Here is a 71,505-nt window from a genome sequence, read left to right on the forward strand (position 1 = left end):
TATATATATATATATATATATATATATATATGAGAAAAATATTTCTTAAGCTGCTTGAGATAAATTTATCTCCGGTCATCTTAAAACTACGTCGTTTTGATTATTTATTTCTTTATATGTATCGATTAACCTTTGAATGGTTATGATTCCCCTTTTCTCTCTCTTCCTTTATCACCATTGATCTATCTTTGTACGGTTATGATTTAGCAGTCGGAGATAACTTTATCTCCGGCAGCTTGAGAAATGATAAGCCCTATATATATATATATATATATATATATATATATATATATATATATATATATCAGAAAAATATTTCTGCATTTAATGCAGATAAGTTATCTGCATTTACTTCTAAAACGACGTCGTTTTGGGATTGAAAGATTAAAAAATTATAATTATAAAAACTATAATAACCCTGAAATAAATTAAAATTACAAAAATATCATGATTTCTGTCCCAAAACGACGTCGTATTGGGCTTACTGCAGATAAGTTATCTGTAGTAACTGCAGGAAAAACGAACCTTGTATATATATATGGGAAATATCACTCACCTTTCACATGAGATATCATCTCTTATTTTCTCTCACTTCCATTTCTATATCGCACCTTTTTCTTTTTTTCTTGTAATGGTAGAACCCATCTATTTTCTCTCTACAACATAAGATAACTATCTTATATTAAATGAGACTAATAAAATCCTATATTTATATATCAGAAAAATTTCTGCATATAAGTTATCTGCATTTACTCTCAAAACGATATCATTTTGATGTTGAAATATTAAAAAATTATAATTATAAAGACTATTATAACCCTGAAATAAATTAAAATTACAAAAATATCTTGATTTCTGCCGCAAAACGACGTCATTTTGGACTCAATGCAGATAACTTATATGCAATAACTCATGTTAATTCCATTTTGGACGTCCTTGATATATATATATATAAATACCATTTTGGGTCCTCAACAAAAAAACACGGAACTCATATTAATTCCTTAGGAAAAAAATTGACTTGTGGTCCCTATGAAATTTCAGTTCTTTGAAATTGTGGTTTAGAAAAAATTCAAAGAAGACCCACACTAGTCCATAAAAAATGACTAATATAGATACTTTTTTCATAAGTGATTAAAATGAGTTCTGTATTTTTTTTGTTAAGTATCCAAAAGAGTATTTACTCTAAATTTAATATCTGATATATTATCACCTATAAAGTTTATTATAAATTCATATCTATAGTACTACTACCAGCCATGCGTATACATCACTTAAAAGTATACATTATTTTATATTTGTATAAAAGAAGGATATTATAGACATTTTTAATATTGTTTTTTGAGATTTTTTATTATCAAATGAAATATTATACTAACTCACTATAATAAAGTGGACCCAGGTTTTTTTTTTTATACATGAACCAAGTTATTTTAATAAAACCAACATGAGATTAAAAAAAAAATAAACAATTTTTTTAAAACAAAAATACATATTGTTAATATTTTTCTTGTTAAAAAAATTAAATTATAAATATATAGGCTTTACATTTTTCCAACCGCTCGACGTCCAGCAAATAAATTCAGGTAATAATAACCATACAAAGATAGGTGAAAACATTAAATGCGGAGAATCATAACCAATCAATGGTATAAGATTTATTGTTGAACGTCGAATAGCCAAACAAATAATATACCTAGATATATAATAAAAGAGATGAGATTTATTATATTTAAATAATAAAAATTATACAAATATAAAAATTATATTATAAGAAAGAAACAACTTATATATAAGAAAAACAAATCTTATATCAAATTTTAATTCTAATTTATGAATTAGATGCAAGTGAAAAAGTAATTGTGCCCCGTTATATATATAGACAAAAGTGTGTCAAACAAACAATATTTAAAGAAAAAGTATTTATCCTTTTAAAGGATAAATATTTTAATTAAAATTAATATTTTTATTTAATATTTAAATTAAAAAATTCTTACTTTTTTTCTACAATAATTTTTGTTTCTCTCATAATAAAATATTATAATTTTGATTAAAATAACAAATTATAGGTCCTTTTAAAAAATAAATACTATCGTACCAAAAAACAAAAACACTAATCCCATATTTAAAAAAGTGAATAAAAAAAAGCACAGAAACTGTCGCACTAATGGGCTGGTGTCTATCTCTCGTGAGTCATCATGACTGGTGAGCAATTGGGCCAAATTGAAGTAGGGGCCCCACATGTGGAATCTGCACACGTGTGATCCCAACCATCAATGAATAGTGGTACGTGTGTCATGTGTGGATATGCTTTGTCATTAACCTGTTCCCATCCGAGGGCCCTACTTAAGGGAACCTAAACACTTCACCCTGAACTCACGTCTACATCTTCTATGCGCGTGTCATAATATCATTGGTTATTATACTACTATAAGAGTAATTATATATGGGGTAGTATATTATTACATCAGTGTAAGAGTTTGAAGTCTTACACTTAATCTTGATTATTGATCCACTTGTATCCAATGGCTCATATTATTAAAAAATTTGAACCCTTAGATATAAGTGGGATCAACGGACAAGATTGAGAGTGTAACTTACACTGTTGTAAAATGATCCTGACTCTTTGTATATATATACATTAATTTTTTATTATTATACCAGAGTAAAAAATTATTCATTTATATATATATAAGGATAAGTTATATCTATAAATTTTTTATTTACAAATTTTTATAAACTATATTATATATTACATGTAGTATATGCTCAAGTAATATATACTCTCATAATAAATAATATAATTTGTAAGAGTTTGTAAATAATAATTTATAAATATAACCCTATATATATATAAGAAAAACTCAAGCAGCTTGAGATGTATTTATCTTCGTCCATCTACAAACTACATCATTTTATTTATTTATTTTCTTATGTTAATTGATTTACATTTTAATAGTTATGATTCACTTTTTTTTTCTCTCTTCTTTTATCACCATTGATTCGTCTTTAAAATAAATTTATCTCAAACAACTTAAAAATTGATAAACCATATATATATATATATATATATATATATATATATATATATATTTGATTGGGTTATGATAAAAGACTAGGTGATGTGGGTTAATTGTGAAGACCATTAATTATCTATTCAAAGGGTTAATTGTGAAGACCATTAATTATCTATTTTTTTGAAATACCATTAATTATCACACATGTGGGTTATTTATTTATCTATTAAATTAATGACAGGTGATGAGGGGGTAAAGATATGACCGAATGCAGCTGATTGAAGTCTGAATTTTCTTGAATCGGTCGTACTGCAGTTTAGTCTTATCTGTACGGTCATACGGAAGCAAATACTGTCTCCGAAGGTAGCCGGTAACGTGTGTACTCAACATCAAACGTTCCCCCACGCGCAACACACTATTCTCAACACAAGTGGTGTGAAGGAACCGCCCTACCAAAACTTGTTTTTTTTTTTTTCAAAAATAATTAATAATAATAATACTACTATTAATATTTTTCATATTACAGAAGATAAAATTATTTTTTATACACATATAAAAATATATAAGATACATATGAAGAGAAGAGAAAAATAAAATAAAAATGAGCCGCATATATTTTTATATATGTAAGAGATAAAATTATCTCCTATAATATAAAAATATTAATCCCAATAATAATTACACAAAACATGTGAGCTACGTATGTGACCTCTTAATCTATATTTAAAAAAAATAGAAATCATAAATACTTGCACACACTTTTACATTCACACTTTTTTTGTGTGGTAAAAATATTCATACTTTAACCTTCACATATCTAAATATCATTTTTGGTCCCTAACAAAAAATACGGTCCTCACTTTAGTCCCTTACAATAATAAATGAGTCAGTTAGTCCCTAACAAATTCAAAGTGGACCCATTTAGTTGAAATCGTGATCTCTCACAAATTCAAAAAAGACCCTCATTAGTCCCTCAAAAGAACTAAAATAGGTCAACTTTGAATTTGTTAGAGACTAAATGACTAATATATTTTTGTAAGAGACTAAAGTGGAGACTGTATTTTTTGTTAGGGACAAAAAAATGTATTTACTCTTCGTATTATAAGTTTATGCGTTAATATGCTTACTATTATTTATTTTAGTTAGATGCTAAGCTGTTTTATAATTTGACATTTCATGACTAAATAATATTATAAAAAAGTTGGGTCTTACTTATCACTTTTTTTTTTTTTTGGTAATCTACTTATCACTTTATTAGTATCCTTAAGAAGCATTTGATTAATTTATTAAATCTTCCTAATTTTTGAGATTGTCTAGCATTTGATAAATTCAAGACGATTTTAGATGTGACAGTAGGCAAAAAAAATTAAATATTACTTTACTAATAAATAATTACGCAAATGTAGTCGTTTTGAAACTATTTACGCAGGTGTAGCAGTCAAACACATCCATATGGGACGTGATCCGGTGGAGAGAGACACGCTCATGTGAGGAGTGAGTCATGAGAGAGACGCCTACATGGGGTGTGACCGGGAGAGAGACACGCCCAACAAGGGTGTGTTCCACCTGGTCTATTTAAAGGCTGTTTTTTTTTTTTTTTTCATTTTACCCCTCATATCTTTTCTCTAAAATCACTTCCAACTTCTCTCTACATTTTTTCTGCAGCATTTTGCACAGCGAAACTTTGTCTCTCATGTAAGTCCCAATTTATGTTTTCTATTTTTTATTTATAACAATAAATATATGATAGTTAGTGACTTAGATAATTTTTAGTACCTTGGAAAATTATTAGTGACTTAGGAATTAGGTAGGGACTTATAAATTAGTTAGTGACTTATAAATTGATATATACTGGTAATAGGAATTAGTCAGAGACTTATAAATTAGTTAGAGACACAACAGAATTATATAGGAATGACATATATGAACATATTGACCTTTCAAATAACTAATATATTGTAATTAAAGTTTAATTTTTAGTACCTTGGAAAATTATTAGTGACCTGGGTTAGAGAATGGTTAGTGACTTAGGAATTAGGTAGGGACTTAGAAATTAGTTAGTGACTTATAAATTGATATATACTGGTAATAGGAATTTGTCAGAGACTTATAAATTAGTTAGAGACACAACAAAATTATATAGGAATGACATATATGAACATATTGACCTTTCAAATAATTAATATATTGTAATTAAAGTTTGTATAAAAATATTAGAGTAGGCAATATTAATTTTATTTAACGTATTTAAATACAATGTAATGTAATTTAGAATAATGTAATGTTATTTAATTTAGTTTTATTGACGTTAATTTAATTGAAATCAATATCACTTAATTCATTTTCATTTAATGTAATTTAATATAATGTAATATACTTATTTCTGTTTAATTTGTTCATCTGTAATAGTATTCTGTTATGGCTCATTTGTCTTCGTCTGAGTTGCCGCGCTCTGCATCCGATGGTGATGCAAAGCCTTCCGATCCTTATACGCATGTACTTCCTGGACCATATAGGTGGGAGGTACTTCGTAAGAGGACACAGGGCACCCACGTTTCACAGCTTGTGTGGAACGAGGATAAGGTTAGGGGGTTAAAGACTCGACGCGAGAAATTACAGGGTGGACCCTGTTATGATGATATTTCAGACGTCGTGGCTGACTATCTGACACATGCTGATTTCATACACGTGGCACGTATGAGTCATATTCAGGTATGTAATTTATAAAGTACTGAACTAAATTACTGTTAGAGGACTTTGTATAAATTATTGAAGTGCTTACATATGAATTGACAATTGTTGTTTGTCTTTAATATGGATACCGCCCTTATCAGTGCTTTGGTTGAGCGGTGGAGACCAGAGACACATACGTTTCACATGACATAGTGAGAGATGACCATCACATTACAGGACGTGGCTGATATACTTGGATTGCCTACTGACGGGCAGGCAGTTACCAAACAAACTGCGTTGGATTGGACCGTAGTGTGTCAGCAGGTTTTTGGGATTGCCCCAGTTGTGGGCAGAGACATATTTGGTGGCGATCTACGTATTTCATACATGGATAGATTATATGCTGACTGGGGCCTAGTTGTGCATGATCTTGAGGAGGTGAGGCGTTACTCCCGGGCACACATTTTGCGCTATTAGGGTCATGACTACTCTGTGACAGATCAGGTGGAAGTAAAATTGCTTGTAGTTACGTTCCACTGCTAGGAGGGGACTTTGCGGACATTGACAGATACAGTTGGGGGTCTGCGGTTCTCGCCCATCTACTTAGGAAGTTATACGTGTGCACAAACCCGCAGATTAGTACTATGGGTGGTTGCCACATATTGCTCCAGATCTGGGCATGGATCAGGGACAAGTGGAGCGTGTCTCTCTCACGACTCACACCCCACACAGGCGTGTCTCTCTCCACTGGGTCACGCCCCATGTGAACGTGTTTGACTGCTATACCTGTGTAAATAGTTTCAAAATGACTATATTTGCATAATTATTTATTAAAAAAACAATATTTAAATTTTTTTGCGCGTGAGAGTATCCTTAAGATGATTAATTTATTACAAGCATTTTTTTATGGGGAATTACAAGTATTTAATCTTCACCAAAGTACGATTTTATTCTTTTAAAATTGATAAACGCAAGAAAAAGTCTGAAATTGTAATTGATTAAAAAAAATAGTATTTTCTTGTTTTGTTGGGGCTAAGCCGTCCACTTACAAAAATAAAAATAATGAAGTTGTTAAGATTTATCCATTAATTTTATAATTAACCGTTATAATTTTGTAATTTTCTCTTTTAAAGTCTACTCTACTTTAAATAAGTTAAACAATAATACTCATATTTTCACATAAGTTTATTATTATTTTCTTAAAAAATATAAAATGTTTAAGCGCAACTAGTTAAGTAACTTGTACATGCGTTTAGATATATATAAAAAAAAAGGGGAAAAAGTTTGTCATTTTAAATGACACATCTTATATCCTTTCACTCTCACAAAGAGGTGAGATCCACACATTTAAAACTTTTTTTACCCATTCTCTCTTCCATGATTTGTCTTTTTCTCTCACTTAAAATGACACAATTTTATGTCATTTAAAATGATACACACTTTCCCCTAAAAAAAAAAAAGTAACTATGCCCAACTAGTTTGCAAACACATAATGTAATATATTATTACTAGAATTCTAAGACACACGTTGCAAATACTCTCCCAATTCTCTAATTTGAAAATGGGAAAAAGTAAGCAAGAGGTAAAGTTTTTCCAAAAAAATTCAAAGACTCACACTTGTCCCATCACAGTGTAACATTTCTTATATTATAAGAAATAAAATTATCTATTATATATACATAAAAATATGTGATATTCATATATTTCTTTTATTTTCTTCAAATAGCTCAACACGAGTCCCACACATTTTAAGTTGTATATAAGAGATAATTTTATCTTCTATAATATGAGAAACATTAAATCCATCTCAATAATACCTACATTTCAACGGTTCACGTTTCTGCCCTATCAACATCATCTTTAGCCACATGATACCATCTCCCTCCTTATTTTTTTCATCCATTCCCTTCTTTTTCTTCAGAATATACATTTTCTCTGGCAACCTCAACTTATTCTCTGTCATCAGCGCTGCATTCTTTAGTCTCCATGAGAACGAAGCAAGCTAGGTTTGTAATTGATTCAAGATCATAACGTAAATGGGGTTCTCTTTTCCAAACAATGATCGAGAGTGTTAGTAATACTTGGGGTTAGGGTGCAATTTGAGCATGTGGCAAAATGGGTTAATCTGCAGCAATCCATCTTCAACATACCAAAAAATAGATGGGTAGGTTGAGCCGTCATTGATGAATGAATTAAAAATACCAATTCATTTCATTTTGAGACGAGTTGAGTTGGTGGGTTTTAAAATTAAAATATTAAAAAAATAAACATATTAATACTAATATTTTATTTCTAATACGTAAGATCGAAACATTTCTCAAGTTTAAAACTAGTATCAAGTAATAAGTCAAAATTAACAGAATAATTTCGTTTAATATAACTATACAAATTATATCTTAAGATTAATTATTAATTGTGGTATTATTATATAGCAAAATAATGACATCAAACATCTGAATAGTTACAAATGAATACATCATTGCATTCTGTAACTAAAATTGCATAAGAATTTGTTCGATTTGTATAGATACTAGCATTTAAATCCAAAAACAACTTATTTTTTTATTTTATTTTGTGTGTTAATTTTTTTTTCTGCTTAATCAAAATGAACAAAAAATAACATTCCGAATAAAATAATAACATTATGGCCCTAAAAGAAAAGATTTTATTCATATAATAGTCACCCTCATAGACCAATCAAGCAATAATCTAATATTTAATATTTTATTTTTTTTTAAAAGTGACATACGAATTGTCCCCACAGATTACCTCATCCTTAACTTATTTAACCCACCCAATATTTAGGCAAGATTATGTTAAGTTGGTGGGTTAAAAAATACACAACTCAACGAGTCCCGTTTTGATAGATTGTCTTGGACATGTTAAAGACCTTGCTTTGAGCACCAATAAAATCCAAGAAAGGACACATTAAAAAGTGAGTTTACAATATTATTTCGTACCTACTCAATGCGCAAATAACATATGATATATACACAACTTATGAGATTTTGTCTTGCACATGAATCATATGCACAACTAATTACATTAATTGGATAATATGTTTTAGGGAAATTATCTTTTCATGCTACATGAGAAGTATTATTTCATGTAACAGAGATAATATCACAAATATGACTCATAAGCAGAATAAGAGAGACAAAATAAAGATGAAATTCACATTTATTTTTTATGTGTAAAAACTTGACTTCTTTCATGTGAAATGAGAGAAATATAATCCTATGTTTTAATTATGCATAAATCCTGTAATTTTATTTTTAAAATACAATTATTAGTTTTTTTTTTTTTTTTCATTCTATGCCATACATAAATCGACCTTATCTTTATTATCCCTTACTTCATAGTCACCCTTCAACGCGGCGTGAACATCACGTACACAAGAAGCTCGTGGCCAACCCACCAAATCATGAACGCAAAGTAAAGGAAGTTATAGTTCAACGGTTACCACGCGGTGTTTTCCTCATGTTTCATCGTACGTTGGACAGACACAAAGGGACACAAAATTAAAATAACAATAAATAAAATGCAAAATCCTCTGTGACACTTTCTCTCTCTTCTGTTTTTTCTCTCTACCGCTATCTCCCTCCAACCCAATTCCTCTTCTTCTTTTGTACCTTCTTTCCTCTCTCTCTTTTTTTTTTTTTCTTTTCAAAGAAAAAATCTTTACCTTAGATACCACAACCCCTTTTGTTTTCTCGCCTCAAATTTGCAGCTACAATCTCATTTCTTAGTTCTGAGCAGCATGGTTTCACTTGAAGCTTCATATGCTATATGCTATGTGTTGTTGCTTCTTGTCACTTTGAGTTTGGCTGGGGACATAGTACACCCTGATAATATTGCTCCCAAGAGGCCTGGCTGTGACAACAACTTTGTTCTGGTACCCAAAAAAAAATGAAAAAAAAAAAAACTTTGATTCCTACTGTGAATTGCTTGCTGAGCTGGTTCTAAAATGCCATTATTGCTGCTTTTTTATTTTGTGATTTTTTTTTTTTTTTGGTTTGTTTGGATGCTGGGAAAGTGTAGGAACAAGTAGAGGATTTGGAAATTTTTTTTTTTTGGTTAAGGAAAGTTGAAGAGTTGGGTAGGATTAAAATTCAAATATTTGCTTTGTGTTTTGGAAATATGAGATTTTTTTGGCCCCCCCTCCCTCCCTCCCCAATGAATGATACTGTGGTGTATGCTAATTAAAATGCTCTATTTCTGTTCATGGACATAAGATGTTCAATTATGTTTTAGATTGCTTGTCGTATCAATTATGTTTTCTCTTCAATGTATTAATCTCTAGCATAACTTTCCATGTTGCTAAGAAAAATGGGGTGAAAAACAATAAAACTGTAGTGATTTAATTAAGCTTTTTTCAATAGAATTCCTTTGAGGGTGAGGCTTCCAGCAGTGATACGGACCCTTTGTGAGCCTCACACGTTTGAGTCTAGAAAATAATCTCTTTATGAAAAGTTAAGAATAAGGTTGTGTACCATCACCCTCATAAAGTCAGGGGGGGCCTTTGTTTATTGGGATTTGCCCTTTTAATAGAATTCCTTTATGTAGATATTGTTCTGATGTGTCTACCTGTTAAATTGTGCAGTGATTCTTTTTTGCCTCATTATCGTTGTGTAGTTGGTGATTTCTGGGATTTGCTGTAGAAATTGTACATGGATGCAGTGAGGTAAACCAAAGAGAGTTCTGGGACAGTGGGAACAGAGAGAAACAGAAAGAGAACTGAGAAAGAAATTGAAACTGAAAGTGTGATTGTGTATGCTAATTTGTCTTGTACATGGAATTCAACATTTATAGACTAGGATCTAAACTAGAGTCTAAAACTAACACTTAACAGAATTTGTTAGAGACAGTTTCAACCTTCTGACAGACAGTTACAAGTCTGTTTGTGGAGCAGACTAAACTAACTCCATGATAAGCAAATCCTAGCTAGGTAGTTAAGAACTCATAGTATTCTCTCACATTTGCAATGGGGAGATTGTGATTTAAGTATGATAAGTTTAGTAGCTATTTTTGTCATTATATCTTTGATTTCATCATTTTCCCCCTCTGCCTATCCAAACAATCATGCAACCTCTCATCTTTGGCACTTGAGGTTGACTCATCTCAACTTGTTTCTGGATGCCACTCAAAGACCTGAATTATTATTAATTAATATTTTTTTCTTCTCCAAAACTTTTTACCCTTTATCTGTCCCCATAATTTTTTTAGTCATATGCCTCAAGTATGAATGAGTTTTTTCCTTAACAGCTTTCACCAATATCTCTTTTGATAGGTTAAAGTTCCAACTTGGATTGATGGCGTGGAAAACTGTGAATATGTTGGTGTTGGTGCAAGATTTGGCCCTACATTGGAATCGAAAGAAAAACATGCTAACCATACTAGAGTTGCCATTGCAGACCCTCCTGATTGTTGCAGCAAGCCTAAGAACAAGGTATTCTGATTTATGCTATAGAACTTACTGAATGCACCTTCTCCTCTGCATGTGAAGCATAGATGTCCAGATTAAAAGCTCTAAATTTTTTTAGATATTTATTAATTTGTAATATGGAGTGCCTTGAAATTTTGTTAGCTCACTGGCGAGATCATTTTGGTGCACCGAGGACAATGTAGTTTCACAACCAAGGCAAATATAGCTGAAGAAGCTGGTGCTTCAGCCATCCTCATTATAAATTATCGTACAGGTGTTTGCATGCAATTTTTGCTTTTTTAAAAAGCTTTTTCCAGACCTCTAGTCTATTCCATTTTCCTTTTCTCCATTAATGATTTTACAGTTAGAGGTGATTAACTGATTATGTGGTTTGTAGTTTAAAGAATGCTAAATAACTTTTGTTGCTTATTGGTTGTTAGAATAAACAAAGGCATTTTGCAATAAGGGGTTATATTGTGTTTGTTTTAAGCAACTATATTATGTCCTTATTGTGCAGAACTTTTCAAGATGGTTTGTGAAGAGAATGAAACTGATATTGATATTGGAATACCTGCTGTCATGCTTCCACAAGATGCTGGTGAAAACTTGGAAAATCATATACAAAACAAGTCCATAGGTATGTCTCACTTTCTCTATGAATATGTGTCTATTCTTTTGTGATCAGTTATGGCTTTCCTTTGCCACAGGAATATCTAAACTAACTACCTTATATTATGATACCTGATCTGGTTTTGTGTCTTACACGATATACTTTTTACTTCTGCATGAATGCCTGCACTTAAGTGTCTGTGCAGTTATACTCTCCACTGCGTCCGATGGTTGATGTTGCAGAAGTGTTTTTATGGCTTATGGCCGTCGGTACCATTCTCTGTGCTTCTTATTGGTCTGCGTGGACTGCTAGAGAGGCTTCCATTGAGCGGGAGAAGCTATTAAAGGTTACCTAGTTTTCCTTTCATGCAAATGAAAAAGAAATATTATTAGTGTGAAGAAAGAAGGAATACAAAAATTAACAAAGACACAAAGAAGAAATGCTGAAAAGACAAACCAACTCATTAAAACAATAAAGCTCTTGTGTTCCTTGTAGACCTGTGATGGAAACTTCCTTAAATAAAAGTTTATTCTCGTTTCGAATTTCGATATGAACTAATTTTGTTCTTTATAAAGGAAGATTTCCCTTCTTTTTTCTCATAGTTAAATACTCATTAATCCAGTTACTGATATATAGAACGTTTACACTTGCAGGATGCTTCAGATGAATATGTAAATACAGAGAATGCTGGTTCCAGTGCTTATGTGGAAATCAGTACTGCAGCAGCAATTTCATTTGTTGTTATCGCTTCTTGTTTCTTGCTTATGCTTTACAAATTCATGGCATCTTGGTTTGTTGAAGTTTTGGTGGTTCTATTCTGCATTGGTGGGGTTGAGGTAAGTTATTATTTTTCCAAGCTTGATTCTTGTTGATTACATCAGGCATATTACCATAATGTTCTCATCATTATTTGGAATCTTTAAGACACATTCTGCTCATGTATCATTTTTTTAATCTTCTGTGCCACATTCTGCTCATGGTCTCGTTAAGATGTTTCTTTGTTAGACATGCAGAGAGACTGGTATGCCCTGTTTCATGACTCAATTTAGTAGATTCTTGTTGTTTTCTTTTGTAGTTTTCTTGTTAGGATGTCTTATACTCTTTCTCTGTACTCTTTTCTTCTTAATGAAATTTATGTCTGTATATAAAAAATGACATTAGGCCTTGGTTTGGTTTTGGTGTGAATAGAAAATTAAGAAGGGAATGAGAAATGAATACTTTTTGAAGGAGTCCAGGTTTCAATAATTTCTATCTTTCTTTGAGTTACATCTAAGTTGCTCCTATATTGAAAATCAGTTAATATCTTCCACAGTCATCGGGGTTAACGCACATTAAATCATTAATGGTGAAATATCACATTTAGAACTTTGCTATTTGGGATATGTATGCAGTATGATGCCGAAAGCTCATAGAAGAACGGCTAAACAAAAAGTTAGGATTTGATAAAAGGGAAACCATTTGATTCTCAATTTTTATTATCAAAATAACAAAATATTCAACCTCTACAATAGGGGTCTTAGTCACCTTTTTATAGACCAATTATAAATCAATTCAAAATTTAAAATCCTAAAGATAAATATAATGATAGTTACCTTCTGAAAATAAATATTTTTTTTAAAAATAAAGATCATTAACTATAATTAAATCATTCAAAATATATTCCAAATCTTAGATCTTAAATCTCGTCAAATTTGTTGTTTTCCTTTTTTTGTCTAACAAATTACAATCAAATTTGTTGCTTCATTCGGAGTTGAATTTGATTGTAATCTGTTAGATTTTAAATTGTTGTTTCTTTGAACATGCAAGCCATGCTTTTTGGACCATAATTTTATTTGACTATAAACTTCTTGAATCAATCTGTTAATTGGTTGGGCCATGCGTAACGGGTCAACTAAAAATTCATCATAGTCTCTCACTCTATGGATAGCCTCAATGTAAGTGCTTCTGGAGGCTATGATATGGTGTTCGGTGCTCATGTATATGTAACCCATGTTAATATTTAAGGTGATAATTTCGTGCTTGCTGTTCAAGTCTTTAGCATATGCTATGCATGAGGTTGATGATTATGTTGTGCTCTTATTTAAATAAGGAAGTGTACTTAATAACTAAATTGCTAAAGAAATTTGAATTTTGCAAATGAACACAGTTCACACAACCAAACTAAAGTCATAGGATTGCAGCATGATGTTGTTGTGTTGATGTAACAGCTGAATATTTATTCTTTGTATTCTTTCAGGGACTGCAAACTTGCTTGGTGGCTCTGTTGTCATGGTAAATTTTTTATCCTTGTTTCCTCATAGGCAAACCCTTAGGTGAGACAAGAATTTGGTAATTAATTTGTTGACTTCTGTTTGCATTTGTGGCGGTCATGTTGAGTTAGATATCTTGTGCTTCTAATTATCAACATTGATACAAAGATGTTGGGTGGTGTACAGAACTGACAGAACATGTTGTTTATAGTTTCAGATGGTTTGAACATGCTGGACAAACATATGTGAAAATACCCTTCCTTGGAGCTGTATCATATCTGACACTCGCTGTTACTCCCTTCTGCATAGTGTTTGCTGTGCTTTGGGGTGTTTATAGACATGTATCATTTGCTTGGATTGGTCAAGATATTCTTGTAAGAATAGTTCTGTTACTTTCACTTTGTTTTATCAAATTTGCTCCCTTTTGATATAGCTTCTCTTAGAAATTGAAGTTTTTCTATTTAGGATTTCTTGCAACCTGAACTCAGTTTGCTGAGTGGCAACCTTGCAAACTTCCAATAAATTGAGAATATGAATTAATAACATATTTATCTTCTTTTTTTCAAAAAAAATCTTCTGTCATTCAGGGTATTGCATTGATAATTACAGTTCTTCAGATTGTCCGCATACCAAATCTCAAGGTGATTGATTATTCATACTTCATCCCCCCCCCCTACTATTTCTGGTTTTTAAAGAGCTTGTATTTGGCACAATCTCCAACATAGGTTGTTATTGATATTCTTGAAATTTAAGCTTGGGATGCATAAATGGGCCTATATATCAGTGAAACAATTGAAGATGGAACTACTTTTTACCACTGACCTTTTATTATGAACAAAGAAACTGATGCATACATGCTTCTCTACAAGGTTGGAACTGTTCTTCTCAGTTGTGCCTTCCTATACGACATCTTCTGGGTGTTTGTCTCTAAATGGTGGTTCCATGAGAGTGTGATGATAGTGGTGAGTGTTTTCAGAAAAAATCTCCCTGCATTACTATTCTTTACACATTTTCTTTTTGGTCTTATAAACATGATGCTTTTCTTCCCCTTGAATTAATGCAACATTTTAACTTCTTACAGGTAGCTCGAGGTGATAGGAGTGGAGAAGATGGTATTCCCATGCTACTCAAGATACCACGTCTGTTTGATCCTTGGGGTGGTTACAGCATCATTGGTTTTGGGGACATAATCTTACCAGGGCTTCTAGTAGCATTTTCACTAAGGTTGAATTGAAAGTCTTGTGTATAAATCTCCTATTCATCTTCCTTGGACGACTAATGTTCATAGTCTTAAAATACAAGTCCTTGTAAAAACGTCTTAGACAGATGAAGAGACTGCTTTGTGTCTTGTTAATGGTTCATGAACTCAATTGTTCTGTTGATAACTTTACAGGTATGATTGGTTGGCAAAGAAGAACCTTCGGGCTGGATACTTCTTGTGGGCAATGACTGCTTATGGTTTAGGTATGCCAACAGAGTAATTTTCCTTGAAAATGTTTGGACTTGTTAACTTTGTGATCAAAATTGGGCCAGCTCACTTTCAGGCTGAAACCAGCCGGCCCGATCCTCGGGTTTGGAGGAGGTGACTATTTGCTTGGTCTATGCATCATATATCACTTGAATTATGATCTGCAGGTCTCCTTATCACATACGTGGCTTTGAACTTGATGGATGGGCATGGTCAACCAGCTTTGCTATATATAGTCCCATTTACACTTGGTTAGTAAAATTATGAGACTCAAATTTGAATCACAAAAACTGATTGTTGTGCAAAAGAAATATTTGAACATGTTCCATTGGTTGTTGAAGGTGCCTTTGCTGAACTAATGCAAGTCTTATATCCATGTTTCTTATAACTGTTTCTTCTTCACTTCCATTCTTCCCTGCCTGTGGAGCCTGACATAGAGGCCTTCCATGCACCACTGTTGTACCATGTCCATGAGTCATATTTGATTACAGCATGACTTGTGAAAACTAGTACAAGTTTTTTAAACCTTTTTTTTTCTGTATATTGCAGGAACCTTTTTGTCATTGGGGAAGAAGAGAGGTGAACTCAAGATTTTATGGGCAAGAGGGAAACCAGAAATGCCTTGTCCTCACATCCAAGAGGATAGTCAATCAACAAACCAGTAATCCCCAGCAGAATAGTATGTTAGGTATTAGTTTACAGGAGACTTATAGCAAATCTTAGGAGATTATGTAACTTTGTCATAACAAAATATTATAGCATGTACTTAAATTAGCAGCTATGACTTGAGATATTCTCCAACTGTTAGATGTCGAAGGACACATGGAACTGTTTATTGTAAGATTAGATCTTTTTTATTTGATAGAAGATGATATGGGGTCATGTGATTTAAGAGATTCCATTTCCTGGTTTGCCGTAAGGTGGTGGTTTTTTTATTATTGATTATCTTTTACAAGTTTGCTTCCATGAGGGTCTAACAAAAATGAAGTCTTTGTCAAGCAAATGGCAAGAAGCCAATTGAGATTCACAGAGAACTTCAAATCAACGGAGATAAGACTGAAGATGGATTGAAACACTTAAAGATGCTGTTTAGCATAGCCAGTACCCTGAGTTGTATGATAATGAATATTATTATTATTATTTGAAACTTATATCCTAATTGTGAATTAGAAGTTGGCTAAATTTTATTTTCTGGAATATTATTCCATCATATGAATTATCAATGTATAACATACACCTGCAGCACTGAATCAGGCTCAGGTTTCACCTTAGCTTTAACTGATTCCAAGCGGATACCAACACATCAGAGCACCTTCAAAGGATCCATATAAAACTCACAGAAATTCAGGAAAACTATCTAGGGATAGGGAATTAGAGGGAATAGAAAAGGAATTATCTATGTATCAGGACTAGCCTCGAAGTCCAAAGACATTGATCTTTCATTTCTCTTCCCTCCAATTTTCTTTGGATTTAATTTCAATTTACCATGGCGTAATGTTTTTACAATATCACTTAATCATATTAATATATCACTTCAGAGATGGATTATGATAACTACTACTTCAAAGTCAAACTCTTTGATGATTTGTTGCTGCTAGATTAAGTATTGGTGTCAGTAAACTTTATACAAGCAATGGATCGAACTTGAACTTTTTCTCTTTTACTTGACATTACATAAATCAAAAGGTACAAATAAGCCTATAAATCAAAACTCATAGGAAACAAACCAAAGGCAAATGCACAAGATAAATATGTTCCATACAAGCTCCATTTTTTTTTTTATTTCTTTATAAGTACAAGAGACAGCCCCCAGCATCAAATTGCGCCTGGGCCAAGCACCAACAATGAACTGTAAAGAATACAACTAAACAGTAAATAGGAAAAATAAAAACTGACATGCAACCCTTTTCTAGCGCTTGTCAGCATCTCTCAAAATTGTTCAAGCCATTGGCCATCTGGATGAGCTTGTAAGGATTCATTTCCATTCTGAGTCAAGTCCTGAACATAGAAAGATGTTTATTGAGTTGTGGATGATAAGATAAATATGACGGAAATGATATTAAATACTTCACTTTTTTAGCATGTTATATCAAAAATAGAGAAGCCATAATAATAGCATGGTAGTCAAAATCAGGATCTTCCTAATGAGATCGCATGATCTTACAATTCCCCCAACACACACACACATCCCTTCAGAAACTCTTTTTGATGGGACCGTGGAGTAAGATCATAGGACCGTGGACAATCTTACCGTGCTCAAAGAAACCAAATTTGAAACCCACACCCACTGAACTTTCAAGACCCGAACCCGATTTTCATGACCCGTTTTGAACTCCCCTTCATTTTGAAGCCCTAATCCACTGTCCTGCTGCTGCATCCCTTTTCTCTTCGTCTTGAACACCGTCGTGCTGAATCCCACTTCTCTTCTGTTTCGGCTAGTTTTTAATCTCTTCTCCTTTGCTGCTGCTTCGGCTGGTTCGGCCACAGTAGAGCCGGTTCAGACTCTTCTGTTTGGTTGTTTTGCTGCTACTCTGTTCTGCTGCTATTCTACTGTGTGTTGCTGCTTTTAAATGCGTACATATATGTTTGAATATAATTTTGTATCCTAGATAGGATCTTACAATCTGTGTTATGATCACATAGTTTACGTATTTCCTCCACCTTTCGATTCTAGGAAGGATCTCGATTTTGACTACCATAATCATATGAAAGTGCCAAATTCAATGACCCACTAAATAAATTCAAGCACTATTCAAGGAGATAAAACCCGAGACAGAAATTACCTAACTCATCTGTCAAGTTCAGAGGTAAGCATTCATTTCCATTCTGACTCCAGTCCTGTACATAGAAAGATGGTTATTGAGTTGTGGATGAAACGATAAATATGACTGTAATAGTATGAAATACTAGACTTTTTTAGCCTGTTATATCAAAAATGGGGAAGCCATAATCATATGAAAGTGCCAAATTGATCACTGAATAAATTTTACAGCATGTTACACACTGAATAAATTCAAGCACTATTCGAGGAGATAAAACCTGAGTCATAGATTACAAATTCATCATGTCAAGTTAAGAGGTAATACTAGAAGAAAGGTTTCTCTGGCAATAATAGCACATAATGGTTCTACAAGTATATATATGATATGGTTAGATGCAATTGTCACTCCACACAGAAGCAAGGTAGTCAAAATCCATCTTCCTAGTGAGATCACAAGATCTTACTATTTTTTTGGTGAGATCAAGTGGGACCATAGAGCAAGATCCTAGGACCGTGATGATCCCCGATTCTACAAAAAAACCCATGCCCACCGAGTGTAAAAACCCTACTCTTACCCGATTTTTAAGACCCATTTCATTTAGAAGCTTTTCATTTTGAAGCCCTATGTTTGTAGCAGGCCTCCAATTAGGAAGGTGAATGTGAGAAGAAATAAGGATGAGCCCAATGATGCAGGATCTATTAGTAACCATAGTTAGAGTTAATTGGTATTGTTAGATATATTAGATAGAGTTACTTGATGTTAATTGATATTGTTACCTGATACCAATTAATATTGTTAGATAGAGTAGATAGAGTTACTTGATATTTATTGATATTGTTGGGTATATTGGATAAAGTTACTTGATATTAAGGGATATTGTTGGATTTAGTAGTTAGAATCTCCTAATATTTGCGGATGTTCTCTAAATAGTCACTAGGTAGGATATAAGGAAAAACAGGATGGAGAAGAGAGTTCATTGAGGGATTGAGTGTGAGGGAAAAGCCAGACTCTCAAACTCCTGGGTATCAGCCGCTGTAATCATTCTTTCTACTCCTATCAATGCAATTCTCATCTGTTTCCCCAGAAATCTTCTAAAATCTGTTCCAGTTCTGTCACCCTATCATCTCCTCTATTGTACTGCTGCTGTTGTTTTGAGTTTCGACTGTTTCAATGCCTCTACTTCTCTTTTACTACTGCTGTTTTGGCACCTCTTTCTTTTGCTTGCTGCTGTTTAGGCAGGCCAGCAGTATTCTACTGCTCGGCTCTATGATCCTATTACACTGTTCTGCCTCTCTGTGCTTAAGTTGTGAATTGGTGACTTATGAGTTATATGTGACCTTTCTTATTCAATTTGAATTTAAGTTTAATTAAATTTTAGTAGTGATTTAAAGGTTATTTTTCTTATTAATGTTATTTTATATCATATACTTGTTTGAACATAAGTTTGTATCCTAGGTAGAATCTTATGATTTGCGTTATGATCACAAAATTTACGTGTTTCCCTCCCCCTTCTGATCCTAAGTAGGATCTTGATTTTGACTACCTCGCACTAGGTATCCCAACAAACTAATACATATAAAGTAAATAACAAAAGAAATAAGTTTGAGTAAACAAAAAAAATAAAATTGAAACCATGTCATCAACTATCAGACAAAAATGCAGAAGCTAAAAGAAACTAGAATGAGAAAGAACTAAATTTGAAAAGGAAAGCAAATTGAATGAAAGGAATATCTATTATAGAAATAAGTTTTTCAGTTGCAATATAAAAAGGGGGAAAAGTGGAAAGAAACATTTTACAAAAAAATTAAGAAGTTCCACTAGCAAGCATCAAATGACGGGTAAGTAGAATCACTTAAAACAAAGGGAAAAAGCATACACGTATTTCGCCTTAGGAAACCATTCCCATTGGAAGTAAGATGCATTGTCTTCCTTTCTTGCCCTGACAATAAAAATTCTTGCATCCTCTCTGGCCAGTCAGAATTCAATCGGCGGGCAAAATCTTCCACTTCCCTACATCAAAGGTATCAAGCAAAAAAGATTTCATCTTTATCATCTTAAGAGCACATTATGTAACCATAATACAAATATATTTTTGTATCCAACTGGTATCATCTTAAGAGCACACATTATATAACCATCATACAAACATATTTTTGTATCCAACTGATATCTTTGATACAACATGCAGAAGGCAATTAACAAGAATGTCATGAATATTGCCACTCGGGGTTAGCTCCAGTGAGTAAGGTCGGTAGAAGTCATAAATTTAGTTCCTTGTAAACCAACGAGAGAAGTTAAGGGGGCAATTCAACGATCATCATAACATTGATAAAGGGGAAAAAATAGTTGTCATGCTAAGCAAGTAAGCAAACCTTATTACATTATGTATATGGACAAATGTTACAATGAACCAGGAACCCAGAAGTAATATAGCTAGATTAAAATTTTTCTAGAACACAGGCATGCATAAACACAGATCAAAACCAATCGCATTACCCATCCAAAAGTTTTACAAAGTTCAGAATCATGAAAATTCTATTGCTAGATTGGTATGGGATACAAATATTACTAAATTTATCACTCTCCTCCCGAAAGGACCAAGATTTTAAAAAAAAAACTTGTGAAGTCCAAATCCAACCAAATTTAATTTGGCATTGTCAATATCTCCCTCTTTGTGATAAACACATGAACGCAAGCACTTCATGCCATATTCAACCAGCAATAGATGACTCAAAAAGTACAATTTGTAGAAGGATAGAGTTCAATCATTCTGATGCCTTGTCCTCTGCATATGCTATACTCCATATAAAATACATTCAGCAACGCTACTGACCACTAATGAGAAGAAAAGCTAGTGACCTGCCACTGCAACTATGCTAAAGATAATGGTAGCCATCCATAAAAGAAAATAAAAATTAGATTTTAGAAACAATATAGTGTAAACAGTGCACTTAGAGCGTAGCCCACCTGTCAATTTTTTCCTTTAGTGCAGGATCAATCTCATCATCTAGATCTCCATCATCAAACTCTTTATGAGAAAAAGTGTCATCTTCTGTATATGAATTTGAGGTCTCGGCAATTCCATCAGCTTCGGCACTTCGGTGTCTCGTATTATGACCATCTAAATCCTATCAACAAAAAAGGCAATAAAGATTTAGAATTTATATGATAAATAACGGACTTTGTGCATTCAAAAAAAAAAAAAGAATATTTATGAAAACCTTCTTGTTTAGTTCAGAAGCTTCCTTCAAAGAAGAGCTCTTCTGTTGCTCCTTTTTTCTTCTGTTCTTCTTTTTATTCTTAGAAGTTTTGCTTCCCTTTGGATCTGTGATGAAATTCTTCACCATTATTTAGTCATTCAGAGGAAGTAACCGGAAAATAAAAATATACAGCTCTCCAAACAATTCCTAACCGAAAAAATTACAAAAGTTTTAAAATGAAACAAGAAGTAAAGGCTGCAAGATGCACGAGTAACAAAAATTATCAAGAACAATGATATAGGCATAGTGACACACTAGGTTCAGTGAAAAATATATCATACAATTGTCATGTCAGGACCTATAGTCAATTTTCAAGCTCTCATTCCTCATCAAGTTCATATCTTCCCTGTCATATAATTTATTCTCTGTCTTTATCCTCCTTATTTTACTTAAAACTGTATTATATGATATATTCCTAAAACATAACTCAAAAATTTAAAATAAACATGTTCTGAAGATAAACAATTAAAACATAATATTTTTCATTTGAAGACAAATCATAATTTTTAACAGAACTGGCCTATATTCTGTTCTACACTTGTAGAAATCCAGCACCAAGTTTGTGCCTATAAACTTCTAAGATAAAGAGGAACCTGATGAAAATAACCAATAAAGAATAAACAACTATACAGGGTCTACTGCTTTCAGTTTATAAGAAAGGTACGTTTATCACAGCTAGACAATTACGGTGGTCAGGCAGATTATTCTGTCACTATTTGAGTTTTCTTTAATTTTTTGGCAGATCAAATCTTGATCTCTTTCCTCACTCTCTCTTGACTGTGCTCCTTTTCTTTTTTATTTTCCTCCGTTAATGAATTCCCAGATAAATGGCTTCTTTTTCTATTTGCCGCCCCCTAAACTCTTCTGCAATTCTATGGATCTAATGGCAGGCCAGAATTTTCCATGAGACAAAAACCAGTGATGCTTGTGCAACAGGTAAGAAAATGGATTGATGAGCGTCATTTGGAGATCCCCAAATAAGTTAACTCAAGACAGACCCAAAATCCTATATTGATTTTAATACCTACTTAAATGGCAGCCATGAACTTTAATGTCTAAAGACTTTGTGGTATGATTTTTACTACACCGTAAGCAAATGCAAAAATAATTAAATATACACTCACTCAATGAATGATTGTATAACTAAAAGATTTAACCTATGCGGCTTCTTTGTAAACAAATGATCTGGAAACATAACTTAATTACAACATATTCACACGTTTTATACAACATGAAATTAGCAGTTAGATTTCACAGGCAAATTGAAGTATTCCTCACACATCAATTGATTTTAAATATATTTTAAGAAAAATGTTTGCAATATAGAAAAGGGAACAGATGTTAGCACGGGCCTTGAGTGGGTTATTTCAACTAGTCAGTCCTAAATTTGGTGGATACCAGTATCTACTAAAAAAGTGTAACAGACAGAAAATTAGGAGATACTTTAGAAAGATCGAGAATATGGAAGTGTACCATAGAAGACAAAAAAGTTAGTTAGTGTAAAGGGGACTTAATGAACCATTGGTGGTTATTGTATAAGGGGGGGGGGGGGGGTTCCCCAGTTCCGGGGATTGTTAATTACTTCTTGTATTTTACTGAGAGTGCTCAGTGGAAGGGACTGCAATATTAATAAATCACTTGGCTCTTCATCACTTCAGCTTCTTCTCTCTTTTTATAGCTTCTGATATTTCTGTTAATTCTTAAAAGGACTGCATCAAAATGCTGCTAATTGTTCTCTCAATTTTAGATCATCATCTTTAATTATTGAAAACCTATACTGCACAGTTGTCTGTCAATACTAGTATCTAGAATTACATGGTCAAACGATGTAAGTAATACTAATTTTGACATTGTGATCATGGCCACAAATCGACTGGTAGGCTCATCTTGTGGGCTCTGAAGAATGATTTCATGTGGTCAAAGGTAATATTAAATAGAAAGACTTCAATTAGGGATGAGCTGGTACACATTTCATCAATCTACAGAAAGAAAATAAGGAAGTAAACTCAATGAAAAAATGTGATAAAAAATGCTGAATTTACCTTCATCATTTCCATTAATAAAAGACAAAAGGTCATCAACTGAACGTTCATCTACATGCTCTCCTTCAACTTCAACATTCTGAAACATGTGAGGGGCCAAATCTTATTAAAGTCAACAATCTACAATTTAAGACAAAAAGAGATGCAAGAATACATAGGGCAAAAATTCAATTCATTTAAAAATATCTAATTAAGAAATTTTACATTGGACAATGTGATATATACAGTAATATGACAACAATAAATAAACAACACTGTAGCACCTTTAACCTCTCACGCTCTTTTAGTTCTTTCCTCTTTTTGGCATACAAACGGTTCAAAAGCCTGATCCTTGGGTCATCAGTAGTGTTTTTCAAGGGTTCCAACTTCTCTTCCTGGATCAGAAGCAAGGGTGAAAAATGAAAATTGAAAAATGAAAGAAGACATAATTGGCATAAAGTGTTCTCACAAGCACCAGACACCTCTGTAAGATCATCAGGCAAATGAAATATCTCACGTATCTCCTCTGGAGATTTTCCTTCTATTATTCGAGCAAGCGCACGACTTGTAAGATCAACCAATGGCTTCAACTGAAGACTGTCCGCAGCAGATGTCAACTCACAGAGCCGCTTTGTGTCCATCTTAATGAATTTCTCATCATAAGACTTCCGTTCCTATACAAAGAATAACTTCCAAGTCAAATTATCTACCACCGACCCCAATTAATTTGCGATAAAGGTGTTGTTGATGTTGATTCATTGTTGTTCAACCTTAAAATGTCTTGTATAAAGATAATAAAAATGTAAAAGCATTAAAGAAAGGGGTAGAACCTTGTTTGAGCGTCCTTGTACTTGATGAAAACGACAATAATCAAGAATTAAGCTCAACATCGCAGGGCTGACCCGTTGAGGAAGACATATTGCATTATTCTTGGAAGATCCCATGCCTTTTTGCATTATTTCTTGACAAATCTGAGGGCAAGACATTGCAATTTCTTGTTCCACTTGTTGGATTGAACCATCTGAAGTCTGAAGCCAGATATAGGGCTTCATCATCTGAAAATGAAAATTAATACCAGTATAGTTTAAGTTCAATGTAAAAGGCGAGCGAAGCAAGGTCTTAATTCTAAAGTAGAGACATTTTCCTAGGTTCATATGCAATAGTTTTGTCTTTCCAGATAAGGAAGAAAGATATAAAACAATCAAAGAAATTTTTATAGGCCTTATTCAGATGAGTTTCCATTTCCCCACAACAGTAGGAACAATTACAAAAAAATAAAACAAAATAAATCAATTTAGTTTATCTATGAATGCTATCAAAGAGACTAGAGTGAGCCTATTCAAGAATTCAAGGTGGGCATGCATGAGAGAGACAAACAGACCAATGTTATCAAGATCGCACGAAAAATCGTAGGATCGAACGATCCTACAATATTTCTACCGCCAACGCGTCAGATCGTAAATGAGATAGCTATACTTTCAGAGAGGACAAGATTGATGCTAGAAAACGTAAAATTGGTGGGATCATTCGATCCCACCGTTCTAACGATTATGAAAAACACCTAGATCCAGATGTGAAACCCATGATCGAGAAAAATTACCGACGACCTAAATCACAAACCATCCTAATTCATAAACCCTAACTCCATTTTTTCACCTCATTCTTACCGGTGACTGCCTTCTCCGCATTCTCTCTCGCAAATCGGTCTTTAAGGCTTCACCTCTTGCTCTTCTTCTCCTCTCCTTCTCCAACAGCAACAGATTTGGGTTTGGGTCTCACTTTGTCCTTCTTGCGTTTTGCTTCTGCATTGCGTTTCTTAGTCTTCAAAGAAGTAGGCAGAAGTGAACATTTAAATCATTTCTTTCTTTTTACTTTAAAAGAAATTTATTTGAAGTTTGAATGGATAATTTTTTGTTAAATGTTGTCTGCACTTTCTATCTTTTTGTTTGCTTAAATATTAAATCATAATTCTGCACTTTTCTGTCATGGGTCTTCTGTGCTTAATTTTTTAAAATAATACATTTACAAAATGCACATGATCCAATGTTAGAAGAAAAACACAATAAATGGTGCCACCTATGAAGCACCGATACCGATACGGCGTTTTCGATACGTTCCCCACACGTAACATCGATACGTTACTTCAAAAATACTAATATTTCGATACGTTCCGATACGTCTTAGTATTAAATAATATTTTTAATATAGAGTGTATTTCAATTTAACAAAAAATAATAAAAGAAAAATCATAAGCAAAAATAATAGATTTTCCATACAAAATTGATAAATACCTCAACTAGTGTGTGGATGTGGAGTGCTACTAAAAATTATCAGAAGCAAAATTAATTACAAATTAATATGGACAATGAAATAGCAAAAAAAAAAAAAAAAAAGAAACGGAAGAGACAAAGGCACGATAAATGGCTTGCTGAATATGGACAAGAGACAAAGGCACAACAAATTAACCAAGAGAATAATTATTAAACCAAGATAGAATTATTAAACCAATATGGACAATTTTTGTTCACTGTCAGCAAAAAAAAAAGGAGAGACAAAGGCATGACAAAAAAGAAAAAAAAGACAAACCGACATTATTAATGCTCTTATTTTTATTTTGGTAACAATATTAATGAAAGATAAAAAAGAAAAGAAAAAATGAGGTTAAAGAATAAAGACAAACCGAAAGAGAGAGAGACGCAGACGCAGTCACGCGAGGAGAGGAAAGAAGGAAGAACAACGTCGAGGAGAGGAAGACGGCAGACGTGAGTCTGCAAAAATGAGTTGGAAGACGGCAGAGATGGCAGAGGAGAGGTAGATGGCAGAGACGAGGAAGACGCCAGTTGGCAGAACGCAGAAGTGAGCTCTCACTCTCAGCGATTTCGATTTCGGAGGCAGACGTTCGAGGTGAGGTGAGTATAGAAGGGAGTCAGATTTGGATTTAGGGTATTTTTTTGGCCAAAATCTTCACCCTTCAGTTTTTTAAAATTCACAAACCTGCCATTTGACTGAATCGAATTTGTTGACCAAGCTGATACATAAAAATCGGTCTGGGACGCGCATCCGTTCAGGATGCGTATCGGATACGTAGAAACTTTTTTTTAGCACGTATCGGTGCTTCATAGGGTGCCACTGTATTATATAATACATTTACATATTGCTCCTATATTCTCCTATTTTTAATAGGGTTACGTTGAAATTGAAATAGTCCTGCTGTGTTTGCGGCCAATTTTGCTTAATGCTTATTTTTTTATATGTATAAATATTATTTTTTATAATTAAAATTAAAAATGTAGGATCTTACAATCAGTGTGGATCCCACGATTTACGATCTTTTTACCCCCTTCCAATCTTAAGTAAGATCTCGATCTTGACAACCTTGAGACAGACAGACAAACAGAAATTCTTGGAAAGTAAGGCGAAATTTAAAATTTTGAGATAAGGAGTCTTGCTCCTGAGCATTGTCAGAGCTAATATCAATGAGTGATAAGAACTAGCAAGGAGGATAAAAATCAAAGCTCCAATATCTACATGTATACATCAAGAATCACCACTCAAATTTCTTGTTATTTCATTATTGGGTCTTTTAAAGATGTAATATAAGGTCATTTATGTGACTTTACACAACGGCTAAAGCTTTAGGTAGAGGTTGTTCTTAACATGGTATTAGAGCCTCTATAACCAAGTGGTTTAGAATTCGATGCTTGTCAACCCCATTTTTCTAATTAAGAGTTGAATTTCTGCCCGAGGTAGGTAGGTCTATGCATTGTCCACGCCTTAAGTCCATAGGACTCTTGCATAAGGGGACGTGTTAGCTATAGATAAAACCATTTATGTGTCTTTACATACTGTTGAGATATATAGTCCTACATTAATTGTATGAGCAACTAATGTGAAGTTTATAAGGCCTTGGACACTCCCACCCTTTGAGCTAGCTTTTGGGGTGGTGTATCCCAAGGTTCTTTACATGGTATCAGAGCCTCGCCGCCCCCCACTTTCTCTTGTGACGTTTCTTAACACAGGTAGGCTGGGCCTGTTGCATTGTCCACTCTTCAAGCCCAATGGGCTCTCGAGTGAGGGGACGTGTTGAGATATATAATCCCACATTGGTTGTATGAGCAACTAATGTGGAATTTATAAGGCCTTGGACACTCCCACCCTTTGAGCTAGCTTTTGGGGTGGTGTATCCCAAGGTTCTTTACACATACGTCTTAAACTTTTGGTAGAGTTTGTGCATGACAGACACATGCACACACAACCAATTTTGAATATATGATCTTTAGACTATAATCCCAATCCTTAGAGATTAAGGTACAACTAGACCCAATATCCATTTCAACACTAAAGATGAAACTCAAGACACTTCATATTCTTGTCTAATAATTAAAATTCTCAAGTTTTAAATGTCAGCAAAACACTGACTTAATCGTCCATAGTTTCAAAAATCTCTCTGACTTCTGAGGGGAAAAAATAAACATTGTAGGAGAACATAATAACACATATGGTTCAAGACAAAACTAAATTTATTCAACTTATTTGAAATTGAGTAATGTAAATAAAGTAACAGAGATTACTATTAATGGACTACTGAACCATATAGAACAGAATGCATCCTTCAAGAATAAAGATTAAAGGAATAAATTTAGTATGACTTCAAAGCAAAAATGAGATAAAGAAAAAGAAACTCAAAAAGCAGTGCAATTGTGAACTAGATGGATTAAAAAGAAAACCACTTTGACGAAAAGGTATCATACCTCAGGTTTAATAACTGCCATGTCAATTTCTGACATCTTAAAACCAATTTGAAAAGTAAAATCTGTTGATACTGGAAGCCTCTTTGCGGGGCAAGCAATATTTACTGAGGTGGAAATTTAAATTTTCAAGTCCAGACAAGCAGATATTAGATCCACTTATAAAAGCACTTCTGCGATCAGGATTACGTTGCTCCAGCAACATTACTCAAATGCACATTGTCCATGAAAGTAATTGCAGTGATACACAAATCTCTATAACACAAAGCAGAACAGGTGTAAACTTGCAAAAGAGCAGAATGGAGAATAATCCAGCACCTTCCGAATTCCAAGAGACAGCTGTAAAGTTAAGGATATGAAGTTACTATGTGCAGCAAATGCCATCAAAGAAATGGAGTGCAGGCAAATATATACTACTAGAAAATTAAGGATGAACACTTATTAAGATTGTGTGTTTCTATATATGCTACATATATTGACAGCAAAGAAGTAGCACAAATGGTAAATTTTCTACATTATCTTAATATTTTATACACACACACACACACACAGAGGGGGGGGGGGGGGGGGGGAAGAGGCACTTATTGCTACTCAAGTCTATATCTACAGAAAATTATCAATACTTCTTTACATACACATAGTTGAATGCATGTATATTTGAAACAGTAAAGACACATCTAGATCAAACTGAACAGACTCAACACATAAGCGAAATGCAATCCTCAATATCTATAAGAATCACAGCATAAAATAATAGTAGAAATGTCTATTTGTAACTGCTGAGAAGAATAGTCCATCGCTATCAATTCCAACAAAGGATAGGATATTATGCCTATTCTTTTTCATGCCTACTCTAACTATTCCTCTCAAACACCGTCAGATCAGAATCTCAACTAACCTTCACCTTTCCTCTCTCCTCTTGAGATTCTGATCTAACGAAGTTGAAGAAGAGTAGGTAAAGTAGGTATGAAAAAAGGTAGGCATAATATCCTATCCCTTCCAACAATGATGGAGAGTCTACATGTGAGGGAATTTTAATTAGTTTATTAAAAAAGGTCATGCCAACTAAATACACTGTTAACTCTTGGATCAAGGGAAGCTTGTCAACGCATTGTAAGTGTGCAAATGCACCCAACGCATACAAAAATTATTTGGGCAACATACCATACTCAAACTCGTATATACAAACCTTCATAAGAAGTACAGTCAACATTGTCACTTATACATAAAATGCCCCTCCTACATTTAAAGGTTCCCACCGAGCATTAAGTTTGTCACTTGCAGGTGATAGCGACACAAGACTTCAAAGAGGATTGAAAATAGTATAACTCCTTACCTCTACGACATTGATTTATGTTAATTACATTTTTATAACTGATAAATCATATCCAGAAAATACTGAGTTTAAACCCACAGCTTTCTCTTCCTCTATCATTAGGTGGAGAATACGCCAACATGTAAATAATATCATGATTTTAGCAATAATTGCCTAATTTTCATTTAGGCTCTTTTGAACAACTAATCAAGCATTACATTATAAGCTATTTATATCTATTTGCAACTGAAATATCCTTGGAATTTTCCTTGTTTTATGAAAAAAATTCTTAAATAGTACTTTCACTTCTCAAAGGGGGCGAATCTGGAGCAGTGGTAAAGTTGTTCCTTTATGACTGAGAGGTCACAGGTTCGAATTCGGAAAAGAGCCTCTTTACAATTATGCAAGGGTAAAGTTGCGTACAAGAACTGCCCTTACCCCACCTTTGCTAGTCGGGGTTTAATGAGGAGTGGTTTTTTTACACAGCATTTGCTAATATACACATCCAGAGATTAGCAGGGCTTAATGCAGCCTCTTGCAGCAATTCTCAACTTTGGAACATCTCTACACTAGCAAGCTAGACTTAAATTTATCAAATTAATAATTTTCTGTCACTTGTTAAAAAAAATTCAACAGAGACTTGCAAGTACAAATTTTGTTTTCCTTTCACAAGTACCAAACTAGCTTTCATTTTTACTTGGCATTATCCAATTATATTACGTTAAATTCACACACACACATAAGCGAAAGAGAGAGAGGGATTAAACATATCAACTTGAGTTTCCACTAAGCTAAAAAACTAGTGATTTTTTTTCCCTTAATTTTCTCAAAAATAAAAAAAAAAATGATAGAAAAAATTTAGGGTTGCTTGTTAGCCAATCAGGGAGTAAACAGAAGTACTTCCCCATCACACCAAGTATTCCCATAATACTACAATCATCCATAACCAACCCCCCTCCCCTCAACAATAGTCATTGCAGAGTGGAAAATAAGTTAAATTTTATCATTTTTATGGCAACATAAATATCATTAGCATCATCTTTGTTTGTATCATCATTTCCAGCAAGCTAAACCAAAATAACTTCAATAACAATTTTTTTTTTTATAAGCTAGCATATTTAAAAAACACATTTTGAAGACAACCCACGATTATTTACCACGAACTTAGGTTAAAAAAAATAACACTAAGAAATGGGGGTGGAAATATTAAACATTTGGTTGCATTATTGCTCCATGCGTTGTTTGCATATATATATGATGAGAAAGAAGAAAAGGAGGGTTGAGCGTGAAGTACCTGACAACACAGCGAAACAGAAAGAGAGGGATTTGCTCCGAAATGAAAAGGAATTGGCGGTTGTCGGCGATGAACATAAAATGGATAGATAGAATGAATAGCACAGAGAAATGCAGAGAAAGAGATTTTGATTTCGATGAGAAAAAAAGAAAGAAAGAAAAAAAAAAAAAAAAGGAAAATTGAGAGTTTATTTATTTATTTTATTTTTTTGACAAAATTTTCAGTTTCTTTTTTTTTTTTGTTACATAAATTTTCAGTTGTTTAATAGTGAGGAGGATGGGAAATTAAACGACGCCGTATAGACGTGAGCCCAATTAGGTTTTGGTGCATTCCTTGTGTTGGGCTGTGGACTCTATAATCTTAATCTGTAGTGCCATGTGATTTTTATGTTATTATATCCACAAAAACCCGTGGGCCATAGTCTTGATTTTGAGTCGGGTCAATGTGTATGAAATGGGCTAGACATCAATGACCAAAATATTTAGTAGATTGGGCTTACCCGATAAGATATGGTTTTGTGATTCATTAACCTGATCCTACAAAATTTGTTGGACTTAATAAATGATCAAAAAAAAAAAAATCAAATATTAAGGATAAGAGGTGAATTGAGTTATATAAAAAAAAAATATTTAAATCAGTGCAAATTTAAATATAATAATTTTGAGCAATTAAATGAGAGAAATTTCAAAAGGATGAAAAAGCTGACGACCCCAATTCAGATATCTGTATATGATAAATAATGAGTCAAATTTAATTCAAAGTATAAGAATAGAATATATTCTACCATTCTACAATAATTCATCGAAACCTATTTCTAAATTTTGATATTTACCTAATTAAATTGCACCCCATTTCTCAAGCCCTGACAATTGTTAATGGGAAATATTATTCTCCTTTTACATGAGGTAACTTATCTCATTTTCTCTCACTTCGATTTTCGCACCCCACTTTTTTCTTTTTTCTTGTAATGGTGGGACCCATCTATTTTCTCTCTACCACATAAGATAACTATCTTACGTGGAAAGAGATTAATAAAACTCATTGTTAATATAGTTAACTCGACTTAGCTCCAAGTCCCAAAGTGCATGTCTTTAATTATCACTAGACATTTGCTCCATTATTGTCTACCTGTGTATAGCTAAAACAATAGATAACCATACTCATGCTTAAACTGCATGTTATTTGAGTAACTCAGCCTCATGATACCTAGCTGGAAATTAGATTACTCACTTTTTTTTAATTAGACCTCAATAACAAAGGAATTGGTATATCTAATTTTGGCATTTACTTTTGATTCAACATGTTATGGTATCTTCCATTGTCATGCATACAAGTGTCTTCAAGAAATTTCTTACAGAAATTTCACAATTAAGCCCGGCAACTGGACTGCTAAAGATTGTGAATTTTCGTTTAAAGAAATTCATCTGGAAGGATTTTAACATTAGACCAGAAATTTTATAGAATTTGAAAGGAAGACAATAATAATAATAATACTCTAGGCACCATATTTGATCAGGCATTAGACAAGGATCCTACAACCAGACTGGGGAACTTTGAAGACTACATCATTTCAAAGATTAAGGTATTTAGGGGACGTTTAGCAAAGGAAAAAAAAATTTATCCGAAAATCATAATTCCCGAAAATATGGTGAGAAAATGAGTTTCCTGAAAATATTACCAAAAAATTATTTGATAGGACAAAATATCTCCGAAAACGTTGGGTTAATTTTCCTGATGCCATTGGAATCCAAGAATACCACTTCTTGGATGATATTTTTAGAAACTTTTATACAAAATAAAATTCCAAGAAAATCGTATTCCCGGGAAAAATTTTAAAAATCTTGTACCAAATGTAAGTAAATAAAATTACCACCCTCAGTTTTCCAAGAATCCTGGTAAACCTTCTTTGGTAAACGTAAATTGCCATGTTTGGTAAAAGTAAACAAAACTCAGTTCCCGGGTATCCTTAATTACCGGTAATGTCATTTACAAAGAAAAGTTACTATTCTAATTATCAAAAATAATATGATAATTCATGATTCCAACGTGAAGGGAAAGCAAAACAACTATTTTTGAGACATTCCGGGTAATCTTTACCAAATATTCCCAGTAATATTTTGGCCCACCAAACACTTTTTTGATAACATTCCAGGTAAACTCAATTTCTTATATATTCCCAGTCATCGTGATTTCCGGATACCAAAAAAATTCTCTTGTACCAAACACACCCTGAAAGAAATCTATTACCAAATGCCCCGTTATATTGTTCTTCATCGGTGAAGCACAGAAAACATATTTAAGTTAAAAACTTTGTAATGTTTCCAAACAACTCAATATACAGAATGACAAACATAATACCAGGAGGATATATCAGCAAGAACTTTCTATTCCCACTATTAACCTTCCATCAAACATTGGGCATTCCTTTTAGGACATCAACACTGTTAACATGAAATTTGAAATAACACAAATTTTGTGCCATAGTACAATTTTATGTCAGCTAAGCGCAATATGATTTTCAATCCACAATATTACAAAAGCTTTTTGGAGCCATATTGAAGACAAGGAGCAACAAACCAAACCCTAATAACGCAAATGTCCATTAGAAAATACTCAGCCCATCCATCCAATGAACTGCAACCGCCAAAATTATCCATTCTACCATTGGTTTTGATTTCAAGCATTCTTAGGGGATTCCAGCAATTCCAAGTTGATAACTGTAGACTGCAGTAGAGCTTGTATACACTCTTGGTAGATCTATCAGTAAAAACTTGACAATCCAAGCTTTGTGAAGCGTCAATGTCAAAGATTACTAACCTCTATACAAATACTTTGATAACGGGAACTTAAGGCTCCTTGCAACCTGCTTAACAATATTGAAAGTATTATTCTTTGCTCTCTCTCTCTCTCTCTCTCTCTCTCTCTATATATATATATATATATATTAAGGGTTTGATGTTTCTCTGGCAAACATGAAATAACTTTATATTCTGCACACACACGTAGGAATGGATGGGATCCTGTGAAAAAGAAAAAATAAACCCCACCAATTCCCATGTGTGTAGAAATAAAATTATCTTATGCTTGCAGGATAAACATTAATCCCATATTTTAAATCTCCTTATATAAACATTACCAAAGAATTTGGTGGGAGTATTATTAAGTGAGACAGAGATGTTACCTTCAAAACCAAGTCTTCAGATATAGTTGATCGATACCGAGTTGAGCCTTCTAATGGACAGCTTCTTCCTTTGAATATAAAATTAGCATTGCAGAGACTGGATAACTGAAAAAGAACACCGGACATCAGTCCACCGTTGCCACCTTGAAATCCTAATCCATCATTGTTTTGTTCTTCCTCATCAGAGGGCTCTTCTGCAACTGATACAAGACATTGAAAGATGGCTAACAACCTCTCCAATGGGAAAGTTCCAGGTCCTTTCATTAGTAGTTCCTCTTCTAAACTTTCCTTCTTTTCCAGCTCTTTCGCAGAGGCCCTATGCATGAAAAAACATAAATCAGACAACATTATTAAACAAGCAGTACTCAATAAAAAGAGATAAAATGAAAGCAAAAATGTATTATGGGCACACCCCGAATTTTTAAGATCAACTACAAAAGAATAAAATATCCAATCAGACAAAATAGTAAGAATTTTAATAAATAATTCCTACAAAGACACTAATAAAAAGGAAAACAAGTTTCAAAAATGCAAGAAAAGGCTTCATTCACAATAATAAGAAGAAATAGTAAAGAATATAACCTGAGTACTAAACTCAAGAAAAAAAATCATAACGTATTAAATCACCATACTTACTTCCTCTTTCGTTTTCGGTTGTCAGAACCACCTTTGGAGTCAAAAAGTGAAGCATCAAGAGTAGCTGGATTTCTGGAGGCAAGAAAAGCTGAAATAAGAAGATACTTTGCACTAGTAGACATATGAAAATCTAGCTCGCCAATTTCTTCAGATTGTTCCAATTTCTTGGGAATCCCCTTCCGCTTTGTCTCTTTACAGGTCTCAACTTCAGTTGAAGGAAGAGATGAAACCTTAAATATCTCATTCATAGCGGAGGCAATACGAGGCTTGATGTGACTGAATAATCTTCGCTTCATGTCTTCACCAGGAACAACTCCCTTATCACTTAAAGGTTCACAATATTTTTCATATAGTGGCCTGAAGGCAGTAGATAATTCATCAACCTGCCTAGTAATTCTACAAAAAGGCCTCAGAGCTACACTGCATGAAAAGAAACAAAAGTCTTCACCATATGAGATTATGTAAAGATGAAAACGGACACTGATATAGGGATAAAAATGTCTTACTCCAGAAATGAGGAATATAGCTTCTGGTTTGCTTGGTTTCTCAACAATATTTGACGAATATCACCTTCTGTGTAATCAGGAAAGTAAATGGGGATAGGCTCCACATAACCCATGTTAGAGTAAAAGGTATCTGGGGAAGTACTGCTGATGAAAATCACACCCACCTCAGGCATCTTTAGCAGATCATGGAGATTAAACAGTAAGGGCAATATAGTAGAGCTCTTATCCCACTCCCTAACAAGCTGAAAATTGTCAAACACCAAGTAGATCATATTTCCAATTCCCCTTTGAACCATCTTATTTGACTTCTCCTTGAGATTGTTTATAACATTGGTCAATGCTTCCCGAAGAAAATTGACAAAATCAGATGGTCTTTCACAGCGCTTTGCACTCAAATAACCATTGGCACCATTTTTCCTATGGAGAAGTAATTGATTTATAATAGATTCAAACAAGATACGCTGATTATAACACGTCCTACAACTAGAGTAAACAAGAGGCCTGTTGAGATGCCTGAATAATTGAAGAATGATACTGGTTTTTCCAGTGGAAGCACCTCCATACACAAACAAAGGAAGTATTGGCGAATTCAAAGGTCCCAAAAGCCGCACAATCTCTAGAATCTGGCTATTTCTACCGGGAAAACTACAAATTATATCATCTAGGCTAAAGGGGTCTCCTCCAACTAAAAGATCATTAATTGTTAGAGGTTCAAGGCTATTTACTTTTGCTGCAGGTACATTATTTGAAGTGGATGCTGAATATGAAGCTGAAGACCTGGTTGTTCTTCTGGGGACTTGTGTGGCTTCCTCTTTATCCATGTATTTCAGCTGCTGAAGATCCTTAACTTCTGATCAATGAGGGAATCATCAAATATAAATGAAATTAGAAAGATAAGGCAACAAGTAGGAATGCCAAGTGTTGTTTCTGGGACAGATCATACCCAACCGTACAATGGTGACCGAAAACCCAACCCTGTAACTTCAAGAAAAAGAAAAAAAAATCAAAACCCGAGAAAACTATAAAAAATCCATATTATTATCCAGAGATTAGCAGGGCTTAGTGCAGCCTCTTGTAGCAATTCTCAATTTTGGAACATCTCTACACTAGCAAGCTAGCACTGCTAGCCTTAAATTTATCAAATTAATAATTTGCTGTCACTTGTTCAAAGAAATTCTACACAGACTTACAAGTACAAATTTTGTTTTCCTTTCTCAATAAACTTACTCACTGCAATTCACAAGTACCAAACTAGCTTTTATTTTTACTTGGCATTATCCAATTATATTACGTTAAATTCACACACACATAAGAAAGAGAGCGAGAGAAAGAGGGATTAAACATACCAACTTGAGTTACCACTAAGCTAAAAAACTAGTGACATTTTTTTCTCCCTTAATAATCTCAGAAATAAGAAAAATGATATAAAAAATTTAGGGCTGCTTGTTAGCCAATCAGGAAGTAAACAGAAGCACTTCCCCATCACACCAAGTATTCCCATAATACTACAATCACCCATAACCAACCCCCCTCCCCACAACAATAGTCATTGCAGAGTGGAAAATAAGTTTAATTTAATCATTTCTATTCTATGGCAACATAATTATCATTAGCATCATCTTTGTTTGAATCATCATTCCCAGCAAGCCAAACTAAAATAACTTCAATAACAAAAAAATAAAAATAAAATATAAGCTAGCATATTTAAAAAACACATTTTGAAGACAACCCACGATTATTTACCACGAACTTAGGTTAAAAAAAATAACAATAAGATATAGGGTGCGGAAATATTAAACATTTGGTTGCATTATTGCTCCATGCGTTGTTTGCATATATATGATGAGAAAGAAGAGGAGGAGGGTTGAGCGTGAAGTGACCTAAGTTGAAGAAACCTGTACAGAAAAAAATAAAATGCAAAAAAATATAAAAAATAAAAAAGTTACCTGTTTTTGTGAGGCGAGTGAAGAGAGAAAAACGATAGGTGGTGAAGAAAAGAGAGAAGAGAAAGGATCGTGAGTGAGAATGTGAGATGTAGCGGTGTGAGTCTGTGTGAGGCGTTGGAGTTTGGGTTTGGGATTTGCACAGTGATGGCGCCAAATCTAATCTACAAGACCCGGGAAAAAGTGACCTAAGTTGTCTAATTATGCTGATTCTTTTTTAAAAATAAAAATAAAAATAATAATAATAAAATTACATATATTTATTATAAAATGCTAGTTGTATGTTTTCATGTCTCGCATCTCTTACATGTGTAAAAGTAAGAATGCGACAGAATCAATTACGCAGATTTGATGTGAGGTGAAAAAATGAAAATGGTTATTATTATTATTATTATTATTAAGGGTGTTCACGATCTGAATTGGATCGATTTTGAAGCAAAAATCATTCGATTCAATATCTTCGATTTGATCATTTAATCATCTATTTAGTTTGGATTTTTTTTTCTAAAATCCAATCAAATTTAATTTTATTCGGTTGTGATTAGATCTGTTTTCAATTTTTTCAAAAAACCTAAAATTTCAACCTGACATGGCTTTTTTTGGGAAAAATACGTGTTAGACACCAACACGTTCTTCAACACGCGATCAATTTTTTGGGATACGTTGACTTGACTAAGGGGATACACGATTTTGACCAAATCCGACACGCGGTCTATTTGGACATATTTTGGGACACGTTGATATTTTTTGTAAAAAAAAAATTACAATTTAAAAAAAAGTAAAAATATTTAATAAAAATTAAAAAATTTAGAACCCTATGTTCTGTCTTCACGCTGGACTGTGGAGGCTGCTACTCCTTCTCTTCTTTGTCATCTTCGTCACCTCTCGCCTCATCTCTGCTTGATATAACACCCTACTCGTGTACCTTAAATCATGTCCAGAATTGAATGTAGCCTTTTTTTTTACACTGAAAATAATCTTTATCTTTCTTGCTTTTTGAAATACAAGTGCTAGAGAAAAGCTCTCGTTGGATTTTGGATCTGAGAAGTGTAAAATGGCTTTTCAAAGAAACAAAGAACCATGGGCACAATTCTGCGGCCGAAGGACACGTGTCGATCGCATTAAAAAGATTTACAACAAGCTAACGTCACGTAGGATTTTCAAACTTTATGTTATCTTTGTTTTTTTAGTACATTTACATTATCTTGTTTAGTTTTTGTATTACTGTATTAGGCTTTGTAGTGGAAGATATTTTGGAGGGCGGTGGATTGATGGCGTATATATTTCAAGCTTATGCTTTCAAGTTTCAACTATATCAAGCGTAAACTATATCAAGCGTACCAGGAACAAAAAGTACAAACTATTTTGCTTGGGAGCATATAAGTTACTCTTGGAATGTTCTATTATTTTTCTTAATATTTGTATTATGAAATTTAAATATTTGTTTAGTTATATGACTTATTATGAGTTGCTATATGTATTAAATATAAACTATATTATATATATTAGAAACATTATTTAATATCAAAACGTGTCTTAGTGTGTCAAAATTTAGCATTTTTTAAAATTAACATGTCGGAATGTCGTATCGTGTTCCATGTCCTATGTTGGTGTCGGTGCATCATAGATTTCAACCATACAAATCACTAGTTATATCAAAATAAAGCCATAAAAAATTACAAACCACCGAAAAAATCAAGTCTTCAAAATAAAACAAGTCCTAAAACTCACGAAGAGTTAAAATAGATTAAGGACAATAAAAAACTAAAATAAAAATTTGCTATCAATAGCATCTAAGATTCCAAGTCATTATCTTTCAAAAATAATAAATACATAATGCATTGGATCGGTTTGTATTGAATCGGTTTCCACCAACTTAACCGAAAATCGATCCACTCCAATTTAAAATATGCGATTTTTTTTTTCTTCAGTTAATTCGGTTATCGAATTTTTGGGATCGATGACCATAGTTTGAATCGGTTGATGAATACATCTAATTATTATAAAGGAGGGGCTGACTACAAATAAAGAACAACAAAGAAAACTACCAAAAAAAAAAAGAACAACTAAGAAAATCTAATAATGTTGATCAAGATATATCCGCTCAAAATAAACTATTAAAGATGATATCATTTATTGTTAAGCATGTGAATCAACCGATATGAGATTGTTTTAGTTTAACTAGTCTTCTCGAGTTTGAGTGATGAAGAAATTAAGAAAAAGATATACTATTTATTTGATTATAAGATAATTAGTCATTAATGTAGTAATAAAATAATTTGGGAAAAATTGCATAAGCACCAACCGAACATTATTTTATTTGAAATAGCCACCTGAATTTTTTTAATTTTAATTCAGGTGACAAATCGTGTAAAACTTGCAAATCGACCTTTTCATTCATTAATTAAGTTAAAAAATTAGTGAGTTCATCGACAAACAAAAATGAGCACAGTTAGTTAAGGGTTTGACTCATATCTCATAAGAGTGCTTATTAGAATACATGAGTCAAAAGAACCTACTTCTAATAGGTAGGATCCAAAATAACCAAAAAACGATTTTAAAAATTAGTTCATAACTTATTCAAAAAAATAAATCAGTTCAGTTTTTCGATCTGAACTTTTTTTCCAGTTTAGTTCGGTTGAATAGAACTGTACTCGCCCCTACCTTATAAAATAGATATTATCATATGTCTTAATTAATATTAAGAAGTTATATGATAAATGGATTTTCTTTAACTTGTAATGGGATCTATTTACAAATTTAATAAAATTTAAGGACTATTCATCGGAAATTAAATATTCATGGTAGTAATTTCAAAGCAAGGTAAAGTTTCGAAGGTGTTTTCATAATTTTTTCCAATAATATTTACGGTTAGAAATTTACATCTAGAACTTGTACACTTTTGTTTAGTTTTTGGTTATTTTGGTTAGTTTTAAGGGGTTTTAATTTGTCCTTTAACAGGATCAGAAAAACTTTGCTACACAACATTTTACTATTATAAGTAGCATAGAACTTTCCAAGTTCATACAAGTGAGGATGAGTTACTCACAAAGGAATCTCTTTTTAAAACTTAAAAAAAATGTGTCAACACATAATGTATTTGTTTTCACGTGTTATGCCTAATGGAACAGTATCTATGAATTCATGAGCATGCGGTCATATCAGCTAATACAATTTAGAGACTCAGAACCTGTTTGAATTCTCTTATTTTTAAGCTAGAAGCTACTTATAAGCTAAAGCTAAAATAAAGAGCTTAAAAAAATAAGCTAAAAACTGTTTAGAAATTACATAAAAATTTTAGTTTAAAAACTAATTAAAAGCACATATTTTAAGAAAATGATCTCTCTCTTTCTCTTTATCACTCTTCATTTAAAAAAAACACAAAATTCAAGAAAAATAAATAAGAGCTTAAAAAAAAGCTCCTCCTAAGAGCTTTTAATTTTCAGTTTTTTTCTTCATTATAAAAAAAGAGCTTTTCGTTATAAGAGCTTTTCTCAAAACCTGTTTGGCCTAGCTTATGCTTATAAGTAACTTCTAGCTTAAAAATAAGAGAATCCAAACAGGCATTCAGGTTCACTGCCTATGAATATAAGAGACAAATTTTAATTGGAGTTACCTATTTCAGTCCCATTAGCAAGACTCTGAAGCTGTTTGAGTCAGAGGAAAACTGACACCCACCATTAAAGCAATCACTTCATTTACATCTCATCTTTGGTGTCTAAACTGCCAATTCCACATAATCAGAATACATGACTTACTAAGTTGAATAACATCCAGAGCTATACAATGCATATCAAGTCAAAGACCAAGAAAATTCACAATATAAAATGTTTTTAACAATCCGGCATTCATAATTGGGAAAGGTCAATCAATCCTCCACTTCACAACTATAGCATTTCTCATTCTCAACCTCTCTCTGACATACAATTTTTCGTCATCATCTTTAGCTTTTACCACAACAATAGGAGTTACATGCACCAAGTCATCTTTAACTTTCACCAGAGGAGCTTCCCCTGACCAAGGAGCCACGACGGTGGCCACCAACAATGACATCTTTGAGTCGAAATATGGGAGCAAGCACCTTGCTTGTCACCTGCAAAATGGGTAACAACTGGAATGTCAGAATCTTTTAAGTATTAAAAGGAATCAAACAGGGCACTCAAAGAATTGCACCAAAAAAGAATTCATGGTCATCTTCCTGCCGACGAAAAGCATCAAGTTTTCACAAATACTTTTAATTTGTGAGAGATTTATGCTTCCCTCAATAGCTCTTCAAAATTCTACTGCTGCTAATTTTTTTTTTAACAAGGAAAATAAATATTTACATTGCTGAAAAATTAATAACAGCATTCTTAATTTTTAAAGTGCAATCAAGATCATTCTTGTATCAAAATCACTACACAGGGTCATCAGGTCTTAAGCTACAGTTTACAGCCATAAAGATGCCAAAGCCATTAAACAGTCAGCATAATCATTCGTCACTGATTCACTGTATCACCACCATCAGATCCTCTGTCCATAGTGTATAGGCAGTCTAAATAACTGACAAAATCAAGCATCTTTTTGCATAGTACGTATAAGAAGTGCTTTATGCTTCATGTAAAAAACCAATTCAACCCAAAAGCTTAAGCTATTGGGTGAGGCTACATTAATGGTTTTTATATATTTCAACACTTCACTTTTACACTTTCACTTTTATAGGACAGCTAGTGCTTTAGAGTGGAAACTCAGCATTTGAAAACCTTATACCATTTATCAAAGGATTTCAATTTTCTCATGCATTAGGAGATAGATATTTCATGCTATAGACACATCTTCTGAGGGACCCACATTTATTAAAAAAAATGCTGCACGAAAATCGAAAGGTCACTGGTAGAAGAAAACAACTCTCCTACAACATGAGAGTTGTTTTCCCCTTTATCAAATGTATATATTTTCTGACCAAAGAGTAAACAAAAATATGACAAAATAAAGTTGTTTTTAGAGGAACAATTGATGACAATGGATATACCTCATCATTTGCACTGATTTGCAACTTTAGTTCTAAAGCTCTTGCCTGCTGCCAGCGATGGCCGAGCATTACAAGGCCCATTACTGTAGCTGCAACGAAAACAGACCAGAATGCATTTGCCTCTTTTGCATGAGCATATAAGGAGGCAGCTCTTCGCTTCCACCAAGCTCCACAAGGAAGATCTGAAGGGTTGTATTTGTCATCTTTGGAAGAGTTCTTTGAAAGTGATAAATCAGGAGATAGATTTGATCCTTGCTCTGCTGCTTCGGTTGTTTCAGACTCCATCATGCTTTCACCATATGGAGTTACACCAACAATAGTTGTTTCACTGTGGAAAGAAGTATATTTTGCAGGGTCATACATACTTTCCTCTTTTTCAGTCAAACCAAAACCTGGTAGAGTTGTCCCTTCCTCAAACTGTTTACCACGAGCAGATAACCTGTTGATTTTCTCATCAAAATATTGTATACCCTCAAACTCCTCTGAAACATTCAATCCCGCTAATGTCAAGTTTTCTTCATCCTTTCCACTAGGTCTGGTCCCTTCTCCATGAGTCTCTTCATCATAGGTAAGATCTTTGTCTCCAGATTCATCATGAATCTCACTATACTCAGGTTCCAATGGCAGGTTTTCATGCTGGTTTGGTGGAAAGACAAAGTGACCAGACATGAACAAAGCTTGCGATGTTTCTGCTTCATCCTGTGCATGTGCATATACATCTTCCTTGTCATCGTCCTTTAACTCAACTTCATTAGGACCCGGAGCAGCTGCATATGTTGACGCCGTAAGAGATACTACCTCCCATTCATTCCCGCGAGAGGTCTTTTCCTCTCCATCCTCATTGTTTGCCATCTTTTGTCTTAATCAGAAACATAATATCAGAATTCGAATTCTACTTAGAGTATACGTAAACATGAATAATACAAATGCATACATAGATAACAAGCATAATATATACAGTGGAGAGAGTAGGTGTAACCCAAAAAAAGAGTATGATTTGAATAGCCAATAATCTATAAGAAAACTACTTTGGGAAAAATTAGACTCAAAAAGTCACAACCATACGCAGAAAAGGGTTGATTATCACGTTATTCTTTTTTGTGTAGATAAGCATGGAGGTGGCATGGCTCAATTTATAAACCAACAAACACATCAATACTAAGTTCTAAATCAACTTCATTGACAAGAAGAGGGAAATTTCCGAAGAAAGAAATGCTTGATGCAATTTCTGCCATTACTTATGAAAAAGAAAAAAAAAAAGAAAAATCCAAAATTTCTTGCAAACAATTTCATCCCCCCCCCCCCCCCCCCCCAACCCTCTTTAAATTTAAACTTTCATTTCTCTCACAATCAATTTAAAAACACCATGAAATGAAATCACCATCTCTCCATGCTCATCTAACCACAGTCCTCTGAAATTACAAATTCCATATTAATTTTTTCTCCTTACTCTCAAAATTGATCATTAACCCCATCGAATAAAAAGCATACGCTCCATCAATTCATTGAACTCGAATAACACAACACATGCACAGTTAGAGTTACTTACACACAAACACAAACACAAGCAAATAACATCCCACACAGAGATCCAAACACAGCACAAATCACAAAAACCAAATCAAAATAAAAAATCAAACCCACACAGTTTCATCATCATCATCAGACAAAGCAGGTTCCAGAATCATCTACGAATTTTCCTCTCGAAAATCAACACCAAAAGAGATAATTAACGTCTGAATAATTTCAAAAGAAGAAGAAGAAAAAGAAAAAAAAAAAACTCACCGAAGCTGAACGCGACACGATCTGCTTACAACCAGAACGTAGGTACGATGTCGATAACGATGAGGTCGAAACTGCGAACTTGCTTCATGAGAAGGGGGTTTTGGTTTTTATACTGAAGATTCATTTATCGGGTAAGTTACCGGCTATAGCAGGTTGATTAGAGAGTGGTGAAACTGGAGCGTTACCGGTTATCGCCGTTTGCGTGGTGTCAGAGACATGGGATCTAATAATCTAACTGTCGCGCCCACTGTAAACGAAACGTGTAGCACAACTTCAACAACATTAATCCATAAATAAGGAGATTTTTTACACGCTATTTTTTTTAATTAATATTTTTATTCTCTAACCCTTAATTAATAAACTGTGTTACTAAATTACCCTTGCTCAATTATTCCGCTCTGTTGCGTCACATTAATATATGAGCGAAACTTCAAAGAATTTAGAATATAATGATAAAGATAAACAAAAATAAATTTAGAGTATTAATATTTTATTGATATGTGAGATAATTACTTCGAATAAAATGTATATTTTTTTAATCAAAATGACATATAATACAGATAAAAGAGAGTAATTAGTGGTTCATTTTTCTTATGTTAACTACTAATTGATCACGAAAATAATTTTTGTATAAATTTATACAATCTTTAAATAATAATAATGATAAACATAAATATAAATATAAATTAATTTAATCTAATTTGAAGTGAAATGTTGGGGAAAGTAAAAGATAAATAGGAAAAATAATAATCTCCTTACATGTGTTTAATTTAATATAATTTAGCATGGAATCTACCAGTATGTGTTTACCTAAATTGATGGTATTTAATTGTTACTAAATTTCTACTCGTGATAAGTCTCATAGTGGGATTAAAGAATTGAAATTTTGTGAAAATATTTGAAGAACCGACTTTTCTGAAAGAGAAAATTAGATATACCAAAAAAGAACAAAAATAGCGGGGTTTAGATCTCTTAAATATTTAGTTTTGAGTTTGATTTTATGATTTATGTGTGTAAAAGAAATATTTTTAGCAGGGATTTTTATTTTAGTGCTTAAATGCATGTCAAGGAAATTACTTTATCATTTAGAATATAAGATATAATAAGAGAAAATAATTCGATCATTTAAAAAAAAAATTGAAATTTGAGAATTGATCAGGCAGTGGGATGGATAGGGACAACTGGACTAATCAATTTATGTGATATTCTGCTTTTTTATCTGATTTCTATTATTTATTATAGTGTGTAGTGTACCCTTAAGACCCACCTTATTAGTTGGTCATCTCCTAGAAAAAAAACCAAAAGGTGCTTCGAAAATTCGTGTAACGTTGAGTTCAATTTCATGATTTATAATTATGTGTGTGAAATAAATATATTATTAAGAGAATTCTTGCTTTGATGTTTTTATTTTTTTGGTACAATCTTGCTTTGATGTTTGACCGTATATTGAGAATACAATACTCTAGAAAAAAATTCAATACGAAATCTCTAAAAAATAAAATGAAAATTTGAGTATGGATCAGAACTTGAGAAGGGTAGACATGTACAACTCACAACTGAACCAATCAATTCTGTGATCTTTTGTTTTTTTATTTATTTATTATAATCATCCATATCTATGCAATTTTTTTTTGGTATCCATATCTCTGCATTTTAATTGCACTCTTGATTTTTCTACTTTGAATTTTTTTATAATTAATGAGGGAGGATATACTTATAATCTAAAAGTTTTACAACCACTTACTATCAAATTTAAAATTGTTGATTTTCTTTAATCTACTGATTATAATTTATTGGATTACACTTATTAATCATTAGTTATATAAGAGAGTTTTTTTAGAGATTTTGAAGCTCAATTTTAATTTATCATAAATATTAATGTTTATATATATAATGAATTTAATAGCTCTGTTGTGATTACCAAAAAAAAAAAAAAAAATAGCTCTGTTGTTGCTACAAATTCAAAAATTTGCAACAATATTTATTTCCACCAGGATCCGAATTAGTATTTGATTTTTTTTTATTCCAGGATTCAGCTCCGTATGCTAGTGTAAATATGTTTGCTGCAACTTTTTCCATATGCAGCAACAGCATAAACGAGGAACTCATATATCATCTTGCTTTCATAAATTATATATGTGGTAATAGATTGATTTTAAATTTTAGTGATCAATCTATTACCACATATATAATTTATGAAAGCAAGATGATTCTTTTAAATCTTAAAATATTTATTCTTTTAAAGGATGATTCTTTTTGTTAAAAGTAATATTTTTATTTAAAATTTAAATTAAAAAACATCACACATACTCTCTATTATTTTCATTTCTATTTATTTCTATTACTTAAAATGACATAATTTTATGTCCTTTAAAAGGACAAATATTAATCCTATATATATATAAATATAAGTTTAGCATTACCTTTTTTGTTATTTGAGATACTAGACCTGTTGTAATTTAATATTTACACTTATAACATTTATGAAACAGTGTTTATCAAGTGGAATAATTTAAATTTTTGGACCACGTACGGTTAGATTGCAATTGTAATTTGAGAGAAAACCAAAATATAAATATAGGGCTCAATCTTTTTTGAAATGTGAAACCCAAATACTCTTCTTCTTTTTTCTTTGTAACCCAAATGTGAATCAAAACAGAAATTTACTGGTTAATGGTTATGATTCATGAACCTTCTCTAAATGTAAACTTACCTCAGCTCAGCTCGATTCCTTAGTTGGGTTTGGAAGTTTGGATAAGCTTGTTATTGACAGATGTAGTGCTCTAATTACAAGGATTCATGATGTGACTTCACTTAAAAGAAAATATTAAAAGCATTATAATGTTTGAACTTCTGACAAATTGAAAACACAAAGTGAAAGCCATAAGATTTTATTCTCCTTCAAGAGGCTTAGAGACCAGAATAATACGCATAAGAAAATTAAAACGATTCTCAATAATTTATAACTGTATTAAAATGATTTAAATTTTCATCAGGAACTCAGTTATTACATGTTGATTATAGTGTTTCAAAGGGTAACAGAATAACCATTTGTAGTGTATGTATACTGTTAGACAGTAATTCTTGTTAGAGTTAGTTGAGTCTTTGTTTAAATAAAATACATTGTTTCTGTACGAATCATTTATATGGACCGGCCGGTTGTTTATTTCATTAGGAAAAATATTTTTAATTATGAAAATAATAAAAAATTGAAAGATAATTAAATGTTTTTTAAAAACAAAATAATTTTTTTAATAGATTTCTTCTAAATTAAAAAATAAACTTATAAAAAAGTTATAAAAAAAATATTGGTGAACTGAATATTCAGAGCACATTCTTTTCAGTTCTTACCATGAATCCGATACCTTTCAATATTAACTCGCAATTAGTATTGTTAAAGTGTTCTTGCTTCTACAAGAACTATCAAGGCATAAAATAATGCCAAAAGGAGTTAATACGACTAGCCTCATCATATATATGCATACAGAAATATAATAAACTTTTCTCTTTTTTTAAACGAATCAGTGTTTGAATATAATCCCCTTTGATTCTTAAAGATTTATGAGTTAAAAGAGTTCACATCCTACTTTAATAGTAAAAATATTTAATATTTTAAAAAAGGAGCCAAATGGTAGGTTAATACTTAATGTATTAATTATTAAACCTGTGAGTCAATTGAGTTAGGCCAGTTTTAGCCTAGACTTTTAATAGTCCTATAAGGTAACCTAAGACATGGTTGCAAAAATTTGACCGAATGGGTGAATACAAATTAATAGTAGGGAATAATATATCTATATGGGTTTGGTTTTTGTCATTTTAGATAACATAAGTTATGTCATTTTAAGAGAGAAATAGACACAGAAAAATGGAAATCATGAGAGAGAGAAAGTGAGTAGTTTTTTTTAATTTAAAAATCAAATTTTTTGTATTTGTATCTCTTTTAAAATGACATAACTTTCTGTCATTTAAAATGACAAACATTTTTCCCTTTCTATATTTGTGACAGATTTTTTTTTTCCATAGAGAATAAATTAAAAATGGGTCCATCATTTAATCAGTTTCTCTTTCCTTGATTTACTCGGTGACAGAATTTTTTTTTTCCCTGTTATTCCCTTAATAGTATTATAAAAAAACACACTATCAATCATTAATTTATGTGGTAAGAAACTTTTCTTTCTCATTCTATCTCTCTTTTTTTCTTTTAGACTCCTTGTAAAATTCCTTCAATATTTAACTATTATGGTGCACCGACACTAATATGGAACACGATATTACATGACACGCCGACACATTAATTCTAAAAAATATCATATTTCGACACATTGGAACACATTTTGATATTAAATAATATTTTTAATATATATATATATAATAATTTACATATAATACATATAACAATCAATAATAAGTCATATAACCAATCAAATATTCAAATTTCATAACATAAATATAAACAAAAACAATTTTTCGTATCTTGTTAATTTTTCATGTCAAATTTCATAATAAAAAAAATTAATTTATAAATTATTTTTTATGTTTAGTTAATAAAATAAAATTAAGACCTAAAAAAAATATGTCGAATGCATATCGGAACATTGATCGGGTGTCGATAAAATGTGTCAAAATATGTCGAAACATTAATTGTGTGTTTCAAAATATTAATCGCGTGTGAAAATGTGTCGGTATGCGACATATATTTTTTACAAAAAAGTTGCGTGTCCATAAGTGATGCCTGATGGGTCTGCCTAAATAAAATAAAAAAACTCTTACATCATATTGATGTATTTTTAAATAATTAATTTATTAATTTCTCAAACATTAAATAAAGTTTAAACTGAACAAAATTAAAGCTGGAATGGGCCTTAACTTTGCTCTTATAATCAAAACTGGTATCAGAGCACTTTTCCGCGTTCACGCATTAGTGACTTGACTTGCCTCTGGAGGAATCTGTGCGTATGGTAGTGACAATGATTGGAGGAAGGGGACAAACATCAATCCTTTTGTTCTTTTCTCATATCCACTTTGATCTCATAAATTATAATGGGCTTTATTAATCTCATGTGACATAAGAGAAGCTCTCTTATGTCATAGAGATAGTTATGAGTGGGACCCACTCACTTAAAGAAAAAGAAAAAAAGAAAAAGAAACATCACGGAAGTCGATGTATGTGTAGGAGAGAAAAATACTCTCCTACAGCATAAGATAATATTTTCCCAATTATAATTTAAGGAGCAGATAATGATCATATAGTGGCTTTTACCATATTTTGACAAATATATATAAATATAGAGAATCTAATAGTATAGAAGTAGGTGTTGCGTAGAATCTTGTCCTTTTAAAAAAAAAATTCTTACAAAATTTATAAAGTTACAAATTATATTAAGTCTGATCGATTATGCATTATTGATTAAAGTCTGATCAATTAAATGTAGTGTAATTTATAAATTTATAAGAAAAAATTTTGTTAATATAATCTCTCCCTATATATTAAGTGCTAAATACTCGTGGTTGATGCATCATGTATTGGTGAGCATTTTCGATACATTCTCTATATCTATAACTTTCATTTAAAAATTAATGGATTCACTTTTTGTCATGTCACATGACAAAAATATTTTATCCACACACACAAATCAAGTGTGAGTCACACGATTAAAAAAAAATTAGGATATGAAAATGTATCCTCAGTATATGGAACTGAATTCTTGTTGTAGGAAGAAACAGTATCGTTCATAAAAAAATGATTTCTCAAAATTAATATTTGAATTAATTTATTTTATACACATCTTACAAAAAATATCCTATTTTAATTGGCTCGTGACACTAAATCAATGATATAATGGATGTACCTAAAATATTTCACATGTATTCGTATATTGCATCGTTTTGCATATTCGTATGGTGCATTCAAATTGTTATCATCATTTCGATTGTAATTGTAATCTGTAAGGTGACTCTTTTGTTCAATAGAGGTGGAGTTCCCTTAATGCTAAACCACATGTATTCTCGTGTAAAAATAATTTTGATCAAGCCGAGAATATTCATATTATGATGTGATTAGTTCTCTTAAAGGTTTTTTTTTTTATATATATTTATAAAGACTTGAATTCAAGACGTTACTTAAACGAAATTAAATATGTACCACTTGAATCAATTTCTTTTAATTTTTAAAAATTTATTTTTTGTTTGGGATAATATGCATTGTTGGAGGTGATATTTAAGAATGCTTACTTAATTGGGCATTATAAATTCTTTTCAAGAACAAGCAATGTTAAGCGTCTATTTTTCTAATTTATACTTATGTTAAATTAGTACATGTAATATTATTTAAAAAAAAATAGGTTATTCTACCTTTTTTTTTTTTCTGTCTATCTTTGCTTATCATTCTATAAAATTATTAGAGTAGAATTTTAACTATCTTTATTATTTCTCTCTTTTATTGAGATTATGATTAATGGTGTTGGAGAGTGATAGATAAAAGTAGACAAAAAAAAGCTAGATAAAATAACATATCCAAAAAATAATTATTTAAATATATGCGAAATAATTTCAAATTATGCGAGTTTCATACAACATAATGGATACAATTAACCTTTTAAGGGTGTGTTTATTTATTTGAAGTTTTTAACAAAAAAAGAAGAAGTAAGAAAGTATTTATTTGTAATTTTTGTTTTGTAGCATGACAATAACGTGTCCAAAACGCCGATTAGCATAAACTTTGTAAATTTGAGTAGCTTATTTAAGTTCTTTTTTAATATTATATATTAATTCATCGATTTTTTGATTAATCCGATGCGAATTAAATAGAACGGTAAGGACTTGTTTGGTGTGACGTGTAAAGCATGATAGTATAAACTTATACTATACGTTATGACATTTTTAATTGTTTGGTGTGACCACCGTATAGTATAAGCTTATACAACATAATCCCTTAATACATCAAAACGATGTATAACTTAATCCGGCCTAAGGGTGAGGGATAAGGCCTAATAAGAGATTGATGTATTAACATCGTTGACCAATGTAATTCTCAAAAATTAATATATTATTTAATATTAATCTATTAAAATAAAAAATTATTTTTCAATATATTAATTTTTAAAATATTGAATATTTTTATTTTTATAAAAATTAATTTATATTTTGGACACACTGATCAATAAATTTTTATAAAAATTAATATCATATGATATTTTTTGAAGAATTATATAAAATTTTTATTAAAGGATATTTTTATTAAAAATATTTATTTTTATCATATATAGTATTATACAGTGCATTACCAAATACTAGATGATATTATCTTATACAATATATTATTTTATACAATACCGTGTCAAAATATTAAAATTCAATCAGGTCTTATACAATTAGACCTTATACTATCAGGTTTTATACTATCAGGCCTTATCCTATACTATGCACCAAATATGCCCTAATTGTAAACTCAAAACATCATTTTTAAGTTCTTTCTTATTATCATAAACTCAAAACTAGGCTATTTGTGTAATTGTAAGCAATGACATCATTTGGAATTGGAGATATGATTGATTAGTTAGGTTTACTTGGGACAAGAAAATTTGACCAAATCTATATTCTTGTTTTTGAGCTACCCAAGCTATTCAATAAACTAAGTTGGGTCAAATGAATCGAGTAAAAATGAATATGCTACACTAAGATTTGTTACAATACGAACTGAGCAAGTTCATCTCAATAAAGAAAAGTGAGCGAATTTATTTTATTTGTTCAAGATCAAATTGCTCAAGTTTAATAATGAAGTCAATAAGATAATCTTAAAAATTTTGTACTAATTGAATTGGTAGGAAACTGAAGAACCAACTATCAACCGGCATCGTTTGAAGAGTTCCCATTCCAAGGATCAAACATGGGACTTGGAAGGACTGTACGTAGGAGAGACAACTCTGCTATAATACTTTTATGGGATTGTCTTTTCTCATGTTGCATAGGAGAAGAGTTATCTCCTACACACACATAGAGAGGAGAGAGGAGAGAGAATAAGGAAGAGAAAAAAAAAATTAAAATGGGTCCCACGTTTACTTTGTGTCTTATACATAAGATAACAATCTTATGTAACATAAGATTATTATTTCCCTACTTTTATTACTTTATTCATTGCTATTCTTATATAAATTGAGTTGAAGTGGTTCAATTAATGATTTATTAGTTTAATTATTAATTTATTAATTTAATATTCCGACAAAGTTAATGATTGATTTTAGTTTAATAAAATGAGAAAAGATCCATTTATAAATTTATTTTATTAATTTTTATAAATTACACTATGTATTCTCAGAAATACACTAGGTTACACATAGTGCAATCTAGTATATTTTCAGGAGTATATAGTATAGTTTGTAAACAAAAAATTTATAAATATAATATATATATATATATCATTCATGAATCATTTGATTTCGCGAATGGAGTTAACAGAATATAAATATGATAAATAAAACAAATTAAATTTTTTAATATTTTTCAAGTCATAGAAGATAAATTTATTTTTTATATAAGCATAAAAATATGTGAGACCCATATTTTTTCTTTTTCTCTTCTCTCTTCACATGGCTCCACACGGGTCTTGTCTTGTACACTTTTATATATGTGTAGAAGATAAATTTATCTTCTATAGTATAAGAAACATTAAACCCAATTAAAAAATAAGACTTATTAATCTCATGTTATTGGAGACATCTTGTCTCATGTCATAGAGACATCTTGTCTCATGTTTATCTCTATGATATGAGACAAGATGTTCTAATAGCATGAGAAAATACTTTTCCTTAAAAAATATGGGAAAAATGTTTCTGCAGTTAAGCAGATAAATTATCTGCATTTATTCCCAAAACGACGTCGTTTTGGTATTGAAATCTTAAAAAATTATAAATATAAAGACTATTATAACCCTGAAATAAATTTAAATTACAAAAAGACCGTGATTTCTGCCTCAAAACAACGTCGTATTGGCTTACTGCAGATAACTTATCTGCAGTAACTGTAGAAAAAACGAACCCAAAAAATATATAGAAAAATATGTCTAGAGTAACTGTAGATAAATTATTTGCATTCACTCTCAAAATAACATCATTTTGAGATTGAAAGATTAAAAAATTATGTTGATAAAAACTATTATAACCCTGAAATAAATTAAAGTTATAAAAATATATTAATTTTTGTCCTAAAATAACATTATTTTAGGCTCAATGCAGATAACTTACACGTGGTAACTAAAAAAAATCCCAAAAATATAACGTATTTGGGAATTATTTTTTTGGAAACGTGGCATTTTAACTTTTGAATTTTTTTTGTTTGGATAACTTAACTTTTGTATCTATGAACCATTCTTGAACACACGTGGAATGGAATATGCCTAATAAAAAGTTTGAACCGGTTAACCGGTCCGAACACCAATAATGCCAAGAGCATTCCGGTTTTCTTTCTTTGTAAAAGGAATGCAATTAACCGAACCGAACCGGACCTATCTCCTTCCCACAACACAAGAGAATGAAATAACGACCTGTTTGGATGGCACAGAAAACATTTGCAGAGTGAAAACTGAAAAGGAAGAGAAGAGAGTGAAAATGGGTGAGCTTTACGCGTTGGACTTCGACGGAATCATCTGTGATAGCTGCGGAGAAAGCTCTCTCTCTGCTGTTAAGGTTCCTCTCTTCTTCTCTATTTCCAGAGAGAAAGACCACAATCTTTGACCATTTCCAGTCAAAACAATTTTTGGGTCTTTGTTTTTTCATTTTAAATATTTTAAATTTTCAATCTTTTCTTAAAAAAATTTAATGGGAATTCATAAGTGTGCTAAATTAGGGTTTGTTTGACAATTTTGTAGGCTGCGAAAGTGAGATGGCCCGGTTTGTTTGATGGGGTGGATTCTGCCACAGAAGATTGGATTGTTGACCAGATGCATACAGTAAATAATTTTTGTGGATGATTTGACTTTGCTTCATCTGTTATGGAACTTTATACTATTCTGCTTTTGTTTAAGCTGTGTTGGTAGTTTGTTTTGTAATTTGATTGAATGAATAATAGTTAGTGGTAGCATAACAGGAAGTGAGCTTGAATTTTTGCATTTAGTTTGACTTTGTAATTAGCTAATTTGTTTTAGGATGCTTTTGATTTGAATTCTGGGTTTTGCTTCTTCCCTTGGGTTTATACTTTACAGGTTTTTTATTTTTTAATTTTATTTTGAATTTGAATGAAGTGTTACATTTGTCAAATGTCAACTACTTCTGATTGTAAAATAAGGAAACTTGGAACCGTGGATATATATAGTACATTCTGTAAACATACAAAGGGCAATTTAGACCAAAAGGCCATGAATCCAATGTACTTAGATGACTGAATGTAGATGTAAAGTAGAGTCTTATTTATTAATTTTTTTCCTTATACTATAAAAAGGGAATGAGAGGGAATTTTTTTTTCATACTTTATATATTTATTGGCTATTGTTTTCTTATATTCCATTTTGACTGTTCTGTCTTGAGTATAATAGATTATATTTGCTTGATTGCTTCAATCATAGATTTCCACTGCAGATCTTTAAACTGTTTAATCTTATGAATCTTTTCCGTAATTATTCTAAGTGTTTCCAGTTTCAAGACTATTGCCATATGGATGTATGTTGGACTTGTTTTCGTTTTAAAGATGAACTTCCATAGCTGTTCATGTCAGGTGCGGCCAGTGGTGGAAACTGGATATGAAAACCTTTTACTTGTGAGATTGTTGCTAGAGTCCAGAACACCTTCCATCAGGAAGTCTTCGGTGGGTGAAATGTCTATGGCTCTGATTTTATCATTAATTATTAGCAATTGCAAGCTGTGTCACTTGAACTAGGTTTATAATTTATGATGATGCCAGTGAGTGGCCTTGAATCTGAATCTGCTTTCGAATAACTAGAATTGACTCTGGACCTGTTGACTGATGTCATAGTTCTTGTGCAAGGTTGCAGAGGGGCTCACAGTTGAGGGTATATTGGAGAATTGGTCCAAGTTGAAGCCCATTATTATGGAAGAATGGGGTGAGAATAAGGATGATTTGATAGATCTTTTTGGAAAGGTCAGAGATGAGTGGTTGGAGCAGGATTTTGCTACTTGGATTGGTGCAAACAGGTAGTCCAATCAAACCTCACTGACGGGGGATTAGTTTTTGATACTTATTATGTCAGATGCATTATGAGACACCTAAAGCATTATGCAGAGATATCTTTAAGCATGAAGCCACTGAATATTTGCATCTTAAAAATCATTTTATGCAGTAACATTTTTTTATTCTTTGCACAAGTCATAAAGTGGATATCTTACTTTTAATTGGCGATGCTTTGCCTCTAGATTCTATCCCGGTGTTTCTGATGCATTAAGATTTGCAAGCTCAAGAGTGTATATTGTCACCACTAAACAGGTAATCTTTGCTCTTTGCCCTAGCAAGGAGACAATAATCCTAACATTAGATAGTTTTACTTTCAGTATAAAGTTAAATATGAGAGGATGAAGATAATGGGCCATTATCCTGAATTAAAGTACATGTACATTTTATCAATTTCTCATCATGCCCTTTTCACTTTGTGTTTTCTACTTCCCCACCACCTTGATTCTCTTATTGCAGAGCCGCTTTGCCGATGCTTTACTTCGAGAGCTTGCTGGAGTGATAATACCACCAGAAAGAATATATGGTCTAGGAACTGGGTTAGTAGTTGATATATTTTACCAAAATAATGCAGTGGAATATTTATATTTATATTATTGTCTCTCTTCTTTTTCTTGCTTTATTTTGATAAGTTTATCTTTCCTGGACCATCTTTAACTTCACCTACAGTCCTAAGGTAGAAGTTCTGAAGCAGCTTCAAAAGAAACCAGAGCACCAAGGGCTGACACTACAGTAAGATAATGTTCTATTAGCAGTAATTAATGTCATTTTGGTTATGGCTAATTATATGAATAGAACTAAATCCTTGCTTGTAAAGATGTTTTACAAGAAATTAATTCCGGTTAATTTGAACCAGCTTTGTTGAGGATCGACTAGCTACCTTAAAAAATGTGATCAATGAGCCTGAGTTAGACCAATGGAATTTGTATCTAGGTAGTACTCTCTGCCCTGTTTATAATTTTTGCACGCTCTCTCATTTTGTCTCAGTTCCCCATGTTGTGTATTATCACAGTTTTTTTAATAAAAGAGGCGTGTGTATTTAATAAGGATGATTGTTTGGATCATGCAGGGAATTGGGGTTACAACACCCCTAAAGAGAGAGAGGAAGCTGCAGCTATCCCCAGAATTCACGTTCTTGAGCTCTCTGACTTCAGCAACAAGTTGAAATAGGAGTCTTCATTTATCAATCATTGAACCAAATATTTTCTTCCAACTCATGTATAAACAACGACAAATTTCCAGTGAACATAATCTTTCTACTTAGAAAATCCCCCCTTTCCTTGTTAATTTACAGTAATTCATATCCTTCTTTGAGGTTATTGTTAAAATGGTCTGCTTTCTTGTTAAAATGTAGTTATTTATGTCCATACTAGAGGACTGAAAGTAAGCATAATAGAAACTCTTGGCAGTGTCCAACACAAACACATTCTTTGTAGATGTCCCTATAGTTAATGTTAAGGCAGTTCTGATAGCAAGTTACATCTACTTCTCTACTGAACTAGTAAAATCTTTCCCCTTCAAATATATGGATAAAACCTAGACTAAGGCTAGTTGATGAATGTGAATACGGACTTTCAGAAGATTCAGATCCAGAACCCGTTTGAGGAAGAAATTATGATTTCTCAGGACTCAAATCTTTTAACAAAAATACAACTCGGATATGGTACTGCTAAATTTTTAAGATACTGCAGATTTGAGGAGTGAACCGATATCTGTGAACAAAAATTCTTTGTAGTAGCATGCTAAGTTCTTTTTTCCTATAATCTGATGTCCAAGAGATCTATTTTACTTGGAAAGCCGAGCCTGGACACATTCTGTTAGAGTCTTTAACACCCTTCACCACTGACCCTTTGAAAACCACCATCACTGGGATTTCCAAAGTAAGAACGAAAAATGGTTATATGAGGTTGATTGGTTTTCAAAGCATTCACTTTCAGCAATGATAATTTGGTCATGATAAAAAAAAAAAACTACAATAATTTCAAGGTTTTCATTTTTTGGCCAAAATTTCTACCATCTAGAAGTGGATTCTCTTAGTCTTGCCAAATATAGCAAAGGTGATTACTACTTCACTGGTATTTAAAATTAAATGCAGTTTATCTATCACCTTAATTAAAAGATGAGGAAGAAAAAGTTGTAAGTCAGAAGTATAGAATTAACAAAACTGAGAGTAAACCTTCGAAAAGAAGTGACACAATTGTTTCATCTCAACTTGTAGGAAATTATATCTATACCGTTTAACTACAATTCTGTTTTCAAATTTCCATCAATTTCCTCTGGATCAGCATCATCTGTTTTGCCTTTCTCACTATTAAGCTTCTCAATAACTTCATCTAGAGGTGGATCTCCAGGTCTTCGGAAAAGTTGATCTCCCATTTTAATCTCATATGCCTCTGATTGGTCCAAGACAAATTCCTTTAACTGATAACATGATACGAGTATGAGACATTATCAACAGGAAGCATCATCACACACTAAGGACATACAAATTTAGTATTTCCTCTAGGCTGAATCTAAAAGCTAGTTTTTCATTAGAACAAGGAAGAAACAGAAGGTAAGGTTCACTGATTCAAATTCAGCATCATTTACTTTAAATGGGGCAGGCAGGTGAAGAACATAATAACAGATTGTGGGTTGTCAAAATTAATGAGCCAAGCTGCTGCTTCTATTCTTTTTTCTCTATATTTAAAAAGAAATAAAAAAAAAAGTAAAAAGGGAAGCCATACCTCCTCCAAGTCTTTGATGCTGTCCATGTTGAACATGACTGTATTCAGATCAACACCCATAAACCTTACCCCAATAGCTCCAGTTCTAAGAACTTGTGTCCATTTCATGGCTATTTCAGCTACCATGTCCTAAATCAAACATGGAAAATTGGAAAATGGTTATGGTACTTAACAATCACACAAAGTTTAAACTAGAAACCTCAATACATCATAAAGCAAATTATAGAACATCAAGTACAGATTAAAAGCTCAAGCTCCTCTCATACTGCTCCTAAATATTTTTAAGTAACCAGTATGCACGGGGCCCACTTGACAATTTAACAAGATATGATATGATACACATAGGTATAAACAAATGACAAGTAGAAATAAAATAATAAAAGTTCAATTTACTCCCTCCATCTTAGGATCACATGCACTTTCATCCTCAAATTTTGAAAAACGTGCAACTCGATACATATACTTTTCTAAAGTGAATTTTCCGTTAAACATTGATGGAAATTGGAGTTTTCCCTAATAATATTCTACTTCAAAGTTCAATCAAAGCTCTATCACAAATCAGTGAATCAACATAAACTATACTAACTCCCAAGAACAAAGGACAGTGGCATGTCCATATTCAAATCACCGAACACAGTTCTGGATTGGAAGAAATAGACACAAAGCTCACGCAGCAATGCAATAGTGAACTAAATCGCCAAAAATTTAAACATTACTCTCACTCTATTCACTACAATATTGCAAAATAAGAGAAGCAAACCCCAATACAGGGTGCTAAACCAGAACCCAACAAGCCCAAAGAGAAAAAATCACAACTTTAACTCAAATTCGTGCTCAAATTCAAAAAACAATAAACGGGCATGAGGTAATGTGCTTACCAGAATCCACCAAAACCCAGTTATCCTATCCAAAACGACCAAAATTCACAATTTCAATTTTAAAAAAAGAAAAGAAAGATGTAATGGGTATGAGCAAAACCACAACTTGAACTCAAACCCATTATGCACAACGAGCAAAAATAGCAAATTTAACTCAAATTATAAAAAAATGGGTATGAGCGAATTTTATGGCGAAATTTCCTCACCGGAGTCCGGTGAACCCCAAATCGGAGCTTGACAAATCCGATGACGGGTCCGGTGTGGCGCTTCTTCATCTCGTCTTGGATCTGCGAGGCGTCCATGTTGGATAAATCGGAGGGTGGGAAAGAAGGTTGGGGTTTCTTGCCCCAATCTTTCCAAGCATCGTCCTCTTCATCGTCGTAGACATCGTCCAAGTCGTCGGTGATGTGGACCTTCCGCTTTCCGGCGTGGGCAAAATGGGAATTTTGGGAAAGATGAAGAAGAACAAGAAGAAGAACAAGGAGAGTGGTAATGGTTTTCAAGTTCATGAGGAGCAAAATCAGAAGTAATAGAATGAATAACGAATCCAATGAGAGAAATGTTTTGTGATTTGTGAAATGGGAAATCCAAGTAGTATATTGTAGGAATGAGATTTTGGTGGTGCACCTGTTTTTTAAGTACATAATTGTTATATTAAAATTGAGTTTAAAGTTTCAAAAGTTATACGATGTTGATCAATATAGTGAGTTTATATCAAACCATGTGAAGATAGAAGGAAAAAAAATAAATAAATATGAATCTCATATATTTTTTTTATATATATTTTGTTAAATATTAGATAAAGTTATTTAAAATAATTTTAAGAACTTTAAACTCATTAAAGTTATTGTTTTTTTTATTGATATGAAATAGAATTTTTTTTTTAATATTATATTATGTGATTTCTGAAATATATAATTAAAAACAGGTTGTAGGATAGGACATGCGAGGACCTTTGCGAATTATATATTTATATGAAAAATATTTTGGTTTTTTAAAGGATAATTCTTTTAGTTAATAGTAATATTTTTTATTTAAAATTCAAATTAAAAAAAATACCTCTCACTCTCTCTCTTTGTGATTTCCATTATTTATCTCTCTCTTTGTCACTTCGAATAATACAATGTTATATTCTTTGAAGGGGAAACACTAATCCCTATATTTATATACAAGCTTTGAGTTAGTAATTTGATTATGGTTAGTGAATTTGTTGCCTCTTTGCATGGGCTAAGTTTCTGGAAAATTCACAACAACATAGCCAATTAATGAAATTTTAAAACAAACTACATATAAAAAAATTATTTTGATGGAAATGAATCTTTTCAAATCTCAAATAACTATTATATGATATGAAACAATTTCAACAATCCACATATTAATTAAGTGTTATTATTTTCTCACACTCTTTCGACCTCTTCACCATTAATTTGATTATACACGGCTAAGATTGTCTTACATGACAATAATAATGTATTATAATATAGGGGAACAAGTATCTATCTTTCTTTTTTTTGGGTAAACAAATCTCTTTTAACTTATAAAGCAGTGTGAAACATTTATTATATCCATGAGTAAAAATAAATCGTACCCATCACAGAGAACAATGGAGCATTTGAAAACATGAGCATTTCAGGTTGTGAATAATTGAGAAGGAGGAATCATAAGTTTGTGGTTGGATACATTATTAGCTCTCTTGGCTTATACATTTATGGGAAAAACATTTCTGCCTCTTTTTTTATTTGCAGCACACTATATACTATCAATAATACACATTACACAGTATGATTTTTTGATTGACTCTTTTTTTTGTGGAACCCACTCCTTACCATATGCTGTTGTGTTTCATTGGAAGAAGTTATAAGTGAAGATTTTGGAGTTGCAGAAATTGAAAGAGTAAAATGTGATCTTTTCCCTAGTCGCAGGATTCTTCATCTACAATATCTAGCAAATTTAAGAAGCATCTCTTAGCTATACAGTTACAAATTGTTTAGTTGATAGGTTGGCCCAATCTGATGAAGTTCCTATATGATTATAAAAGTGCAGTGAAAAATCTAAAGCACATAAAAAGAGTCAAATTCGTTGATAGGATCAATTGTTGAGGGCACATCAGTCACTAAGAATCTTCTCATTTCACATTTTTCCATTCTTAAGTAATTTTCTCAAAGAGAAACACCGTTTTTTTTAGGTTAGACATCGATATTCTATTAATTTCAAGAAAAACCTCCGATCTCTTTGAAAATTTTCATAAAAAATTATGGGTAAAATGTATATTATTTTAAAGGAGGTAAAGTTGTATCATTTTAAGAGAGAGAAAAAGTTAAATAAAAGTGGAGAGAAAGTTGACAAAAAAAAAAAAGGTGGAGAGAGAGTTGACAAAAAAAAAATAAAGGTGTATAAGTCTTACCTCTTTATGAAAGTGAAATAATATAAATTATGCCATTTAAAAGAATAAACATTTTTTTTCAAAAATTATATATCACATATAAACAAGGGAAAAAGACTTCTCATGCAACATGAGAAGTCTTCTCTCCTACCACTCTCACTTCGATGTCTGTGTCAATCACTTTTTTATTTTTATTTTTTCCTTTTAAAGTAGGTCACATCCATTTCTCTTTCTGTAGAAAAAACTTGCATTTCTCATAGAATGTGAGAAATTGCAAGCCCTATAAATAAAGTTCTTATATCCACCGGTAGAATTTGAACTCACTCCCATATAAAATATGAACCTCTGCCCACCTTTATTGGCTAACTCAACTTTCAATCATGTGAGTGGTTATCATCTCTATTGTGGGGTTTACGTTAATAGTAACACCTTTAAAGTTTATATAAGGGACACAAAGGAAGTTTTTAGTTCTTGTTTATAACATAAAGCTATTAATGCGATGCACACTAAAAAAGTTTAAGTTTTTTTTTTTAACTTGAATTAATTTTTTACACAATATTAGAGTTCTATGATTAAATAATCATGAATTTGATTCTTATTATCTTTTTTTATTTAATATATAATTAAATATTATTACATTTTTTGGCATATCTAAGTGAACTTGTACATTGTGCACTTTTTAAGTCCAATAATTTTTTTTGTATAAAAAACCTATTAAAAAATATAATATAAACTGATTAATATAAAATGCATCATCTTGAGTTCAATTGATTCTTTACGGATCGGGTCTTTTTGCATATTAAGTTTTTTTTCCCTTCAGTTAGGCCATTAGCCCACATGTGCCCTAAAGTCCAGAAACACTACGTTGGTATAGGGTTGGCAAAACGGGCCAACTCGGCTCGACCTGGCTCAACCCGTAAAAAACGGGTCGGGTTAGGGTTGACCCGAAAAAATAAACGAGCCAGAAAACCCAACCCAGCCCGACCCGAGTTGGGTTAGGGTTGGCTCGCGGGTTGGCTCGATAATCAGCTCGCGGGTTGGCTCAAAAAAAGCTCGCGGGTTAGCTCGAAATGATGCTAGTGGGTTGGCTCGCGGGTTGGTTAGCTCGAAATATTGGCTTGCGAGTTGGCTCAAAAAAATTGATTTTTGTGGAACTAGTCTTATTTGTTCTCCAACACTGCTAAAATTATCAACACTGCCAAAAGGTTCCAACTTTGATCTCTTCAAAGGTACCAAGATTGGTAAAAGAAAAAAGATTGAAGTAACAAATCTTATAATGTCAACAACATAAAAGAAGAACAATGAATCCATTTTCATATATATATTGGGGAAAAATAAAAAAGAAAGATGAGAAATATAGAGAAAAGGGTATTGCACCTTGGGAGTAGTGGATTGCGTTTGTCAAGAGAATAGGCCAATAGACCCGAAGATGCAAGGTTAATGGTAACAGGGTGAACAAGTTATCCAAGGGGGCAGAAGAATCTTAGGGTTAAGGAAAGTGACGAGTGACGACGATGTGAGCATATGGCAGTTTTGGAGTTTTCATATTTCTTTTTTTTAATACAGTCATATTATTAATTTTTTGAATTAAAAAAAAATACCCAACCCGCGAGCTGGCCCGTTTGACCCGCGGGCTGGCTCGTTTGGGTCTGGGTTGTATTGGGTCGGGTTGGCAGCTCATTTAGGACGGGTTGGCTCGTTTTTGCCATCCATACGCTGGTATACAAGCACGGAAGTGGATGTAGATTCTCTTGGGTGAAAAAAACATGACATGATAATGTGAAAAATCATAATATATAAAAGTGTATCAATGATAATAAAAAAAGAGAGGAAAAAATATTAAATAAATAATTATAAAATCATAACTGTTAATTCGGCTTTGTATGATTGTGATCTTTTCTCACTTAATCATGTCATTTTTTTTTCACACGAGAGAATCCATTTTCATACAAACACAGAGAGGTGCAGTCCAAGAATTGTCCACCAGGATTAACTGGCTCGGTCAACTCCCTGTAAAATACTCCATTATATTGCACTAAGCTCAGATATAGAATTTCTGGACAAAGATATACGTAGACGATAATTTAGTGTCCGTATTTATTTTTTTTGGAGCAAATAATTTAGTGTCTGTATTATTTATGCTTTTATGGACCAAGTTAAAATAGAGAGTTTCAGTTCGTAATATTCTCTTTAGCTGCTTCTCATCATCTCAAAGGCATTGTTGTTCAGGCACCACACTAAACTTTTTCTTATTTATATGAACCCTTCATCTTTTGCAGTGGTCACTCTTAACATTCCAATATAGCTCATAATTGTAATCATGTACAAGACTATGCAACAATGAAGGTAGGGTGTTTTTTTCAACATGCAAGAGAAAGAATTGTAGCAATAATATATATACTTTTGCATAATTAGTGGGATTATCTAGTCCAAGAAGTGTGTGCTTTCTTGAAAATTTTGGGTGTCTCCTAATTTTGGCATTGATAGATTCAACTTGCAAGTAAGTAATATTGGTTACCTCACGAACCCTTTGCATGAGTCTATTAGTTTGTTATTACTCAGAGAAAAAGGAAGATAAGGATTGAACATTGAATATTCCATTAAGCTTGAAAGAAAATGAAGGAAAGGTACAAGTGGTTATATACACCACACTCATAACAGAATAGTAAAATAGCACATGTGCTGGCCCACTAATACACTATACAAACAGAAATTAGTTACACCAGAAATGCATAAAACTGAAATAGAAAATGTATACTAATAGGCCCCCTCAAGATGGAGAGTGGATGTTCAACAGTCCCATCTTGGAAGCCAAAACAACAAACTTTGAAGGAAGGAGAGGCTTGGTAAGGATGTCTGCAAGCTACTTGGAAGAAGGAACAGGGAATGTCTTCAAATGACCTTTGAGGATGTGTTCACGCACAAGATGGCAGTCTATCTCTATATGCTTTGTCCGTTCATGAAACACCGGATTCGTAGCAATGTTAAGGGCAGATTGATTATCACAAAAAATATGTGCAGGACCAGAGTGTAAAATCTTAAAATCTTTCAATAAAGACAGTAACCACAATAATTCACAAGTAGTAAGAGCCATGGACCTGTACTCAGCCTCAATGGATGACCTTGACACAGTATTCTGTTTCTTGGATTTCCAAGAAATGATGGAGTCTCCAATGAAGACACAAACCAGAAATAGAACGACGGCTATCAATGCAGGCAACCCAATCAGAATCGCAGAAGGCATTAAATTGAATAGTAGAAGAAGAGGAAAAGAAAATGCCCTGACCAACAGTTTGTTTAACAAAACCGAGTAACCTATGAGCAGCCTGAAGATGTGGGACCCTTGGAGAAGCCATAAATTGACTGAGAAAATTTACTGTATAGCTGATATCAGGTCGGGTGATAGTCAAATATAATAAGCGACCAATCAATCGACGGTAGAGAGAAGGGTCAGGGAGAAGGTCTCCCTCAGAGGCAGAAAGCTTAATGCCAACATCAAAGGGAGTGCTTCTCGGTTTGCAACCTGATAAACCAGAATCCTTGAGGATCTCCAATGCATAATGTCGTTGACATAGGGATATACCCTTGGTAGAACGGGCCACTTCAAGACCGAGAAAGTATCTCAAGGAACCAAGATTTTTTAAATGAAATTTGCTGTGAAGCTGATCAGCCAAAATCTGCACCTCATGAGAATTATTAGATGCAACAATGATATCATCGACATAGACCAAAATGGCAATAAAACAAGAGTCAGAAGAGCGCACAAATAGAGAATGATCTGATTGTGATTGGACAAAACCAAGGGAAGTCAGGGTCGTAGAAAATTTATCAAACCATTGTCTTGAAGCCTGTCGAAGTCCATACAAGGACTTATGAAGGTGGCAAACAGCATTGGGAGGGAGAGAATGTTGGGTATCACAGTATCCAGGTGGAAGATGCATGTATACCTCCTCATTGAGCTCCTCATGAAGAAAGGCGTTGTTAACGTCGCGGCCTCTTTGCTCCTTCTGTAATCTCTCTGGTCATACGAGAGAAAAATGCTTCAAACTCCATGGGTACCCACCTGGGTACAAACCCAGGGCTCCTAGGCCCAATTTCTCACCTAACCTAAATACGACCCAGGCCCATTTTGCTCAATCCGTCCCTTACAGCCACAAATTTTCTCCTCCCTCACAGCCACATGTTTCGGCTCAGCCACCCACCAGCTCTGATACCATATTAGTTTGTTATTACTCAGAGAAAAAGGAAGATAAGGATTGAACATTGAATATTCCATTAAGCTTGAAAGAAAATGAAGGAAAGGTACAAGTGGTTATATACACCACACTCATAACAGAATAGTAAAATAGCACATGTGCTGGCCCACTAATACACTATACAAACATAAATTAGTTACACCAGAAATGCATAAAACTGAAATAGAAAATGTATACTAATAGAGTCTTTAGCATATATATGCTGCACTCTCTGGTAATCATCATCATTCCAGTTTTTCACTATTAATTGCCAATTCAGAGTGGAGAATCTGGAGATCAAGAACATTGAATTAATTCCTCTGAATTGAAAATGGTGCACAACAGGAATGGTGAAGATTACGAGAGAGTGCAGGATATGCTAGAGACTAATGCAAACGGTGCTTGGGGTAACCATATTATACTGTCTTGATTTATAGTCTACAACTTGCACATATAGTTAAACATCGTATATGGTGGGATTTTCGTTCACGATTAAATGCTAGTGTTTGCATGGACTATTGTTTGGTGAACCATCTAATCTAACTTCATGTATAGAGCCATAAAAATTAGTTGGTCACCCATTACAATCATACCTTACAAAAGTCTTGCGATTCTTTCCCTTTCGAATTTTCACATTAAAAATCTTGTGTGTCTCAAAATTTTCTTCTTATTAATCTTCATTTGTTTCTAAGTTAATTGCTTCGATTTTGCGTGTGATCAATTGTTATTTTGACCCCAACAAATTAATTATACATGAACCAAATTTCGCATACATTTACTACATAGTCACCCACCAGCCGGCCTACACCAATTAATTTTGAACAACGTATGGATCTCAAACACACAAGATAGTTACTCCATTTCATTCATCTTTCTTATAAGAAAATTCTTAAAATGCAGGCTTAACTCAAACCTTCAAATCCAGAGATAGAGATTAAGGGTGTATATGACAAAATTTTCGAAATCAATTTTTTTTTTAATTTCTGTTCTCGGAAACAGAAATGGATAGAAAACTCGTTTGGTAAAATCGATTTATTTTTTTGTTCTTGGGATAAACCGATTTAATTTTTGTGCTGGGAAACAGAAAAAGAATAAAAAAATTTCTATTTTTTTTGTTCATGGGCACAAAATGAGAAGCACTTATTTCTCTCAATCATTCTCCGTCACTATCATCATCATCACCACCATAATCTCGACACGACCACCGCCACCATCGTCGCCACCGTCATTGTACCACCAATGTCGTCGCCACCATCGCCACCACTACCGCGACTGCCATCACCGTCACCAACCACCACACCATCATCGCAGCCAATGTTGTCATCACCACCGCCATCACCATCGCCACCACCGCTTCCACCACTCACCAATCATCACCACCATCGTTGCAGCCAATACCATCACCACCACCACCATGCCATCACCAACACCACCACGCCACCAACCACCGCCACCACTATGCCAACACCATTGCCACCATTACCATCACCTTTATGCCGCCACTATTACCACCACCACCACCACCATTACTAAAAAATATCAATTAGAGACGGAATAATTCTGTCACTAAGTGAAATATTTCCGTCACTAAGTAGACTAGTGACAGAATTAGGGACGGATAAAAATCCATTACATTATGGCTCATCAGTAACAAGGTTGTGACGAAATTATGAATTTGTCCCTAATAGAGATGAATTTTAGGACGAAACAAAGCAGTCTCTATTTGAGACGGAAAAAATTCCGTCATTCCTTCCTGATAGTGAGGGATAAATCCGTCCCTGTGATATTATTTGTTGTCACTAATTTGTGCACGTGAAATTGTGTAATCTGTTTCTATTTGGGACAGAAATTGTTCGTCTCTATTAGTTAGGAATTTTTTCCGTCTTTGTCAGTGACAAACAATTTTTTGTCTTTGTTAGTGACGGAGAATTTCCATCTCTGTTAGTGACAAATATTTTTCCTCTCTATTAGTGATGGAATTTGAGACGTAAATACACGTTGCATCTCTAAATCCATTGCCGATAGAGATGGAAAAAAATCTATCACTAAATTCCCTCACTAAGCCCAAATGTATATCCTAATATTATCATAATTTTTTATATATTATGTTATGTCTATAAATCTATCTCTATTAGAGACGAAAAAATAGTCATCTCTATTAGAAACAAATTTAGAGACAAATTTGTGTCTATTAGATAATGATTGATTTTTCGTCCCTAAATCCGTCAATAAAGAAGGCAGAAATATTTTCATCTCTAATTTCCTCTCTATTTGCGAAGGATTATTATTCCATCACAAAATTCCTTTCTATTAGAGATGAGTTTTTTTCTGTCTCTAAATTCCGTCTCTAATCTATGTATTTTAGTAGTGCTTATGGAAAGGAAAGTGATGATCCGAAAAAAATTATGCTTATTAAGATTTATTTTTTATTATATTATTTGTTGTGTTATCAAACGCAATTCTCATTCTCAGAATAAAAATAGAACATGTTATCAAACACATTTTTATTTCAGAAACTGTTCCTAGGCACAGAAATAGTAAAAAATTATTTCTTTTTAGAAACAGTGTTAGGGAACAAAATAATTGTCATGCACACCCTGAACGTACTCTGCAACTTCAAGTTTGGAAAAAAAAAATGTGTTGTTTGTAGTTAGGTACCATATAATTAGCTGGCTAATGTGTCGAACTTATTTTAAATGTTAATTTCATGTTGGACTGTATTAAAATCTCTTAATTTTTTTTTTTAAATGGTTCACTTTAACGTAATAAATTGGGTCGACAAGTGTTATATTAAATTAGCTTTTTTAAGAAAACAAATTAAATACTAATTAATTTTTAATATTTAAAATGGATTTTGATTTAATCCTATTTTTGTTCCATACTAATCTTTAAATTAATCATTACTTTATATTATAAAAATCTGAATTAATATCAAATATGTTTGGAGAAAGACAGATTTGAATATTTAGAAATTTAAGGCGTTGTGTATCTTTCAGGGAGAATGTTATATTTACAAACTTTTTATTTACAAACTATACTAAGTATAACCAGTCATATTTCAATTAAGAATGTATGACCGGTCATACTTAGTGTAATTTGTAAAATAAATTGTAAACCGATCCTTATCTATTTTTCCGTCCTAATCCTTGGTGTGATCGATAAGGTGTATCGTTTATTTTCTACACTCTCCCATTGTCCTTATTGTTGTAGTGTTTTACATTTATAATGAATTTCACAAATATAGTCGTGAAATGAATTTCTTAAATTAGGGATGATCGATTATTAGGTAAATTCATTTACCGAAAAAAAAAATTCATTTTCAAGATAGCAATTTTAGAAATTTAACTTTTTGACATTACAGGCAATTATTACAAGTTGAATCACGTTAACAGTGCAAATCGTACATAGTTTAAATGGTCCAAGTGACTGATTGAAATTTGATACTTGCTATGAAACCAAAATTGAGGAAGTGATGAATGGAACCTTGTCCTCAATTTTGGCAAGCGCTTCTTGAACCACAACCAGATGTTAAAATAGGTCAAACTCAAGGCTCGACTTGGGCCAAACTGTTTGGCCTGAACTAACTTGGGCCAGCCCACAATGGGCTAAGTTGGTTTACAAGCTCAAAAATTGTTAAAATCGAGTATTTGAGTTAATGATTTTGTAAAGTTTATTTAAATGTCATTCTAAAACAAAATCAAGCTCAAAAGCTTATTTGTCAATTATTTGCAATTTTCAAGTATAGTAGCTATAGCTACGCTTTTTTATACTGATTCTAATTATCTTTTTAAGGTGAGTCGTATATCGGGTATTCCTCACAAGCTTCAACTCAGTTGACTATGAGATTAATTTTGAGTCGGGATTTAGTCACTATTAAAATTTTTCGTCTATATCAAAGATTGGTGAGAATCGAATTCTCGTTCTTTTCCCATCTACTCGATACACTCGTTGGGTAGCTATAGGCTATAGCCATGTTCTTGATATAGCTTAAAACGATCCTATATTTTTTAATTCTTTTGTTTTTAATTGAGAAGATACCTAGTTTGAACTAATCGTGAATTGTCCTCTAAAAATAATATGACATGAATAAAGGTAATGGGATAACAACAATAGCTAGCTAGCTTGTATTAAACTGATGCTATAACTAGTGGTGTCAATATAGGTTATGACATGTGGGTCGACCCGCGACACGACACGAAAATTTGTGTTCGAGTTGATCTGTAAAAAAATTCATGTAGTGTTCGTGTTGAAAAAAATGACTCGTAAAAAATTTGTGTCGTGTTGACACATATTTTTTTTAACTTTTTTTTTTATTATTTTTTAATTTTGAACCATTTTTTAATTTTTTTTTGTCAATTACCGTTTTGACCCCTATTTTGCATGTTATTCGTGTTGTGTCGTGTCAATCCGTAAAAAATCCGTGTCTTGTCAGTGTTGAAGATATTGACACGAATAAAAATTTGGGTCGTGTTAGTGTTGATGTATTCGTGTCGTGTCAAATTCGTGTCGTGTCAAGCCGTTTTGACACCATTTAATGTAACGATTCTTGAAACTTTATTTATATTTAATGACTAACGAATATTCCAAATGTGGCTTAGCCGGAAAATATATCCGTATTCTGAAATAAGTTAAATAACTGATACACACAAATGATAGTGACATGTTTCCATAAAAAAAAATGATAGTGACTATTTAACTGTAAAAAATATAGAATTAGAAACCAATCAAAGGTGTCACCTCTCAAAAGAATAAAGAAACAAAAAATTAAACAATAATGACGCAGATATATATATACCTTAATAAATATATCTCATCCTAATGTTAAATCTTAAAAAATAAAATTCAATTTTTTAAAAAAAAATTGACAACCAAGATATTAGTCTTTTAGAAATTAAAATCCTGCCTATAATTCTTAAATAATCATGAACATTAGCCTCATTAATTTTGAACTACGAAACATATAATTCATAATAAGAATTAACATGTTCAATATTGGTGGTTTTTTAAAGAACATGAATGGTTTTAAATTCTTTGAAAATTAATATATCAGCTGTTAAAGTTTTAACAAATAAATTTAAGGGTTTCTCCAAACTTAAAATGATGTCAATTTTTGTATCCAAAATAAAAATATTTTAATTTTTGCAAGATTAAATAAAATAAGAAGGCGAATCAAAACAACAATAAAGTTGTTCATTTATGACTGAAAGGTCATGAGTTCGAATTCAGAAAATAATCTATTTGACTACAATTATATAAAAGTATAACACTGCATACAAAATTTGTCTAGTTGCCTCTACCCCATACTCCCTAAAAGGGTTAAGGGGAAGTGATTTTTGGTTTTTTTTTTTTTTAATTATTAATAAAATAGTAAATCAAATTAGATTTTGATTGATGCATTTTACTAAGGGAAATATTACTTTTTTTTATGTAAGATAACTTCTCTCTTACTCTCTCACTTCAATTTTCGCACCTCACTTTTTTCTTTTTCTTGTAATGATGTAACCCACCTATTTTTTCTCTACAATATAAGATAATTATCTTAGGTAGTGTTTGGTTGGTGAGAAGTGAAAATATGGATGGGTAAGTGCACGTGGGTATCTAATAAAACCACGTTTGGTTGAAGGTTTTCAGTTTCTTTTCCCATCAAAGAGCTTTCCTAGCAAACCAAGAACAGGACCAAAAATCAGATATCTTCACTATTGAGAAAGCGTTTGAAGATGTGGAATTTCTCTTCAAAATCGGATAAGTGAAAAAGCTGATGAATGGCATGCCAAGATTACCCCTATTGTGGTTCGAAGAATGTAATAAAACGGTTTCATTTTTACGATGATAGTTTTGTAATTTCATTAAGTTTTTCCATCAATATTTTATCTTCAACCAAACACATATTCAGAAATTTAATTCAATTTTCCTGGTAAAATTTTGCCCAACCAAATAACTTTTTTAAAACTTTTCTATTTAACTCAATTTTCCTCGAGATTCCTAGTATTTATATTTTCTTAGTATTAAAAATTTTCTCTCCAACCAAACACTATTTTATGCAAAATGAGAATAATAAAAACCTTTTAACTTATTCGTCTTGTCAGCTTTTATTATGAAGGAAAAGCATGTGCTCTTCAAACTGAAAAGTATAATACAGACAATGATTTGCCATATAAAATCCTAGTTTAATTTGAGTGCTCCACGCCAAAGGCCACGTGCAAT

General features: G+C 32.5%; 7 protein-coding genes across 9 annotated transcripts; 3 read left to right on the top strand and 4 right to left on the bottom strand.

Annotated features, from left to right (window-relative positions):
* Positions 1-5,435: 5,435 nt before the first annotated feature.
* On the top strand, positions 5,436-6,167 carry LOC133304084 (uncharacterized). Its single transcript, XM_061504052.1, has 2 exons — positions 5,436-5,729; positions 5,928-6,167. The coding sequence occupies exons 1-2, from the start codon at positions 5,436-5,438 to the stop codon at positions 6,165-6,167; spliced, it is 534 nt and encodes a 177-aa protein (XP_061360036.1).
* A 3,073-nt stretch (positions 6,168-9,240) lies between these two features.
* Positions 9,241-16,537, top strand: LOC133304080 (signal peptide peptidase-like 4). Its single transcript, XM_061504047.1, has 14 exons — positions 9,241-9,585; positions 10,981-11,139; positions 11,278-11,389; positions 11,633-11,752; positions 11,920-12,071; positions 12,379-12,561; positions 13,962-13,996; positions 14,186-14,348; positions 14,562-14,615; positions 14,844-14,936; positions 15,056-15,198; positions 15,368-15,438; positions 15,610-15,693; positions 15,992-16,537. Exons 1-14 carry the CDS (start codon positions 9,451-9,453, stop codon positions 16,105-16,107), a joined length of 1,620 nt encoding a protein of 539 aa, XP_061360031.1. The 5' UTR covers positions 9,241-9,450; the 3' UTR covers positions 16,108-16,537.
* Positions 16,538-17,144: 607 nt separating this feature from the next.
* LOC133304093 (SKP1-like protein 21) lies at positions 17,145-30,946 on the bottom strand. 2 transcript variants are annotated; one of them, XM_061504065.1, is made up of 11 exons: positions 30,843-30,946; positions 28,237-28,572; positions 24,316-24,540; positions 23,968-24,159; positions 23,770-23,880; positions 23,507-23,585; positions 21,426-21,529; positions 21,172-21,332; positions 20,081-20,214; positions 18,226-18,280; positions 17,145-17,440 (listed from the first exon to the last, which is right to left on the bottom strand). In XM_061504065.1, coding segments are annotated over exons 2-10 (1,044 nt in total). In that variant the 5' UTR covers positions 28,273-28,572; positions 30,843-30,946; the 3' UTR covers positions 17,145-17,440; positions 18,226-18,278. The 2 variants fall into 2 exon arrangements, with proteins under 2 accessions (XP_061360049.1, XP_061360050.1); XM_061504066.1 differs by lacking the exons at positions 28,237-28,572; positions 30,843-30,946 and adding an exon at positions 25,153-25,222.
* A 2,385-nt stretch (positions 30,947-33,331) lies between these two features.
* Positions 33,332-36,012, bottom strand: LOC133304099 (origin of replication complex subunit 5). Its single transcript, XM_061504071.1, has 4 exons — positions 35,166-36,012; positions 34,660-35,079; positions 34,024-34,339; positions 33,332-33,705 (listed from the first exon to the last, which is right to left on the bottom strand). Exons 1-4 carry the CDS (start codon positions 35,984-35,986, stop codon positions 33,655-33,657), a joined length of 1,608 nt encoding a protein of 535 aa, XP_061360055.1. The 5' UTR covers positions 35,987-36,012; the 3' UTR covers positions 33,332-33,654.
* A 4,806-nt stretch (positions 36,013-40,818) lies between these two features.
* On the bottom strand, positions 40,819-44,040 carry LOC133304090 (ATG8-interacting protein 1). Of its 2 annotated transcripts, none has more exons than XM_061504059.1 (3): positions 43,905-44,040; positions 42,120-42,978; positions 40,819-41,201 (listed from the first exon to the last, which is right to left on the bottom strand). In XM_061504059.1, the coding sequence occupies exons 2-3, from the start codon at positions 42,969-42,971 to the stop codon at positions 41,097-41,099; spliced, it is 957 nt and encodes a 318-aa protein (XP_061360043.1). In that variant the 5' UTR covers positions 42,972-42,978; positions 43,905-44,040; the 3' UTR covers positions 40,819-41,096. The 2 variants fall into 2 exon arrangements, with proteins under 2 accessions (XP_061360043.1, XP_061360044.1); XM_061504060.1 differs by having other exon boundaries at positions 42,120-42,971; positions 43,905-43,970.
* Positions 44,041-53,431: 9,391 nt separating this feature from the next.
* Positions 53,432-56,532, top strand: LOC133304092 (uncharacterized). Its single transcript, XM_061504064.1, has 9 exons — positions 53,432-53,584; positions 53,767-53,847; positions 54,609-54,698; positions 54,879-55,045; positions 55,265-55,334; positions 55,539-55,618; positions 55,749-55,811; positions 55,936-56,012; positions 56,149-56,532. Exons 1-9 carry the CDS (start codon positions 53,507-53,509, stop codon positions 56,247-56,249), a joined length of 807 nt encoding a protein of 268 aa, XP_061360048.1. The 5' UTR covers positions 53,432-53,506; the 3' UTR covers positions 56,250-56,532.
* A 565-nt stretch (positions 56,533-57,097) lies between these two features.
* On the bottom strand, positions 57,098-59,262 carry LOC133304098 (uncharacterized). The gene is made up of 3 exons (XM_061504070.1): positions 58,890-59,262; positions 57,806-57,934; positions 57,098-57,500 (listed from the first exon to the last, which is right to left on the bottom strand). The coding sequence occupies exons 1-3, from the start codon at positions 59,190-59,192 to the stop codon at positions 57,321-57,323; spliced, it is 612 nt and encodes a 203-aa protein (XP_061360054.1). The 5' UTR covers positions 59,193-59,262; the 3' UTR covers positions 57,098-57,320.
* Positions 59,263-71,505: the final 12,243 nt, after the last annotated feature.

This window comes from Gastrolobium bilobum, unplaced genomic scaffold (assembly GCF_033153095.1).
Source record: "Gastrolobium bilobum isolate Gb01-03AN ecotype WA unplaced genomic scaffold, APGP_CSIRO_Gbil_v1 utg646, whole genome shotgun sequence".
Taxonomy (NCBI): Eukaryota; Viridiplantae; Streptophyta; class Magnoliopsida; order Fabales; family Fabaceae; genus Gastrolobium; species Gastrolobium bilobum.

Coding starts and splice junctions, on each gene's coding strand:
- LOC133304084 (XM_061504052.1), top strand. CDS start 5,436: ATGGCTCATTTGTCTTCGTCTGAGTTGCCGCGCTCTGCATCCGATGGT. Junction 5,730..5,927: donor CACGTATGAGTCATATTCAG/GTATGTAATTTA, acceptor ATCACATTACAG/GACGTGGCTGATATACTTGG.
- LOC133304080 (XM_061504047.1), top strand. CDS start 9,451: ATGGTTTCACTTGAAGCTTCATATGCTATATGCTATGTGTTGTTGCTT. Junction 11,390..11,632: donor CATTATAAATTATCGTACAG/GTGTTTGCATGC, acceptor CTTATTGTGCAG/AACTTTTCAAGATGGTTTGT. Junction 12,562..13,961: donor TCTGCATTGGTGGGGTTGAG/GTAAGTTATTAT, acceptor GTATTCTTTCAG/GGACTGCAAACTTGCTTGGT.
- LOC133304093 (XM_061504065.1), bottom strand. CDS start 28,272: ATGTCAGAAATTGACATGGCAGTTATTAAACCTGAG. Junction 23,586..23,769: donor AAGAGCGTGAGAGGTTAAAG/GTGCTACAGTGT, acceptor CACATGTTTCAG/AATGTTGAAGTTGAAGGAGA. Junction 21,530..23,506: donor TATTAATGGAAATGATGAAG/GTAAATTCAGCA, acceptor ATTTCATCACAG/ATCCAAAGGGAAGCAAAACT.
- LOC133304099 (XM_061504071.1), bottom strand. CDS start 35,986: ATGGATAAAGAGGAAGCCACACAAGTCCCCAGAAGAACAACCAGGTCT. Junction 34,340..34,659: donor AACCGAAAACGAAAGAGGAA/GTAAGTATGGTG, acceptor TTTCATGCATAG/GGCCTCTGCGAAAGAGCTGG. Junction 33,706..34,023: donor CTGAAGACTTGGTTTTGAAG/GTAACATCTCTG, acceptor ATTGTTAAGCAG/GTTGCAAGGAGCCTTAAGTT.
- LOC133304090 (XM_061504059.1), bottom strand. CDS start 42,971: ATGGCAAACAATGAGGATGGAGAGGAAAAGACCTCTCGCGGGAATGAA. Junction 41,202..42,119: donor AAATCAGTGCAAATGATGAG/GTATATCCATTG, acceptor CCCATTTTGCAG/GTGACAAGCAAGGTGCTTGC.
- LOC133304092 (XM_061504064.1), top strand. CDS start 53,507: ATGGGTGAGCTTTACGCGTTGGACTTCGACGGAATCATCTGTGATAGC. Junction 55,046..55,264: donor ACTTGGATTGGTGCAAACAG/GTAGTCCAATCA, acceptor CTTTGCCTCTAG/ATTCTATCCCGGTGTTTCTG. Junction 55,335..55,538: donor ATATTGTCACCACTAAACAG/GTAATCTTTGCT, acceptor CTCTTATTGCAG/AGCCGCTTTGCCGATGCTTT.
- LOC133304098 (XM_061504070.1), bottom strand. CDS start 59,192: ATGAACTTGAAAACCATTACCACTCTCCTTGTTCTTCTTCTTGTTCTT. Junction 57,935..58,889: donor TTGGGGTTCACCGGACTCCG/GTGAGGAAATTT, acceptor TGTTTGATTTAG/GACATGGTAGCTGAAATAGC. Junction 57,501..57,805: donor GCATCAAAGACTTGGAGGAG/GTATGGCTTCCC, acceptor TCATGTTATCAG/TTAAAGGAATTTGTCTTGGA.